Source organism: Cicer arietinum, chromosome 2 (genome assembly GCF_000331145.2).
Source record: "Cicer arietinum cultivar CDC Frontier isolate Library 1 chromosome 2, Cicar.CDCFrontier_v2.0, whole genome shotgun sequence".
Classification (NCBI taxonomy): Eukaryota; Viridiplantae; Streptophyta; class Magnoliopsida; order Fabales; family Fabaceae; genus Cicer; species Cicer arietinum.
The window spans coordinates 16,753,863-16,805,013 of NC_021161.2; the positions used below are offsets into that span (position 1 = coordinate 16,753,863).

Sequence of the window (51,151 nt, forward strand, 5' to 3'; positions counted from 1 at the left end):
TTGCAGTAAGACCTTCATGTGATACTGTGAATGGGTATATTAATGCTAAGAAATGGTTTCCTATAATTACACTTTCTCTAATGTCTTTTACTAATAAAAATGAAGTATGATAACAAATTTCATTTTTACATACCTTTGCATCAGGTAATTTATAAGTAACACCTAATCTAGAACCATTGGCTCCACTTAATCTTTCAAGGATTTTTTCGTAATATTTAGTGGGTATTAATCCTTCTTGGATACAATTAGAGTTTGCACCAGAATCAAATAATGCAATAAACTCAAATTTTTTATTTTTAATAATTATAGTTATTGGGCAGTACCATTTGCATACAATTAATTTATTTAACAAAAATAAATAAGATTCTTTTTCTTTTATATCATTATTATTACTACTACTTTCTAACTTATGTTGTTGTTCTAATATACTTTTTCCTTTTAATTCTAAATACTTAACATCTAATTATAAATCTTTTTGTTTTAATAATTGAATTTCTTGTTTTATAGAAGTAATTTCATTCTGCAAGTCTTTAATAGTAATTGGTGGGGTAATAGTGGGTTTAAATCTATTCATTATTTCTTTAAATTCTACTTTATGAACTATTTCATGTTCTATTTGTTCTTTTTCTATAATTCCTTGTATCTGAATCATAAATTCTTCCTTTTGATCTGAATCAGGTATTTTTCTTAATATTTCTATAAGAGTACTAGTTTGATATGTAGTAATCATATTAATTCCCTTAATACAATCATTACAATTACATAATTCTGGGCCTAAACAATAATTTTCTTCTGATTCTGATTTTTCTGATATATTATTAACATATTCTTCTTCATAAGATGATTCTTCCGAAGAACTAGAGGATTCATCAATCAACATAGTTCCTTCTAAGATATTAATAATACTTTCTTTTAAATCTTTTTGTATTTCTAATTTACTAATTTCATTAATTTTTTGTTTTACTCTACAATTTTGTTTGCATAATGTCCTAGTCTTCCACATGTAAAACATTTAATTTCTTGTTTATTAAAGACTTTTTTATTAGTTCTTTTAATTTTTTGTGTTTTCTTTATTGGTTCTTTTGGGGCGTAATTATTATTATAATTCTTTTTTTCTTATAATGTCTAAATGTTTGTTTTGGATATCTTTTTTTTATGTTTTTTCTAGGAGCTTTAATTGTCTCTATTCCGAATTATTCACAAAATGATCCTAATTCCTACTTTGCACTACTTCTTATCTAATTTTATTATGTATTTTAAAATCTGTGCATATTCCTATTCCGGTTTCCACTACGAAATTCGATATTTGTCATAAGGTTAATGTTCCATAAGGAATTATTCCATTAACTTTTGATTTAATATTCATTTTAACTTTTTCACTAAATAATTTAGGTAATCCTACTAGATTATTAATATTATTATTAATATTATTATTATTATTATTATTATTATTATCATGATTATTATTATTATTATTATTATTATTATTATTATTCATGATTATTATTATTATTATTATTATTATTAACCCTCCAGCCTTTGTAGTTTGGCAGCCCTATTAACCTCCAATTTTTGAGGTCTGCTGCCTTTTTTTGGCTGTAGGGGTGGTTTATTTATTTGGACCTACAAAAATGAGGTAAAATGTTAGTTTATTGAATCTGAAAAAATAAAAAACCTTAGGCAATAAATGTGACAAACCTTTTCGGGAGATGTAACTGATTTGTCCTTGGGAATCTTTTTTTCGAGGGCAACAAGGTGTGTGGGCCATGCCACGTAACTGCCAATAGCGTCGCTTAAGAACTTCATATCTCCATCGTTGTCCGGTATGGGCAACGGTGCAGTTGGTTCGAAAGCAACCGTAGGCGATACTTTGACATGGCCCGCGGGGATCGGAATATTGTGCAATACTTCTCCCGAAGTATTGTGCAATATTCCTTTTCCCACCTTCCGTTGAGTCGGCGAGGACAAGTATAGGACACATGTAGTGACACCCTACATCAATAGTTAAAACATAAGTACAGTTAATATATAAGTTTGTTTAATACATAAGTAATTACATAAGCAAGTAAGTAGTAAGTAATTAATTACCTCGGGAATACTCTTCAAACCGACGTTGCAACTCCCGGTTTCACTCTCCATTTGTATTTCAGGTTGGAGCTGAACCGGAAGTTGCTTGTCTTTATTCGTATTCACCAAGAGTGCCACTTGCTCCGATAAGATTCTGAGCTTCTCTAATACTTCCTCGTTGGAAGGTTTTTGGCGCTTCTCTTGAGGAAAAAAGCTTTTGGGAGTTACGCCAAATCCTTTCCCCCTCACTCGACCGGAATACTCAGGGACATTAAACACTTTCCCAAGAATGTCCCTGCACGTATCCTTGTTGCCCTCTTGAGTTTCAGAACTTTGTTCAATAGTTTCCTAAAATACATGTAACATTAAAAAGATAAGTTCAATAGCATTTTTAAAATACAATATTAAAAAATATTAAAGTGATAATATACTTACACAAAGTTCTACAACTTTCTTGACATTTTCATTATCAACCACTCCTTCTTTGTTAACACGCGCTTCCTTCCATAAGATATGACGACCCAAGGGTTGATCGGCTTGGGTGTCTTTTCTCTATTCGTTAAAATCATAAACAAAATAATACAAATTAGTTACACACTATAGTTTATAATACAAATTACAAGTGATGTTTAATTACTTACAATTTTTTGTTCAAGGCGTGCATATCCCATACGTGATTTCTTGTATGGGTGTTTTGGGTTGCTTGCCCGTTCGCGATTTGCCTTACTAATATTCTATATAAAAAAAAAATAGCAATTGTGTAAAAATTTAAAATACGCTACGAATATGAATAATAAAACACAAATGCTAATAAATTAATCACTTACGACAAACGCCGGGTCAGAACGTTTGGAAACAAATGCACTCCATTCATCCTTTGATATATAATGTTGATATATCTTTGGAGGTTCAGCATTTGTGTTTCCTTCTCTATCTTTTAGATAGAAATTTGAGAGATGGGATCTAAATCCACGATGGATTTTCCCAGCAACTCTCAAAACATATGACTTTCGTTCCTCATCAAGAACAAAAGTGGTCTGCAATGAAAACAATTATAAGTAATGTATTTTACAGAAAAAAAATTATAAATGACAAAAGAGTAGATCAAAATATTTACTTGAATGTCATTCCAGATGATATCTTTGGCATCCTTCAACGCCTTATCTCTCCAGTTGTCTATTGTTATTGGGACATTTTGACGAACAACAGCCCCAATGTAGCTTACAAACATGGAGCTGTTGGGGTCAACTGGCTGACCACTCTCGTTCCAGCCAACCTAATAAACTCATATAGTAAGTACATGCCCTAAACCCTAAAAAAAGATAAAAAAACACACAGCAAACAGAGTATATATAGTATACCTCAAATTTAATGCCACTGCTCCGTGCTTTAATCACCCTTTGCATGATAGTTGCACCACGTTTGACTTCTTTTTCGTAAGTCTTAGAGGTGCCAACTTCTTCATTTTGAACTTCTAAATCTTTGTTTGTATCCATTTAACTACAACAAGTTCAACATGCACTTTAGTATAACATCAACAAGCTCAACATGGATCATGCATTATTATAAACAAACTCAACATGTATCAGTATATCTTAAAAAAGCTCAACATGCATTCTAATGATTACAAAAATTTAATAACATCAATACCTGAATAATGATGGTTCGAAGAAAGACGAAATGCAAAGAAAAGAGGGTTTGCAGAAAGTTCACAGAAATATGGTTCACAGAAATACGGTTTGAAGAAATACGTAATGAGGGTTACGTATTTCAATGAAAATATATTGTGTGAAATGGGAGAGATGATCTTGGATGGAAATAAGGTTCGAAATGAAGGAGATGATCGTGGAAATAAGGTTCGTAAAGGACGGGATGATAGGGTTTGCAAAAGAAGAGAAGAAATGAAGGTTGAGATGAAGGTTACGTAATGAAGAGGAAACTGAAGAGGTAACTGTTATATATACGTAACACTTTTACAGCGCTTTTTATAAGCCTTTTACAGCGCTTATTTTGTAAAGCGCTCTAAAAGGCTTCTTTAGTTAAATTTTTAAAAGGCTCTTTTACAGCGCTTTTTTCAAATAAGCGCTGTAAAAGACCTCCGTGTGTTATTATGTTATTTGAATGCCTTTTACAGCGCTTTTTTCAAATAAGCGCTGTAAAAGACCTCCGTGTGTTATTATGTTATTTGAATGCCTTTTACAGCGCTTTTTTCAAATAAGCGCTGTAAAAGACCTCCGTGTGTTATTATGTTATATGAATGCCTTTTACAGCGCTTTCACACATAAGCGCTCTAAAAGGCTTCTTTAGTTAAATTTTTAAAAGGCTCTTTTACAGCGCTTTTTTCAAATAAGCGCTGTAAAAGACCTCCGTGTGTTATTATGTTATATGAATGCCTTTTACAGCGCTTTCACACATAAGCGCTCTAAAAGGCTTCTTTAGTTAAATTTTTAAAAGGCTCTTTTACAGCGCTTTTTTCAAATAAGCGCTGTAAAAGACCTCCGTGTGTTATTATGTTATTTGAATGCCTTTTACAGCGCTTTTACACATAAGCGCTCTAAAATGTCTCTTTATGTTAATTTTAAGAGGCTCTTTTACAGCGCTTTTCCCAAATAAGCGCTGTAAAAGACCTCCGTGTGTTATTATGTTATATGAATGTTTTTTAAAGCCTTTTACAGCGCTTTTCCACATAAGCGCTCTAAAATGTCTCTTTATGTTAATTTTAAAAGGCTCTTTTACAGCGCTTTTTCCAAATAAGCGCTGTAAAAGGCCTTATTGTTTTTGTGTTTTGTTATGTTATGTTATTTTTTAAACAAGCTCAACATGCATGCAAAACCCACATAGTAGTAACTGGTCACCACAAAAATCCCTTCCTCTTCACCAAACTCTTCTCCTTTTATGCATCTTCTTCACAAACATCAAAGCTTACTCTTTCACAATTCAATCTCCACCTCAACACCCTTTTTATCTCTTTACATTCTCTTTCCTTCTTAAATCGAAACTTAATTGGTATTCAGGATCATTGCCATGTTGCGAAAAATGGGTTTGTGTCTGGTGTTTTTGGGGATTCCCATGATGCGTACAAGGTGTTTGAAGAAATGGGTTTGTGTCTGATGTTTTTTGGATTCCCATGATGCGTACAAGGTGTTTGAAGAAATGGGTTTGTGTCTGATGTTTTTTGGATTCCCATGATGCGTACAAGGTGTTTGAAGAAATTAGGTGTCTGATGAATATTATTTTTAAAGCTTTTTTACAGCGCTTTGTCAAATAAGCGCTGTAAAATGTCTTTTTTACTCACTTTCAAAAGAGTCGTTTACAGCGCTTTGTGTGAAAAGCGCTGTAAAAGGTATAAAACACTCATTATTTTATTTTTAAAAGGATCTTTTACAGCGCTTTTTAAGATAAGCGCTGTAAAATGTCTCTTTATTTTATTTTTGTGTTTGGTTTATTTGGGTTGGGATGACATTAAAAACATTTTTATCATTGTTTATTGGATTAAAAATATTGTTATCATTGTCTTTATCACAATACTTTAGGAGATGATGAATTATTAGAAATGAGTATTCTGAAGAATCTATATATATATATGCACTGAGCAAAAGAGAATCTCTCTATTCAGTTCAGTTCAGTTCATGTAAATTACTAATTTATATTCAGTTCAGTTCATGTAAATCAAGCTAAATATAAAACACTCATTGTTACATGAACTTGGTATAAAACACTCAAATCAAGCTAAATATAAGCAGAAAATAAATTAATCAGAAAATAAATTAATCAGAACTTAGTATAAAACACTCAATTCAGATTACATGCATATTTACAATAACACAGTTCAGATTACATGCATAGCTTATATAAAACAATTAAACATATATATACATTAAGATGCCCTTCTTCTTTTCCTGGTGACATTCACATTTGTTTGTCCATTTACAATACGAAACGATGGATTAATCCAAATTCCCTCATCATGATCATCTCTAAGATATAAACCATCATCAGTTGAATCAATTTCATGTGGTTGTTGTGATGTTGCAAATAAAAGATCATTACCAACATCTTCATCATTATTGTTATCATCACTTATTTTATTGGTCGATAGGACAACAGACCATTTATCATTAGAAGGATCAGTGACATAAAACACTTGTTGAGCTTGCGACGCTAAAATAAAAGGCTCGTCTTTGTATCCCACCCTATTAAAATCGACAAGCAAGAATCCTGACTCATCAATCCGAACGCCATTATTATTATCGACCCACTTGCAACCAAATATGGGAACACGAAACATTGTGTAGTCTAACTCCCATATGCGCTCGATAACCCCAAAATATGATAGATTTGCATATATTGGGTTTTTGTCTTTTGCACTTGAGACATGCATCGCTTCAGCTACGAGAGTGACTCCACTATTTTGCATAGTGGTCTGATCATCTTGTTCTTTGGTATAAAATGTGTAGCCGTTAATAACATAACCAGTGTAAGAAAAGACATGTAAGCTCGGACCATTTGCTAGCCACCTCAATCTATTTGAAATTGATCCGGGGTCTATATCAAATTTTGACATTATGTGATTTTTTAACCATGTTACAAAACTTCGATTGTGCTCTCGAGTTATCCAATTTTGATTCCTATTCATGTTCAAACGAGATAACTGATCAATGTGTATTGTAACATACGGTTGAACCTCATCATCATTGTGCAGAACATACAATTGTGCCTGCTCCCATTCTGTCCTTGATATAGTCAGTAGTCTCCTTCCAGTTATCCCTTCTCCTGATAGTCTTCCCGAATGACGAGACATGGGAAGCCCTATGGATTCAACATTGGACAGATATTCAGTACAAAATTCAGCAGCCTCTTCAACAATGTATCGTTCAGCAATACAACCTTCTGGTCGACTTCTACTTTTTACGTACCCTTTTAATATTTTCATATATCGTTCTATCGGATACATCCATCTCATATAAGCTGGCCCACAAAGTTGTGTCTCCTTAACCAGATGAACAGTAAGGTGAACCATTATATCAAAAAACGATGGTGGGAAATACATTTCAAGCTCACACAAAGTAACAACAATTTCCCTCTGCAATGTCGGTAATTTCTGAGGGTCGATCACTTTACTACAAATTTCCCTGAAGAAGAAACATAATCTAGTTAAGGCTAGTCGAACTTTTTCAGGTAAAATGGAACGTATACCTATTGGTAGCAAATGCTCCATTATAATATGACAATCATGGGTCTTCAAACCTTTTAACTTGAGGTCTTTCATACAAACCAAATTTTTAATGTTCGAAGAGTATCCTTCTGGAACTTTAACTTCGTGTAGAAATTTACATAAAACAATTTTTTCCTTTCTAGATAGAGTATGAGCGGCTGGAGGTAGATATGTGCGATTTCCTTTCTTTACTGGAGCCAGTTCATTTCTTATTCCCATATCGACCAAGTCCAATCTTGCATTGACGCCATCTTTAGACTTTCCTGGAACATTGAGTAACGTACCAATAACACTTTCAAATACATTTTTCTCAATATGCATCACATCGAGGAAATGTCTTACATACAATGACTTCCAATATGGCAATTCAAAGAAAATTGACTTTTTCTTCCACCCAGTTTTCACCAGCTCTCCCGCAAAAGGTTTGCCAAATTTATTGGTCAAACCTTGTACTTTTTCAAGTATTTGATATCCAGTCGGTGCTAAAGGAGCTTTACCTTCCTCTGATTTTCCATTGAATGCATTTCTCCACCCACGATACTGATGACTATAAGGTAAAAATCTACGATGTCCAAGAAACACATTCTTCTTACAATGTTTCAACCGCATCCAATTTGTACTCTCTTCACATATAGGACATGCACACTGACCTTTAATGCTATATCCTGATAAATTACCATATGCTGGAAAATCATTAATTGTGCCGAACAACATAGCCCTCAAATTGAAACATTCTTTCTTATACCCATCATAAACTTCCACACCTGTCTCCCACATACTTTTTAAATTTTCGATTAGAGGAGTCAAGTATACGTCGATATCATTCCCCGGTTGTTTGGGTCCAGAAATTAACAGAGACAACATCATAAACTTACGCTTCATACATAACCATGGAGGTAGGTTATATATTACCAAAATCACAGGCCACGTGCTATGTGAGATGCTTTGAAGACCATGTGGATTCATTCCATCAGTAGAAAGTGCAAGTCTTAGATTTCTTGACTCTATCCCGAATTCAGGATACTCGTGATCAATTTTTGCCCATTGTGGGGAATCTGCAGGGTGTCGAAACATTCCATCTCTAATTCTTTCATCTGCATGCCATGTCAAGTGTTTTGAATCTTCTTCACTGCGATACATGCGCCTAAATCTTGGTATTATAGGAAAATACCACACGACTTTTGCTGGAGTAGATTCTTTCTTCTTATATCGAGAGACATTGCATTTCGGACACGCCTTAAGTAGTTCATATTCGTTTCGAAATAAAATGCAATCGTTAGGACACGCATGAATCCTTTCGTAACTCATTCCAATAGAACACAAAATCCGTTTAGCCTCGTAGGTTCGACTGGGAAGTTCATTATCATCTGGCAACATATCTTTTATGAGTGTTAATAATTCTGTAAAGCTTTTATCAGACCATCCATTACTCGCTTTTAAGTTGTACAACTTTAATATCGCTGACAGTCTTGTGAATTTAGTACAACCATTATATAATTCTTTCTCTGCATCACTCAACAAACTTTCAAACATTTTAGGACAATCTCGAAGATCTTCTTCAACTGCTTTTGCAATCTCATCAACTCGGTCCGGCTCATATGTATCTGTATCGAAATCAGTTGAAGCATATGTAGAACTATTCTCAAAATTAATGTTTCCTTTTTTTTTCTCACCATGTCTTATCCAACATGTGTAGCTTTGATCAATTCCATTACATACTAGATGTCCTTCTAATTCATCTTCTCTAACACGTTTTCCAAAACAACATTTTAAACAAGGACAAACTACTCTATTTGGATCTTTTGCATTCTTCACTGCAAACTCAACAAACTCCTTCACTCCAATTTCATACTCTTTTGACAATCGATTGGCTGAAATCCATTTCCTATCCATATTATACCACCTATATAAATGCAGTAACAAAAATAATAAGCTTTCAAAACATATCAACAAGTTTCAAAAAGAAACCAATATCAACTAAAAATTTCAAAACAGAACAGATCATGTGGTATGAGTTTTTGACAATTTTTGACAATTTCAAAACAGAACAGATCATGTGGTATGAGTTTTTGACAATTTTTGACAATTTCAAAACAGAACAGATCATGTGTAAAAAATACCTTAGACAACGTAGATGGCCGCACAGTACGTAGAGGATATTAGGGTTCGCAACGTATATAATTATTTGAAAGATGTATTTTACAGCGCTTGTGAAAAACGCGCTGTAATAGGTAGTTAAATTCAATGAAAGCGCATGTGTTTTACAGCGCTTGTGAAAAACGCGCTGTAATAGGTAGTTAAATTCAATGAAAGCGCATGTGTTTTACAGCGCTTGTGAAAAAAGCGCTGTAACTGATTCGCGAAAGCGCTTCCGTTTACAGCGCTTTTTTGACAAGCGCTGTAAAATCCTTATAACGTGATGCGCAAACGTTATATGACCTACTACAGCGCTTGTTTTACAGCGCTTTACATAAAAAGCGCTGTAATAGGTTCCGTTATTTTTAAAATATAATTACAACAGCGCTTGTGTTTAGAAAGCGCTGTAAAATGGGCGCTGTTAAATGTCATTTCTGGCGTAGTGATTATTAATATTATTATTATTATTATTACTATTATTATTATTATTATTATTATTATTATTATTATTATTATTATTATTATTATTATTGATGAAATTAAATTATATGTAGTTTAGTGTATGCCTAGATGATTTCTCATTTATAGTTATCACCATAGAATTACTCGTTTGAATGTCAAGTTGGTTTTCAAAATGTCAAGAATTACTCGTTTGAAAATGTCAAGACCAAATGGGTACTTAAAAATCTATTAATATCAAATGCAGGTTGGTTTTTAAAATGTCAAGAAAAAACCATGATACTTGGGCAGTGGCTGTTCAAGACATATGACATGAGATAAACAATGTTTTCTTTCCTTTGTCAAGAAATATGAATGATTTGTAACTTTTGGGAATAATGATCATACAAAAATCAAAGGTAAAGAAAACTCTACAAAAATTGCCGATGTTCAATACATTTAAGGTTTAAAACATAATTTTATATGCATTAGTCAATTTTGTGACAATGGTTTTGAGGTTATCTTTAAAACAAATATATGTGAAGTCAAGCAGACGTTTTTTGGAAAAATTATTTTCTCTTGGTTCAAGAAAGAAAAATCTATATGTTTTATATTTTGAAGAATTATCTACTAAATCATACTTTATGTCCATAAACAAAGATAAGTAGATATGACACAAACGAATTAAGCATGTTAGCATGAAAACAATTTCAAAATTATCCAAACTTGATATTGGTAGAGGTCTCTACTAAAAATAAGTTTTGATAAAGATAGGGTATGTGAAGCTTGTGCTAACGAAAAACAAGTCAAGAGTAGTTTTCATTCAAAAGATTTTGTTTCAACTCAAAAACCTATTGAATTACTTCATATTGATCTTTTTGGTCATATCAAAACTACTAGTTTAGGAGGAATGAGATATGTCTTTGTTTTTATTGATGATTTCTCACGTTATACATGTGTACTTTTCTTAAAATAAAAAGATGGCTCATTTGATGCTTTTCAAACATTTTGTAAAAAAGTTCAAAATGAAAAAGACTTTAACATAATTTCTGTAAGAAGTGATCATGGAGGAGAATTCATAAATGCATCTTTCAAATGATTTTTTATTTATTTTTATTTTTATGAAAATGGCATTTCTTATAACCTCTTTTGCGCAAGAACTCCTAAACAAAATGGAGTTGTTGGTAGAAAGAATATAACATTACAAGAAATGGCAAGAACAATCTTGGAAGAATCAAATGTAGAGAAATATTTTTGTGGTGAAGCAATCGACACTTCTTGTTACATTTTAAATTATGTATCAATAAGAATTTTTTTTTTAACAAAACATCTTTTGAATTATGGAAAAAGAGAAAGCAAAACATCTCATACTTTCATATTTTTGGTTGCTATTGTTATATCTTAAATAACAAAGACAATCAAGGAAAGTTTGATTTTAAATTAGACAAAATCATTTTCTTAGGTTATTCCACTAATTCCAAAGGTTACCACATATTTAATCTAAGAACAAAAACTGTGGAGGTAAGTATGCATGTACTATTTTATGAATGTGACGATCTTGATATACAAAAGATAGATGATGAAGAAGAAGATCAATTTGAGCTACAGTAACAGATCATTACTCATACACACAAGATTGATCATTAATCTCCATTTCAAACTCCTCAAAGAAGTTGGAAAACCATAGAAGATTATCCACAAAATCAAATCATATGAAATACATCTGATGTCATTAGAAAAAGAATGTCCTTTAAAGATGACAACAACAAGGCAATGATCGCTCAAATGGAACCAAAGTCAATCAAAGAAGCCATAGTTGATAACTCATGGGTTGTAGCAATGCAAGAAGAATTTCTCCAATTTGAAAAGGATCAAGTCTGGACTCGTGTCCCAAATCAACAAAATCAAACAATTATTGGCACAAGATGGATATTTAGATACAAACTGGATGAAGTAGGAAAAGTAATAAGGAATAAAGAAAGATTGTTGGCTCAAGGGTATAACCAACAAGAAGGTATTGATTATGATGAAACTTTTGCTCTAGTTGCTAGGTTAGAAGGTATCAGGATCCTTCTTGCATATGTATCTCATAAACTTATTAAACTTTTCTAAATTGATGTTAAAAGTGCCTTTTTAAATGGTTTTGTAAATGAACAAGTATATGTTAATCAACCTCTTATTTTTGAAGATTAAAAAACAAACCAAACCATGTCTTCAAACTTACTAAAGCTATGTATGGACTAAAACAAGCCCCTAGAGTCTGGTATAAAATAATAAGTTCATTTTAATCAAAAATGATTTTTCCAGAGGCAAAATTGATACTACACTTTTTAAAAAATTTGATAAAAATGATTTGTTAATTGTTCAAGTATATGTTGACGATATCATATTTGGATCAACATATGAAAAAATGTGTGAGGAGTTTTCAAATCTCATGCAAAGTGAATTTGAAATGAGCGTGATGGGATAATTAAGATATTTTCTTGGCTTAAAAATCAAACAATATGAAGATAGAATCTTTATATGTCAAGAAAAATATACCAAAGATCTTTTAAAGAAATACAAAATGAATGAAGCAAAAAAATGACAACTCCCATGCATCCATCCTCTCGTTTGGACAAAGAAGAACAAGGAAAATTCATTTATGAAAAGGAGTACAGAGGAATAACAGGTTCATTGTTATAATTAACTACAAGTAGGCCAAATATTATTTTTGTAGTAGAATTATGTGTGAGATTTTAATCTTTGCCTAAAGAATCTCATTTATCTACTGTAAAAATAATTTTTCGTTATCTTATTGGTACCACTAATCTTGGCCTTTGTTATAGCAAAGGAACTCATTTTGATCTTGGAGCCTACTGTGATGCTGATTTTGTTGGGGATAAAATTAAAAGAAACACAAGTGGTGCATGTCAATATCTTGGAGAAGATCTGATAAGTTGGTCATGTAGAAAGAAAAACACAATTTCCTTATCAACAACTGAGGCTGAATATGTCTCAATTGCAAATTGTTGCTCTCAAGTCTTGTGGATCAAAAATCAACTTGAAGATTTCTATGTAAGTTATACAAATGTTCCAATTTATTGTCGTAATATGAGTGCAATAAATCTATCAAAAAACTTCATTCAACATTCAAGATCAAAACACATTGAAGTAAAACACCATTTTATTAGAGATCATGTTAATAAAAAAGAAGTTAAATTAATCCTTGTTGACACCAAAAATCAACTTGCTGACATATTTACTAATCCTCTAGTTGAAGATAATTTTCCTTTGCGAAGCATGACCAGATCGTTCTGACCATTATGAAAAATGTTCTCCATTCTCTCTTCTTCACACCAGTCTTCGTGTCAATCCAAGTAAAGTTTAAAAGTTTCAAAATTTTCTAATTTGCACAAAAAAAGTAAAGGCTTTTTCCTTCATTTAAAAAACGAATACCATAGCCTTATCGTAAACTACTCTTCTCCTTCCCAATATCCCTTGTCACTTCCCAACCACCTACTCCTTTATACCCGTGTGTGTCACTCTCTCCCTCATCTCTTCCTTAAGATCTGCTTCTCCTTCTAACTATCGCTCATCATCTCCTATAACTAGTCCACCTCTTATTTCACTCGCCTATCTCACCAATGTACTCCATCCTCTATTCCAATGTATTCTTCCAAATACTAGTCAAACTCCACCATGTGTCCAAAAAAAACCTGAAAAAACCGATTTGAGTTGACCGAGTCTTTGTGTTTGATAATCTTCAATTTGAAGGAATATCAATCAAATAAAACACTAATGCATTTGGATGGTCAGAGTTCCAGGAAATCTCAGACTCTTTCAATCTAGAAGTCATTCATCCATTTTACTACAAAGCTCAAGCCTTTCTTGACAAAGCTTTGTTTGTCTCCACTTTAAAAGGGGTTGAAATATGAATCATTCCTGCAAATTTAGCTGAAATCCTGCATCTACCCACTGAAGGGCCAATGTTCTTAGGAAAAGATTGGTACTTTGTCCTTAATGTCAACAAAGATACGATTTTTAATGAACTCTTCATTCTTGGCTCAACCAACTATGTGTCTGCAGATTTGAAACCCCTTCCAATTTTTTTTTACAATATCAACCCATATTCAATCCTTCCCCACTGTGGTAGTCACGAGTATGTCTCTGACAACGATACCCTAGTCATTTATCACATTTTCCATTTCCAAAAACTCAACCTTCCATGTATCATCATCCAAAACACGATCGCCTCCACCAATCAAGATTACAAAAGGAATACATAAAAAACAAAATGAACAAACATTTGATAAAAAAAATCCAATTCCTCTTATGTCGATTATAGACAAATATTGGAATATTACGAATCTAAATTCAGAGAATTCTTCCATATGACATGGTTCTCACCAAAATTTTCAAATACTTCAACGTCCCTCTCAAAAATGAGTAATCAATCATCAAAATTTCCAAATTCTCTTCCCAAAACATCTCCCTTATGAAGAAAGATTCATCGATCCACCAACTCTGTACTTGCCTCAAGATTAATCTCCCCTAAAGCATCTCCCACATGAAGAAAGATTTATCTCCCCTCAAAAATATTTATCTTCCTTGTTTGACATGAACAAATACCTTGCTTTTCCAAATATGGATCTTTATGGTTCCTCTATTCCTCAAGCCCAATCCTTGTCCAACATTTTCCCTACTATTTGCTTAACGTTTGCCACATTGTCTTCCTTTTGCACTTATCCAATAACTACAGTTGTTCCTATCCCGGACAGACTTATCCAATTCTCAGCATGTGAATGAAAACCCTCGTTCTACAAAACACTCCAAAAATTAGAGAAAGACATTTCAAAAACATACAAGGGTATTCCCAGGAGTTTTACAACCCTTCAAGCTATCATTGATAGGTAAGTCCGTCAAGATAGAGAGAATACAATCAAAGCAAATTTGTCTTAACTAAATTGGAAATCAATGACAAGATTAGTCTGAGCAAATCAAGATCATTCAGGTGTATAACATATCATTTTGGCTCACCAGAATATCAGTCTGGGCAAACCAAGATCATTCTGGTCTATAACAGTATCATTTTGATCTATCAAGATCATTCTGAATAATTCGTTTTAAGGATAAAAATGAAATGAATCTTTTCCAAAAATCCATATCTTAAGTGAAACAAATATCAGGACAACTCAGAACAATGATCAAGCCCAAAAATTTAGCGAAAGCAACAAAGAAGCAAAACAACATCAAGAACAATAACCTAATCAATCTTCATATTGATGGGCTTTGAACAAGTACATCTAGGAGAGTGACTAAACTGGAAATTAATGACAAGATTAGTCTTGGCAAATCAAGATCATTCTGGCTTATAAGAATATTAGTCTGGACAAACTAGTATCATTCATGTCTATCAAGATCATTCTAGATAAGTTATTTTAAGGATAAAAATGAAATGAATCACTTTCCAATATCCAAATCTTAAGTGAAACAAATATCAAGGCAACTTAGGAAAATGATCAAGCCCAAAATTTTAGCTAAAGACCCAAAGAAGCAAAACAACATCAAGAACAATAACCAGATCAATCTCGAGATTAATGGGCTATGAACAAGTACAACTATGACAACAAGGATGAAAAAGACCCCGTTGTTACACCTTTTGTAGAAAGCCCAACATGCGTGCAAGACATAAAACTAACACCAAACAACTACATAAAATCTTAGTCATGATATTCATTCAAACACAAAACCTAGAACATTCTGGTTGCAAAGGAATATCGTTTTGGATAAAATATAAAACATGTCTATTTATTATAAATCTGAAAAACTATCACTCTTAAGGATCAAACGACTATAATGAGCTGTGTCTAACCTTCATCATGAATATAAAAACAAAATCAAAATAAAGACAATAGCAAGATTTTTCCGTGAAATCAATTCATCACTTAAAAAATCATACTCGAGAAATAAAAAATCTTCAATTAAGCAAAATCTCTAGTTTTCTTATAGTAGATTCAATGATCTTTTATTTAGTTATTTCTCGTAATCAATCGCAAACAAGTGTTGAGTAGATTTTGATCCTACAACCTTATTTCATAATTCTATTTGAAACTCAAGTCTATTTCTTAAAGATAGTTTGAGTGTATTGTAAAAATCCTTTTTGTGATTGAAATGTAACATGTAAAAAATTCTCTCTAGACTGAAAGGTAATTGTAAAAATCCTTTCAAGGTTTTAAGGTGAATGTTGTAACTGATCAAGAAAGATTGTGTGAAAGCAAGAACGTTCTTGTGTGAAACACATTAGTGTAAAAGATCACAAATTGTGAGGACTGTACGTAGTCCACCTTGTGTGAATCAAGATACATCATTGTGTGATTCTCTTATCGCTATAATTTATTATTTTTCACTCACTATCACTAATCACATTGAAATAATCTATTTAATTTATTTTTAACTATCGAAGAACGTTTTGGATTTTTTATAAGTAACTAAGATTGATCTTGAATTATAAATTAAAAGCAGGGATCAATATTTTCAAATGAGGATCACAATTCATACCTCTTTTCCTTGTGATTGATATTGCTACTTCACCTATTTCCCATACGAAGGAAAAAAAAAGGTTCAACCTCCTCGCCACCACCTTGGCCATGAGGACAAGGAGAATGCAGGGGAAACTCATAGTATTGGAACTCTACAAGGAGAATGGGGAAACTTACCAGTATGAAGAGTATTGAAACTGGAAAGCAAAAACAATCATGTATGTAGGAACAAGAACAAATGCAGAGGGAGACTCATAGAAGAACGAGAAAAATGCAAGAAACCCTCTAAAAAGTCAAAGTTTTGTATTTATATGAATGATTTCAAAGAAGAGAAACTAAAGAGACACATCAATCCAACAATTCTGGGGAAACTTGAAACAATACAACTATAGAGCACTGAAGGAGAAAAAATCCCGAGAACGTAAAAGGAGAAAACATTTCATCTATAATTTGAGCATCTACCTTAAATCGAGGAACACTAGTCCATTGCTACAAACTGAACTCATAAAATGAGTTCTAGAAGAACTGTATTTTTTATACTCATTATCTTAGTACAAAGATCATCTACAAGATCTTCAAAAGAAAACACATTCATTTATAGAACAAAGGGTTTCAAGAAGTTTCAACCATAAAAGAATCGTTTTGAAGCTTTAAAAACTCGTTGACAAAGGTCATCGGATACTATGCTCGATATCAAAGTCATTGCTCCATCATATAGGGGACACTGTTCCAGATTATCGCAACCCAACTCGTTAGAAATAACTTCGTGAAGCATAAACTTCTTACCCTTTAAGATCTTTACAAACCTACCTCCTCTTGATGGTCCTAATGATAACGAGTGGAAAAAAATATGAATAGGAAATCTCAGTGCATCAATCGTTGAGGATGGATATGTTATACTATCAGTGATAGGGGTAGACAACTGATAGGGGAGGAATATCATGCCCACTCCCGACCACTTGTACCATCAGATTAAGCGGGTGAATGTTTAAGTGGTTTGCTGGATTTGCAGGTCGTTTGTTACAATTTTGTTTCAAATGCAGTTTTGTTCACAAAATCTTCAATTACATACAAAAGTTCATTCAAAAATAATTACAAACCTTGGAAAAAATAAACTAAAAATCAACTTTAAGGAATACTCATTCCCCCTGTCTCAGTCTTCTTCTTCTTAAGAAAATGTCAAAACTTGAGTAGATCTGGAATACCTTCAACATATGAGATGTAAAGTTGCATTTTTTCTTCAATGCTGAAGCTCATATATGTTTTCTACTAAATAAAGTGCTTGCACGAAGAATAGAAAAGAAGCTAACATGCAATGGAACTAGACAAAAGTAGCGAAATAACTTGGTTTACGAGGGAAATTTTTCTAAACAGAGTTGGAGGGGGAGAGTTGTGATGTGTTTAAATTTGGATAAGTTTTTCTTTTTGTCAACAAAATGTGGAGAAAATGAATGAATATCTTGTGTGAAAATGGGTGACGATTGTGTGCGTCTCTAAAAATTTTACAATATTGCTACCCGCACCCCTCACATTACTATCCATACCCCTCAAATTTCTAAAAACACCAAAATACCCAAAATGCCCTTTGATATTTATAATATTTTTTTTAACTTCATTTCTCCATTCATCACCATTCTTAACATCTCATAACTCACATATCAAAAAATCACCATCCCTAACTCATAATCATTCAAAACTCACATCACTCACTCATAACCTACACCCCATCAGTTTTCTCATCACATTGTGGTTAAAGTGACCTAAAAAGGTATGTTTGTTGCTATGCTTTTGAGTTCGAACTTTATTTCTAAATCTGAGGATTGTATGTGAACTGAGTTCCCGTACGTTGTGTTGTTACATGAATTGAATTCCCGTATGTTGAAAAAAATTTAAAAATCTTAGAATGTTCGCAATCTTAATTCATGTAAATGTACGTAGTTTAAGATTGTGTCATCAATGAAGTTTGAAAATTAAAAATCTCAGCATGTAAGCAAACTTCACGTATTTTTACGTGAATTAAGACTACATAATCAATGAAGTTTGAAAATTAAACCATATACGTTAAATCAATTTCACGTAAGTTTACGTGAATTGAGTTCACGTACATTTGCTAGAATTCAGTTTACATAAACGTACGTGAACTCAATTCACGTTAACTTACATGAAATTGAGTTCACGTATATATTAAGCAAAATCCTTAGTTTTTTTTGTTCCTTTCTGGATGCAGATAAATGGACCAAGGGGAAGACAATAGTGATGAAATGTATGAAGGTTTAAAACCTGATTTTGAGGATATGGATGATGGTTTGGAGCTTGATTTCGACGAAATGTATGATGATTTTGATGCAATGAATGACATTATGAACAACGAAGGTGAACCTGTTATGGTTGATTTGACTGATGTGTTTAGCATCGACATGATGTTTGATACACGAGATGATTTATTGAAATGGGCTAGAAATGTTGGAAGGGAAAATAGAATTGTCGTTGTCATTTTTAGATCCGAAAACGCGACAACACGACCAAGAACAAAGACAATATTAATTATTGGTTGTGAAAGAAGCGGTAAATATAGACCTTGGAATAATTATAAACCTAGGAGGAGTACTTGGAGTAGAAAATGTGAATGCCCGTTTAGATTGAGAGGTACACCATCAAATGTTGGTGAGGGATGGTATCTGCATGTAATATGTGGTGTCCATAACCATGAATTGGCCAAAAAAACTGACTGATCATGCTTTCTTAGGCCGGCCGTCTCAAGAAGAGAAAGTTGTACTTGGTGATATGACGAAGAACATGATCAAACCAAGAAACATATTGATGAAACTAAAGGATCATAATGTTAAAAGTTTGACGACAATAAAATAAGTTTACAATGCATGTCAAGCATATTGTTCATCACTTAGAGGTAATAGAACATAAACACAACATCTTTTGACATTGATAGAACGCGACAAATATATCTATCGATATAGGAAGGTAGAAGGTTCAGATAAGTTGAGGGACATATTTTGAGCTCATCCATACGCTATCACTCTTGTAAATAATTTTCACATAATATTGATTATGGATAGTACATACAAGACATGAAGGTATCGAATACCATTACTTGAAATTATTACTGTTACATCTACTGAAATGACATTTTGTGTGGGATTTGCTTATCTACAGATTGAGCGTGCTGATAATTTTATGTGGGCACTACAAATGTTGCAATAACATATTACATGTGGTGAAGTTGAAGCAATCGCTATTGATAGAGACCTTGCTTTGATAAGCACAATTCAATATGTTTTTCCAAAAGCAATCAATTTATTATACTTGTTTCATGTATGCAAAAATGTCAAACAGAAATGCATGATGACTACTTTTCCAAAAAAGAAGCAAGGGCAAATAATAAGTTTGTAGTAGCTCTTCTATCTTTAATGATTATGTACATGACCAGTGGTTAATTTCTAACAAGGAAAGATTTGTTGAGGCGTGGGCAAATATAGTTATGCACTTTGAGAACACTATAACAAGACAACATTGGTGATATATGCAGTGTTTGGGAAACCATCAATAACATGATTGTATTACAACACAGTGAGATAATAACATCGTTTGAAAAGAGCATAACTCAAAAGGTTCATCGACATAGTAACAGATTGTACGCCAACTTGCATGGTGTTGTGTCCAAAAATGCAATAGATCAGATTGCGACATAGTTTGATCATGTGAAGTATGTAGTTATAGATAAGTCTGAATGTCGTTGCACAGTTAGGAGAACACATGATCTACCTTGTGCATGTGAAATAACCAGGTATAGTATGACCTCCCGTTCCATTCCGTTAGACGCTATTCATGTTTGGTGGATTAAATTAACTTTTTATGATGATGGATCGAGCAGATTATATGTCCATGTACAACTGCACCAACATCCACTACATACACAACATATTGTGTAAACAAAATATCCATTTCATCTGGTGTGGTCGTCTAACCCACTACCTAACGGTGAGCCATGAAAAGTTTGGACATGATCGTATTGACGCAATACCCTGTTTGGAAGATGAGCATACATCTTCAGACCACATCGTATCCACCCTCGAAATAAAGAAACCTCTTCAAAAGGTCGCTTCACTCGATGTTCCTCATATGGTATCCAACATACGTCATCAATGCCAACCTCGCCAAGAGCTTTCCTAAATGGAAGAACCAGACCCTTATCCCTTTTAGGCTTCCATCTAAGTGCTCTAGGGTAGTCTTCAACATAACTAGAAGAAAGTCTACAACAATCTCTACATAATGTAGGAAACTCCTCATAGACCCACACCTGCACATATATAATAACATATCATTAGTTTAGAATCATTAATAATAGAAATTATAAACACAATAAACAACCATACATTTTACATGTAAAAGTGTCAGATAGCCTAAAACAGTTCTGGTCTAATGCATGCTGCCTTCTCGAAGATTGTCATATAGGTAAGCAAAAGCAGCTGCACCCGATGCATATCCCCCGCAAGAATTGAGGTCTTAGAAGCCGCCAAGATAGGCAACACTAACTGTGTAGACACTCTTATCGTTGAACAGTGTGCAACCGATCAAAAACAAAAGAAATGCCCTCGCAGTCATCTGTCAATGCTGGTCACGACAGTGATTATGGTATACCTCAAGTAACCATCTATAGCAAACTGTGGCAGTCCGTGTGACATTAAATTCAGCATAAACAATAGTGTGACTAACTCCAAGAAGCTCTGCCAATATATCTGCACCATCATCCTTATTAAATACATTAACACTGAAGAATGCACCAATGATGGGAACATGCATCAGAGATGACACATTGTCCAAAGTAATTGTCATCTCCCTAATTAGGAGATAAAAGTTATTGGTATCACGATGCCACCTCTCTACGAATGCAGAAATGATCCTTTTGTCGATCATTTCGTAGCTGCATTTTAGCAAAGAATACATTCCCGAGCTTTTAACCAATTGCTTAACCTCTTCGTGTTCAATAACAATTTCTTTTAATTTTTTACCATTGCTAAACACCCTCAATTCCCCGCGGTCCTGAAATTAATTAAGTGAAAAAATATAAATTAACTTTATTTGATTGAGAAAGTTACCACGCTGTCTCAGAGTCGAGTTGCCACATGATCTTCGAATGTCCTAAGAAAAAAAATATCAACCGCACCACCAAGATATCCATCATCAAGTGGAGCTTCATCTATGTTATCTGGTTGGGCTTCAGGTTGGGCTTTGGGTTGGGATTCTTCTTGTTGCTGCTATAGTCGTCGTCGTTGTGCTCGTGCAGAAACAATTGGCCTAACACGACGACCCTCCATATTAGAAATACCCTAATTAAGTATAACACAACCCTCTCTATCAGTAAACATAATGTTCCCCATATTTGCTAAACAAAAGTCATAATAAAAATCAAAACAACAAGCCTACGTGAATTCAATTCACGTATGTGAACTCAATGTCAAACACTTACGTGAACTCAATTCACGTACGTGAACCCATTTTCAAACTTAAAAACGTATGTGAACTGAGTTCACGAACCATGTTCGTTAAATGAGTTTACATAGGGTATCGTTTGATGTTGCTTTTGAGGTGCCTAGGAAAAGGCGCGAAAATCCAACCATGGAAGAGTTTGCCGCTGGTTTGCATAGATTACAACAGGTTGTGCAACAACATGTTGGGGTTATCGTTGGAAAACAATATGAGGATGATCAAAGACATGAAAATCCCAATGGTCAATAAGAGGTTAGACAAGTTGAGCATCAGAAGACTACTGCAACGAGGGGTATTGAGGTTACTTTACCAGACTTCATGAAGCTTAAACCCCCTACTTTTTTTGGGTCTTGGGCGACTTAGGATCCATAACAATTCATTGATAGTCTAGAGCGGCTTTGGAGAGAATTGGGTTGTTCCGAGGTAAGAGCAGTGAAATTGACATCCTTTTAGCTAATAGGTGTGACCCGAGATTGGTTTGATATAGTGTCACATGGTAGACAAGTGGGGTCACCTCTGTTAGCATGGAGAGAGTTCTCTCTATTGTTCATGGTTAATTTTCTTCCAGAGAGTGTTAGAGATGGATTAGCTCATGAGTTTGAGCGATTGGAGCAAACAGAGGGTATGGCAGTTTTAGAGTATAGTGATCGTTTTACAAAGCTCTCTAGACACGCTCCTTACCATATCACTGAGGAAATGCGTGTCAAAAGGTTCATCAGAGGATTAAGGGATTACTTATTTATATATGTAGTTGGGTCGAATTGTTCTACTTTTGCCGAGGTTTTGAGTTTGGCACTTCAGATTGAGCAACAACAGAAGCAAAAATGAGGTAATAGACAAGATTCACAAAAGAAACAAAGGGTTGAAGGATCTTACAATAACTATCCAACTCGCGATGGTGGATCTATGTTTGGTTATCAAGGTCAACAAAGACTCATGTCTCAAAGAGGTGGTCATAGCGGGTAGTTTTCTGGGAAAGTGTAGAGTCGTAGATCAGATTCGGAAGCAGCATCACAATCCACATTTCCTTAGAGACATTCTGGTGTTTCAGCTACACGATGTTCTATTTGTGGTAGGTTTCACTTTGGAAATATTTCTAGAGATGCTAATGGTAAAGCGTGTTATTAATATGGCCAAGTAGGTCACATCAAGAGGAATTGTCCTGTAGACATGACACATCCACCCTTTAGTTATTCATCAGTACCAGCAACTTTGGCATCTTCTCAGGCTCATTCTGCATCTGTGCGACAAAATGGAAATTCTTATGTCAGAGTTTAGGAACATCTCAACAGGGAGGTAGGGGATTTGGTGGTCGAGGTTAGATACCAGCAAGAAGAGGTCAGGCTCGAGTGATTTCTTTGACTCGTTAGGATGCTCATACATCCAATGCAGTAGTTACAAGTATATTTTCTATTTGTTCGAGAGATGCTCATGTTTTATTTAATCCTGGAGCTAGTCCATCTTTTGTATCCTTGTGGCTTGCTACTTGACTTCGTAAACGTTCATCTTCTTTAGAAGAGACTTTAGTTGTAGCTACACATGTTTGAGGAAATTTGCTTGCAAGTCGGTGTATCGTTCTTGTGATATAACTATTAAGGGCAAGGTGTTGCCAGTAGATTTAGTAGTTATTGACTTGATAGATTTTGATGTGATTTTGGGTATGGATTTGTTGGCTTTTCATCAGCCACTTTGGATTGTCATAAAAAAGTGGTGAAATTTGAGATACTGAGGCAATCAATCTTCTCGTTTCAAGGAGAACATTGTTGGGTCCCACATAACCATATCTCAGCCTTGAGAGCTAACAAGTTAATGAGAAAAGGTTGTCAAGCGTACTTAGCCTTGGTGAGAGATACACAAGTGGCTGAGGAGAAATTGGAAAAAATTCCAATAGCATGTGAATTTCCAAATGATTTTCGGAAGAACTTCCTGGGTTGCCACCTGATTGGGATATTGAGTTCTCTATAGACTTCGTTCATAACACTCATACTATATCCATACCTCCTTATCGTATATCCCCAATAGAGCTTAAGGAGTTAAAGGAGCAACTTCAAAATCTTCTTGATAAAGGTTTTATTCGCCCAAGTTCTTCTCTTTGGGGAGCACTAATATTATTTGTAAAGAAGAAAGATGGATCCATGTGGTTGTGTGTAGACTATAAGCAAGTAATTGTAAAGAATAAACACCATTTGCCAAGTATTAATGAGTTGTTTGATCAACTTCATGGAGCTCAATGTTTTTCTAAGATCGATTTACGATTAGGGTGAAGTAGAGAAGTCGATTTACAAGGAATGGGGGTTTGAATGGTAAATCTCCCTATTTAAAAATTTCCTGAAAATACTTAAAAATTCAACTCAAGAATGATCTTGGTTCAGAAAACAAAAAACAGAGAATGTTATTGGTTTTTACCAGAAAACAAAGAACGTTATTGGTTAGCTTAAAATTAGAAATTTAGTTTTACGTTTTTAACTTAAATGATTAATCCGACTTGATAAATAAGGAGATAAGAGAAAGAGTACTACACACGGATGTATCCTGGTTCATCCAACTCGAGCTACGTCCAGTCCTCACAATTGTGAGATTTTCCAATAAGTGCTTAAAACAAAGAATCTTATTGGTTTTACAGCACCTAGCTGAGATCAATCTTGATCTATTACAAACTTCAATCTTTTCCACCCAGAAAGAGATTTAATCAATTCAGATTGATAGGATTTCTTACCATCTACCAAAACTATATTAAACTCTTATAGTTCGAGTTTTACAATTATGATGAGATAGTTTTGATAGAATCTGAGATGTCTCAACTCTATTTTGAGATTCGATTCTTTACAAAGAATTCATTACAATAATAACAGAGTAATGAAAAGTGATCAAACTGATTCTTCTTTGAGTAATGAGATAGTTTCAAGTATGTGAATGTGAATGATTTTTAGACTTGTTAGCACTTGAATTTGTGCATTTTCCCTGAGCATGTGCCTTCCTTTTATAGGCGTTTAAGAGCATTTAATAATGGTCAAAAAAGTTGTTGGTAGTGCTCTGTCAGTTTTGACAAAAACTAATTTATATGAATAAAAATATTCCAGCCTTTGAACACTTTTTGAACTCTATTGATTGGGTTGAGTTCTTTGATTTTTTATCAGATTTCCATTGAGTTTGATGATCCTTTGTACTTCAGATATGCTTTTTAATGTCTTTGATTTGATCTAAATTTTGGGTTCTGTCAAAATAGCTTGGTTAATGAAAATTATGGAGATTAATGATCAATTTGGAGGCTTAGTCTTGAACATCCTAAAGGTTGATAATCAATCTGGAGGTTCAGTCTTGATTATTCTGGATGTCTTCCTAATTAATCTAGACGTCTTGTACATTTCAAGATCATTTATCTTTCTTGTCAGTTTAAGCTGGAGAAGGTTCAGATCTATTTGGTCTTGCTAATTTGTGATATTCTCTCTTAATAATTCGAGTAGTTTCTTTGAATCTGATCATCTCAATTTGTTCCTTGCCAAGTGCTGATAATATAGATGTAAAATCCAAAGGCTAAAATCTCTTTTAACTAGTGGAGATTGATTGATCTTTGGGCTGTGATGATCAGTCTTGGTTCTGGAGATCATTCTTCGTTTTTACAGATTTTGTCCAAAATGTTCTCCTTTCTTATCTGTTTAGTTTTTTTTTTTTTTTTTATTGTTGATTTCTTTGCTTTGCTTGAGTCCTATCTTTGAACTAATCCATTCAAAAGCACAAGTTAAATTAACATAAGATTTAGAATCATAATTAACATTCTTAATTAACTTTTGTTTATTTTCATCAAAACTTAAATTGAGAGTTTGTCTTAATACGAGGTATCACCATTTGAAGATTAAGAGGGATGATATAACGAAGACAGCTTTCCGCATACGTTATGGACATTATAAATTTCTGGTTATGTCCTTTGGGCTTACTAATGCCCCGACAGCTTTCTTGGATCAATTCATGATTGTGTTCATTGATGATATCCTTGTTTGTTCCAAGAGTAAATAAGAACACAAGCGATAATTGAGATTGGTTTTGCAAATCCTAAGAGATAAGCAATTATATGCCAAACTCTCTAAATGTCAACTTGGGTTGTATAGTGTGGCGTTTTTAGGTCATGTTGTGTCTAAGAAGAGAATAAGTGTTGATCTAAGTACAGTGGAAGCAATGCAGAATTGGCCCAGACCTACCACAATAAAGGAGATTCAAAGTTTTCTTGGTTTAGCTAACTATTACCGACGTTTTGTGAAGGATTTCTCTAAAATCTCATCTTCGTTGACTAGGTTGACCTAGAAGAAAGGTGAGTTCCAATGGACTGATGCATGTGAGGAATGTTTTCAAAAATTAAAGGAGTACTTGATGTCAGCACCTATTTTGGCATTACCCCTAGGTGGTGAAAGTTATGCAGTTTATTATGATGCTTCTAGAGTTGGTCTCAGTTGTGTACTTATGCAACAAGGTAAGATTATTGCCTATGCATCTAGACAAATCAAGAGGTATAAGGTAAACTATCTCACACATGATTTGGAAATGGTTGCAATGATTTTTGCCCTTAAGATTTGGAGACACTATCTATATTGTGAAACTTGCGAGATTTATACTGATCATAAAAGTCTTAAGTATATCTTTCAACAACGAGATTTAAATTTAAGACAAAGAAGGTGGATGAAACTCTTGAAAGATTATGTTTGCACAATCTTATACCACCCAGGGAAGGAAAATTTTGTTGCAAATGCTTTGAGTAGGAAATCCATGGGCAGTCTCACTCATATAGCATAAGTAAATAGGCCAACAATGTAAGAATTTCAAGAAGTTGTTGAATGTGGAATTCAATTTGAACTTGGTCATTCGAGGTTATTTTTAGCCCACATACAAATTCGTCCAACCATAGTTGATGATATCAAGGAAGCTCAAAGTCAAGACTCATACTTGTTGAATATGGTAAATAATGTTCAGAATTGTAAAATTTCAGACTTTTCAATTGATTATGATGGTGTGCTGAGGTTGAAGTCTCGATTGTGTGTTCCAAATGTTGGTGGCTTGAGAAGGAAAATTTTAGAGGATGCTCACCATTCTTCTTATACTATTCACCTATGTTCTAATAAGATGTATCAAGACTTGAGAGAGTTGTATTGGTGGGAAGGGATGAAGAGAGACGTAGCAGATTTTGTCTCTAAGTGCTTAATGTGTCAACTAGTAAACGCTGAGCACCAAAAGCCTGTGAGGTTACTTCAACCTGTTGAAATACCTGAGTGGAAGTGGGAAAGCATTGTTATGGATTTTGTTAGAGGATTACCACGAATCCAAAAGGGTTATGACTTAGTATGGGTGATTATAGATCGAATGACAAAATCTGCACGCTCTTTGCCTGTGAAGACTACTTATACTGCATGCCAGTATGCTAAACTTTATTTTGACGAAATTGTCTCTTTACATGGTGTACCGGTGTTTATTATTTCTAAATGTGGGACTCAAATTACTGTTCAAACTGAAAGGACTATTCAAATATTAGAAGATATGTTTCGTGCTTGTGTTCTGGATATTTGAGGTAGTTGGGATCAACGTTTTCCCTTGATGGAATTTGCATACAATAATAGTTATCAATCTAGTATTTTGATGGCTCCATTTGAGGCCTTGGACGGAAGATGGTGTAGGTCTTCAATAGGATGGTTTGAAGTTGGAGAAGCTAAACTAGTCGGTCCAGAGTTGATTCAATATGCCATTGAAAAAGTTAAACTGATTCGAGATCGCTTAGTGACAACTCAAAATAGACAAAAATCTTATTCAGATAAGAGGCGTTGTCTCTTAGAGTTTTCAGTGGGAGGACATGTATTCCTACGAGTTTCACCAATGAAAGGGGTTTTGCGGTTTGGTAAAAAGGGGAAACTAAGTCCAAGATTCATTGGACCATTTGAAATTTTAGAAAGGATCGGATCGGTAGTGTATTGCTTGACACTTCCACTAGATCTCTCAGAAGTTCATCCTGTCTTTCATATTTCGATGCTTCAGAAGTATCTTCATGACCATTCTCATGTGATTAATCATGAAAATGTGCAGTTAGATGAGAGTCTATCCTACGTTGAGCATCTGGTAGCTATATTAGATCACCAAGTGAGACTTTTGCGCTCAAAAGATATCATTTCAGTAAAAGTTCTTTGGTGTGGTCCATTCGATGAAGAAACTACTTGGGAACCCGAAGAAGCCATTCATGCAAATTACCTACACTTATGTTGAAACTCAAGGTCAGTATTAGAAGAATAAAAAGTCAAATAAAATCGATGACGAATTTTTATAAGGAGGAGATTGAAATGCCCCGTTTCTAAAATAATATTAATAAAATAATTAATTAATAATAATAGTTATAATAAATAATAAATAAAACAAACCAACCACATACTCTCACTCTCTTTCTATCTCACTCCCCCATTCTTCTCTCTCTCGGCAAAACCCCCTCTCCCCCATTTTATTATATATTTTTTTCTTTTCTTCTCATTGCTTCTTCTCACTCCACAATACTTAAACCCTCATCCCTTAAAAGGAATTTAACATCCCCAAGAGCATAATTTCTAATACTCCTACAAATAATATTGGTTATGATTTTTAGGGGTTAGGATTAGTGAGTAAAGGAAGGATAAGGGTACCCATTTCTTGAAAGTTGTTTATTAAGAATCTTTTAGGTAAATACACAACTCTAAAGCTAGTAAGAATCTCTAGAAAAATGTAGTTTTGTTTATAAATCTTATTTTGTGCTTAAAGTAGATTTAAATGATTTTTATGATTTCCTAGAGTTAGCTAAACTTAGAATAACTTTTCTAAAGCCTTGAAAATATTTTTGATACTCAGATTTGTCAGCTGAGGTCCTGTCGACTACTCTGGGAGTTGTTGGAGAACAAACGTAGTCGATTCTCTATAGTTGTGAGTTGACGATGGTCATCGTCATATATTTTTATAATGCTATAATTATTATTTTACTTGTTTTCTATACTAAAGTATTTATTGAAAAATTGGGGAACACAACCTTTGATTTTTTTTCTCGATTTCATCCTTAATTATTTTCATGGTCTTTGTTATGTGATATGTTTGTAGTTTGATTTATTTATGGATTTTAAATATATGTTGTGAAAATCATTGTTATAATTGTGAAATCGTTAACAGCATTAGGGGAACCTAGTTACCTCCTTTTGATTATGGAGAGTTTCCCGTTAGATGGAGCTGCCCGTATGAGGAATGTCTTCCGTAGGAGGAAAGGACTATGAAAGAGATGTAAGATCCCTAATTGATGTGTGATGATGTGTTGCGGGATTGAGAGGAGAGGGCTATTCGTTAGATGGAGCCACCCTTAAGGGAAATGCCACCCTTAGGAGGAAAAGGATATCAGTGAGATGAAGCTGCCTCTTGGTTCTCAAGAATTTGTATTTTTACTTGTTTGATTGTCTATGATGATTTTAAGGTTATTCATTTGGATTTCACTTCGCTATTAATTGAATTTTTAATATTTCTATCTGAATGGTTAAATTATAAGTTTATTGATTTTATATGTGTATACTTTACTTGAGAATTATCTATATTTGAGATAACATTGTTTAAGATAATTCCCACAAGATTACAAAACAATTATTCGTGCCTTTTTTTGTGTTTCCCTTCTAGTTGATGGTGATTGTTGTTTTCTCACTAAGTCTTTGTGACCTACCCCTTCATGTTGTTTTTTTTTCTTCAGATTCACATGCAGCTGAGTAGCAAGCTGTTAGTAGATTCAAGTTTTGATCATATTTGTTTTGGTACGCCTCTTTGATCGAGGACCTTTTTTTTTTTTGTAAAGTTTATTGAGTCATGATGTAATTTACAGCTATTTTGAGTCTAGAAAGTCTTTTGGGAGATGTACTGAATATTTAGATTATACTCTTTAGATTATGACTAAATTGAGAGTTTAAATAGAAATTTTACAAATTTGGAAACGTTGAAGTTACAGAGGATACTTTGTCGAAATTTTGAGAAATTATATATCTATATATATACATATATATATAATGGTTATTGAGAACGATTTAGTTGCTTAATTGTTAAGTTAGTTGATAGGCTTGTTAGGTTAGGAGTATACCTTATGTGTTGGTCACATCGTTTAGTTTTTGGGTTGTGACATTAGTCGATTCTTCCTTAGTTCCTAAAGAGTTTGACTGGGGTTGTATGAATAGTTAAAGTCACGTGGAACAAATACTTCGACCTTTAAAGTTCATTTCTTTGTTTAAAGATCAAGATGACAAACACGACTATGAAGTAGGAAAAAAACGTGTCATTTTATTGCTAGAAAATGGCGCAAAATGAGGGAAAATGGATGCTAAACATATGGGGTACCACATACACATGACAACAATCATGTTTTGACACACTACCTGAGAGTTTTGTCGAACAACGATAGTCAAAGCTGAGTATTTGAAGGTCATGCTCATGGCCAATAGGATTACATGTTATGTCATTTTGCCTATAAATAGTGCTTGTATAATTCATTTCACACACACACACACAATCAATCAAACACATTATTTACTCGCATATTCATCTTTATCTTTCGAACTTTCATTGCTTATGTTTTTCTTAGTTATGTATTCCTCTAAAGAACACAATACTGTACTTAATACTTTTTGGAGGAGTCAAATAACCTACAACAAAGGTACTTGTTTCTTTTTTTTTTTTTTTTGACGTAATCGCATGAAGAAAAAAAATCATCGTTAAGAGTCAGTAGACAATCAATCGAAAAAACACAAATACATACATATACATATTACTAATGAGCATCTTTTCCAAATGGTTCCTATGCATGGTATACCACAAACAAATAGGAGGGTGAGTGGAAGAAAATATAAGATACAAGGAATTTGGATGAGATCCACCAACAAAATGACCATTCAATCTTAGCTAATCATCAATGAAAAGCTCATAGATTAAAGTGGCTTTTGGACATAAGTATGAACTCTTGATATAATTAACTATAATTTTGATGCAAGCTATTCCAAGAAAGAACCCATATATGCTGCATTTGCCGAGTAAATTGAAGCAAGCTGAATTGGACTTCAAGTCCTCACACACACTATTCTAAATTACTAAAAACACTACTCATGCCAACATAGGAGCATGACCACACATCTTCTAATTATGTATAGCCTTGCTCTTTGCTCTCTAAGGACTCCTCCAAGTCCTATGTTTGATGATAGCCTAGTAGTTCTCTTTGATTTTGATCCTCCCATGAAGATTAATTGTTTTCTTAAATTTCGTTTCTCCCCTCGTTCTTGATCCTAAGCTTAAAGCTTTCAACTTGGTTCTGACTTGGTTTGTTTAGAAAAATTGTTGAAAGGTGGGTACTTAAAGCGCTAGCAATGTGGTATGAAAGGGTGTGAATTGCTTCCAACCCAACCAGCCTAGACAAACACCAATTAGACCCCACCTCACCATTTGGGGGAATTAATGCAATACCACGATTAGGGGGAACCAATAAAAAAATCATGAAATGGAATCAAGCTTTTCGTTGGAATATTTTCTCATTTTATTATATTTCAATATATAGACAAATATCTTAATACTAGTTTATTAACTATTTATCAATTAAAAGGTTTTAATTGGTGATCAAATTATTTAATAAGGCTAATTAATTAAATTTTTAATAGGATAATTAGTTACATAATTGATTTATGCTCAAATATGAGTTAACGTCATTGATTGATGGGATGATTTTAGAATAATGAGAATCCTAATATTTAAATTGATACGATCTCTAATATATTAGACACATTACATATTTTATTTTTTTTCTTATCTGAAGAGTGACTAAGACATAAGGAGTTCAGATTAATAAAGAACAACAAATGAATATATTATTAGCAATATTAAATTTAATTATTTTTAATATCTTTGATAAATCAACGTATTATAATTCTTAAAATGTTACAAAATTTTATGATTGTTCTTTATGTTTATAGTATGTTTATATTTGAGTATTAATTTTTCGCTATTTAATATATAATATATAGAAAACTTTGTATGATTAATTATTAAGTTAATTCCAACACCCATTTCTCTCTAGCATTCCAACTTGCAATGTAATTACTAATGGATGGGGGTCAGTTTAGTTGAGTATATCATACATAAGAAAATATTAATTCATAAGAACCTCTAGAAAGTTTTAAGATCATAATGGAGGGCCCCAGTCATCTGCATCAAAGTTATCATTTTCTTGTATCAAAATTGTGTCCGTTCAATACTACAAAAACCAGAAAACATTGCACAATATTGGGTGGTCGATTACTCAAGAAACTAAACAAGAAGCAGATTATGATGAGCCTAACCCCATATAATAAAAGCAACTAGATTTTTTTTCATGCTTTGTGGAAAGGAGGTACATGATGTTAAAACTAGACTTCCACATTATTGGTAACTTGAATATTTCTACTCTTTTGATGGACATCAGGAACTAATTTCAGGACTTGGGTCGACAACTCAGCTGATCTACATCTATAGAAAACTTTTTGGATAATTTAAAAATATTTCTCCGTCAAATTAATTGAACAAATAATCTAACAAATTTTTGGTTGGGAATTGACAATAAATACTTGTGTTTATTTAGTTATTGCATCAATTAGGATCGTAAAATATATAAATGGTTCATTCATCGGTGTATTTATTCATAAATATCATTTATGTACATTTTACAGATATGAGAGCTACATTCTCACAATTTGAGAGCTATATTCCCACAAATTGTCTATTTTTTTAGAGAATTAATCATGCAAAAGTTATTTGATTAAAGAATCTATTGACTGTTCAATACAAATTCATATAACTTTTTAACTATTTTCGCATCATAATATAGCTGCAAGATGATCTTATTGGTGTTTTCGCATCATAATATGTGTTTCAATTACTCTAATACATAAACAAACATAATTTAAAGATTGTACTATCCCAATGAAACAATATAAATAGACACATTAAGACTTGATTGACTTTTTGCATTACCATCACAATATATATATATATATATATATATATATATATATATATATAAGATATCAAATGAAAAGAGTTTTACAATAAGAGGGTGAGAGAGTTAGATCTTGATCATACAACCATACATGGATGGTCAAGAATTATTCAAGTGACACATGATCACTTAAAAAAGTCACATGACTTTTTTTTTAAAAAATCTTGACCATCCATGTATGATTATGTACTCATTAGAAAACTCCTCTCATTTGATATGCTTCATAAATATATAGGTTTGGAATAGTTAACTCTAAGAATAATTTTGTTATGAGTTACTCCGCTTAATAACTAAATATAAATGATAAATTTCACTAATTCATCGGTTGATTATTGATATAATATATTAATGATCAAGCAAACAAAATTTTATATAAATATGAAATTCATAGCTATGCAATCTAACCATCAATATATACTTATATTTTTTAAAAACATATTATACCTTCACTTGAAATTATTTAATGAATAATCAAATAGTTTTAAAATTTTATAAAAAATTATGGAGTTCATCTACTCAATAAAAACTTTTGATTTGTCGGTTATATTCATCGTTTATATTGAGTTATTAAACAAAGTAGTTTATCACAGAGTTACTCTTAGAGTCAACGAATCATCACCCATATATATACCAAATTTTATTCAACAAATAAAACTTTATGTTAAACCTTCATGTAATTTGTACCACCAAATATTCATTGTAGAGTACCTTAGTACTAAGAAAATGGATAAGCCTAAGCCAAGTGTCCTAGTTCAGTCATTCTGGGACAACCATTTTTGTGTGCTAACTGATTAGATTTTAACGTGGCCTCATTGCAGTTTTGATCCCTTTATTATTACTATTTTATAAAATTGGTCCCCCTATTTTCAATATCGATAATTTTGGTCCATTTCTCATAGTTTTGAACTAAAAAACAACGGTTTGACATATTTTTAATGACGTGACATACAATTCTATAATATAGAATCATCTAGATACATTAATTATTCATATGTCATTAATTAAATTAAAAATATGGAGAGAGAAAATTCGAAGTTGAAATCTAAGTTTTTACGACGTTTTATTCCAATTTCATAGGTATTAATCATTCTACATCATCCAATCATATATTACATTATTTAAAACATCTCACGTCATCATTTTTTAGCTAAAAAATCAGAGAGAGGGACAAAAACTGTCGACTTTTAAAATAGAAGGACCAATTTTGTGAATCAGTAAAAATCGAGAGACTAAAATTGCAATTAAACCTTTTAATATCTAATCAATTATGATCAATTTCTATCAAATGCATCGGTTAGTTCATCAGTATAATTGATTATCATTAAACTGAACAAACACGTTTATTTAAAAAGGATCCAAATCTATCTCAATTTTTGTGTAACAATACACAATATTTTCCACTATTATTTAGCTTAATTACTTCGACTAAACCTAATATCTTGGATCTTAACGCTATCATATATAATTGACCTATCCATTGACCTTTAAACTCAGTAAAGGCACAATTAGAACACTCAGTCATTTCCAAAAGTATCTTGAACCTCAATTTTGAATTACTCTTTTCTCTGATCAATAATTCTTTCTTTTTTCTTATTGATCATATATAAACCTTTTTCTTGGAGCATTGGAATAAAAGTACACCAACAAAAAAAAGACTTTAACAACTTTTTTTTAACGCATTTAACGATGCTTTTTTAAAACATTAAAAGCATTGTCATAAGTGGTCTTTAATTGCGCTTTTAGTGAAATAGAGTTGTTAAATGTGTTGGTGTAAGTCCTAGAGGCCAATGTTTTACTTTTGAATTCAAAACTTGCATCGTTTTATTTATTTATAATATAAGGCATTTTAATTATTATGTTTGTAAAAATTCCTTGAGTGAAATTCGTTTTGATAAGACATCGAGTGGATGACTCAATTGTGAGATGTTATAGAACTTCACTCTCAAACATTTATAGTCGAGTATTATTATAGAGAGCAATAATAATACAATTGAGATTACCATGTGTGTCAACTGATAATCCTATCTAACATGTTATGGATATGAGATATCAAGTTACAACATAAGTATACATTAGGATGAACGTATATTGGATTAACTTGCCATGAGAATAATACTACATATTGTGTTATTAAGTGGCATAAATTATTCTCATAGTGATATAGGTGTATGCCACTCTTAGACTTGAAACGACTATAATATCTAGATAAGGAGTTGATTGTTTTATTGTCGTCAAACATTGTTTATAACAGAACAATATAAAGTCAATTAACTGGACATTCAACAAGTCATGTCGAGAGACATGAGTGACCTAGATGAGATTTTCTCCTCCCACATAATGGGAGTAATATCTATGAGCCCCTTGATACATTATGACTATTAAATGCATAACCATGTTGAGATAATTCAATATAAGATATTGATTGTTGTAAAGTTTACTCGGGTATCAAGGAATTTGACATCGAACTATACAAGGATGACACATTCTATGAGGGAAAAAGGTAGATTATATACAATATCATTATCAAGAAAAGGTTACGTCAAACCACATGACATTTTTGTCACTTGGGTAGTCATGATGTGTTTCTAAATATCGTTTGTAGTTTATAATATTTGATAAATGATTTAATATTATTACCAACGTTACAAGAAACTACAAGGTCACACACACAAGAATAAATTAAGAGGAGTTAAAAGTGTAAATAAGTAGCTAGCTTCGATGTGCTAGGTCAATATAAGGGTCTATAAATAGAACCTTATACATAATACTTTTTTAAAACAATCAAAAAAGAAAACCTAGTCATTGCCTTTAGCTTGCACCGAAATTGAGGTTGTCCTCATTCGAGTTATGTTCGTGTGGACTATGTAGAGACATTGTCGATAGAGAAACGTTTGTGATCATCATTCATCATCAAAATTTTATCATGCTACAAGAGGTAATCTAATAAACCTTGATTCATGACCATTCGTAAGGATCCGTGGAGGAAAATTTTATGATATCCGTTGTGTTTATTTATTTTTCTAGCGATTTTCCTTCAGTGGTATCAAAGCTACTTATGAAACCTTGATTTAATTTATTGTGATTTAATGTTTATGATTGTGAATCGTAGAAATAAACATGTGTTTTCTGTGTTAAATGGTGATTTATGAAATATGTTTTGTTATGCATATGAATATATATATATTTTGTTGGAATTCAATTATGAGTGGTTAGTCCCACATTGACCAGGAATGGAGGCTATAAAGGATATATAAGGAGAATGACCCATAAACCTAATGCCTTAAGGTTTTGGGTTGAGATGTGGTGTCTAAAGTCTCTTATGAATCCTTGTTTAGCTCATTCCGAATGTTGGGTTCCCCCGGACTCCCCAACAAGTGGTATCAGAGCCTGGTTTGGCTTGATCGGGGAGCAAAAAATGACTTGGATCAAGTCGGACTTGGATCAAGTAGATCAAGTCTAGTGGTGGACCAAAAAGAACTCGGATCAAGTGGATCAAGTCTAGTGGTCAATAAAGGACTTGGATCAATTGGATCAAGTCTAGTGGTGGGACTCATAATTGAGGGGGATTGTTAGAATTTAATTATGAGTGGTTAGTCCCACATTGACCAGGAATGGAGGCTATATTGGATATATAAGGAGAATGACCCATAAACCTAATGCCTTAAGGTTTTGGGTTGAGATGTGGTGTCTAAGTCTCTTATGAATCCTTGTTTAGCCCATTCTGAATGTTGGGCTCTCCAGAACTCCCCAACAAGTGGTAAATCAAGTCTAGTGGTGGACCAAAAAAGGACTCGGGTCAAGTGGATCAAGTCTAGTGGTCAAGTGGTCAATTAAGGACTTGGATCAAGTGGATCAAGTCTAGTGGTGGGACTCATAATTGAGGGGGAGATTGTTGGAATTCAATTATGAGTGGTTAGTCCCACATTGACCAGGAATGGAGGCTATATTGGATATATAAGGAGAATGACCCATAAACCTAATGGCTTAAGGTTTTGGATTGAGATGTGGTGTCTACGTCTCTTATGAATCCTTGTTTAGCCCATTCTGAATTTCGGGCTCCCCCGGACTCCCCAACAAGTGGTATCAGAGCCTGGTTTGGCTTGATGGGGGAGCAAAAAGGACTTGGATCAACTGGGTCAAGTCTAGTGGTGGACCAAAAAAGGACTCGGATCAAGTGGATCAAGTCTAGTGGTCAAGTGGTCAATAAAGGACTTGCCTCTTATAAAAATATTTTATTTGATTAATTATATGCCATTAATTTGTGATTGCATGGTTAATGGTTATGGTCTAGTTTGCTTTTATTTTAAATTATTACATAAGGCCTACCTGTCATGCCTCTCTCTTAAATTGTATTTGTACCTTCTCTTCTTATTTCAATCCCTCGTATGTCAAAGGGGTATTCTTTTACGTAATGTAATGATGAAGATAAGGAGACAAATTCAAAGGAGGACAACTTTGGAGGTCATGCTTGGAGAAGCAAGATCGATCCTAAGTTTAGCTTAGATTCTCACATTGTATTGTGAGAATAAATGTGTTAGATCTCATAACCACTGTCATTTTATTTACAATATAAATTTATGTATAATTTTCATGTATGAATATAGTAGATTATATAGTTTAGCAATATGGTGAGATAAGTTTAATTAAAATCCTTCAAGCAATATATTAAGTGGAATGCTTTTCATAAGTAGCATTCATCAAGACTAGTAAAATAATGTAGATTTGCTAAAGTTAAGTACATTTCTTATACAATAAGATGTGATGGGAGAAGTGTAATATCTAAATTTCGGGTCTATCTTAACTAAACTGAGTATAATATGATTGAAAGGTTTAGAAGTAAGTGAGTTGAAAATTATCCATGTGATAGATTGGAATAAGAGTAATTCACCCAACTTTTTTAGAGTTGTATAAGATAAAATTGAAAGGGTGTTCCTACCTAAATAACTAAATTTTAGGTGATCGGCTAAGGTTGAAAATGAAGTGGAATATGAATCTTGACCTGCTAGAAAACCTTCCAATAAGATTTTCCTAATCAAATGTTGAAGGTCATTTGGTTTGAGTAAAATAATGGGAGTCGTATTTAATTAAAGACCTAATTATATATTTTATTTCACGATACATATTTTTTTCTTCATATTTTCTAAATCTAGATTACGATAGGAAACAACACATCTAACAACATTTTGAGATCAATCCATGAGAAGGATAAGTTGTTCGGCACAAACTTTCGAATGATCCATTGTCCCAGAGCCACCGGTTGTTTCTACTTCTAAGGCTAAAAAGGATGCTTATAAGAAGCATCAAGATGATGCCTTGGATTTTAGCTGCATCATGCTAGCTACCATGAACTCTAAGCTTCAAAAGCAACATGAGAATATGGAATTATGCCTTTGACTATCATTATTCAAGAAACACAACATCTCACTCCAACAAGAAATTCAATGCCACTGATCATAAGTCAACGACTGAAATTGAAAGAGTTAAGTATGAAAAGAAAACTTAGTCGAATCAAAATCTTTTGAAGATCCAAGAACAACCTGAATTCATTCCAGCTCAAATCAAGCAAGAGTGCGAAAGAAGATTCGTGTTTTTGAAGACAATCTAAAATAAGTTTTAATTCATATTTATAATTGAAGAAAATCTTTGACCAAGTTGAAAATAAGATATGATCAAGATTTGAAGAAGACGTGATCAAGATCTTATCAAAAAGAAAATATGGGTTACTTACAAGAAGATTTAATCAAGATTTATAGCAAGAAGATATGAATTATTTACAAGAAGATTTGGTCAAGATTTATCACAAGAATATATGAATTATTTACAAAAAAATATGATCAAGATTTATCTATAAAAAGATATGAATTATTTACAAGAAGATATAATCAATAATTGTTTACAAGAAGAAACACTCACAAGAAAATACATTTATTATTTGCAAAGATATGATTCAGATTTTGCAAAGACAAAGGAGAAACCCTAACCTATTTTATAAATAAAACTGAAATCTAAAGAAGAAAACAAGAGAACTCACAAACACAAAATTTCCTAAGTTATTAGAGTTCATAAGGTTATGGTCTTGAGAAATACTTTCTCAAAAGAAATATTTTATAAAAGTGTGTTATAGTGTGAAAGTCATTGTTACAATCGACTTGTTAGAAGCAAATCAATTTGTTCCAAACTCTTGTAACCCAGCTCGATAATGGCAGTCGTGTTCCTCAAACAATTTGTAGGTTTTCTGGTTGTGTTGAAAACATTTGGATTGTAAAGTCAAGATGTTTATGTTCCTCAAAAAGTCTATAGGTGTCAAGTTGTTTTGAGAAGTCTGGTTTGTAGGGTCAGATACTGTGTAATTCAAGTTTTGAATTAGTGGATTAAATTCTACTGAGTGAGAGGACTTTATCTCTAATCACTTAACTTGATTAAATCCTTCTGAACCAGGATAAATTCTTGTGTCACTTTAATTCTGCAATTCTTGTTTTACTTCTGCCTCTAATTACTTAACTTGATTGCTACTACTTTTATTCTAAATAAGTCCCCAAACTTGTACCATTTTTAAATAAATTAGCAAAAATAATTCAACTATTCAAACACAATTCAACCTCCATTCTCGTGTTTCCACCTTCACCAACTATTGTCGTGTACTCTACTTCAATTGTAGGACCTTCATAAACGGTAAAGACACGTTATATTGTAGACCTTCTATCATCCATATCACTTGTATAATCAGAATCAACATATCCTACAATTGAAGGATCGCCTGTCTACTACTAAACATGATACAATGACATGTTATATACCCTTCAAGTACCTAAAAATCTATCAACATACAAAAATAAGAAAATAAAAAATTCGTTATCAAGGCTTCAACATAAACACAACAATCATATTGGCATTCTATAATCAATCTAAAGCATGTAGGAATTGAATCGCTTGTACCACTTCCTTGGAGGCTACTTTAGACCATACATAGACCTCTTCAATTTACAAACCAGTCTAGTATCATTTAAACCCTCTAGTTGTTTGATGTAAATTTGCTCATCTATATTGCTACAAAGGAATGTTGTCTTCAACTCCATTTGTTGTAAATGAATGTCACTACTAGCTACCAAGGCTGACGCTGCCTTGATAGAAGCATGTTTGACAATCGGAGAGAAAACTCATCATTGTCAATCCTCTTTTGTTGTAAATACCCCTTTACTACAAGACGAACCTTGAACTTTTCCCTTTCTTTTTCTATTACTATTTGTTTCCTCTTGTACACCCAATTGCAACCAATAACCCTTTTCCCCTTAGGAAGCTGAATAATCTCCTATGTCTGATTTTTCTTTAAGGACTCAATCTCCTCCACCATAGGTCTTCTTCACTTATCTTTCTCCTGCCTAGCTATAATCCCCCGAAACATGGATGGATCTCTAAAACTAGTAAGAAATGCATAAGTTGCCAAGTCTTCATACCCATATATTTCAAGTGGCTTGATCTGACGGCGCTCTTAGTAACATACAAGAGAGTAATCTTTTACTCCACCTGAATTTTCAAATTTAAAAGTATGTTCAATTTCAGAATGCACATAGTCTGGTTCCTTTTGTTTTTTTGTTTCTTGGATTTAAAACGAACATACACTATTTTCAAGTATACATTACTTGCACAAATCCATCTTACAACTACTAACACCCTTCAGCAAATGTCTATTATGAAGTTTTGTCATTTCACGCTCACTAAGATGACCCAAACATATGTGACATAGTTTCGTTACATCATCATCAAATTGAGTTGACACAACATCACCTACAATAGAACAACCAATAGTCTGTAGATATTACCTACAGTCATATTTTTTCGCATCACTGTTAATGCGCCCTTGTTGACCTTTAGAATGTCCTTATCTCTATCAGACCTATGTGAGAAACCATTTTCTTGTAGAGTACCCAGAGAGATCAAATTCATTCTCAACTATGGAATATACATGACATCATTCAAAGTTTGCACGCCACCATCGTCCATAGAAATTTTAATTTGTCATATTCCATTGATAGCACATGCTTTATCACCACCCAAATAAACAAAACCAAAATTTTCTGACTTAAATGTGTTAAACTACTTCATATGTGGCATCATGAAATAAGAACAACTAGAGTCAAGAATCCACACTTCTGGGCATTTGCTAGATGAAACACAAAGGATATCTCCTTCACTGACAGAGTCATCAGTTTGAACCACATTCTCAAAATTAGATTAACCCTGCTGCTTGTTTGGACAATCCTTAGCACTATTTTATTTTTTTATTCTTGCATTTGGACCTGTTCTTCCCATAACCTACTTTACCTTTGTTCCTCCCACATTCTTGACCTCCTTTTACATACAGAGCTTCGCGTGAAGATCCTTCCTCTACATCCTGTCTCCTTTGAGAATGAGACTGAAGTTCAACAGTAATATCATCTAGCTTGATAGTGTTTTTCTCGTATGTTAGAGTTGTCAATAGGTGATCGAATGAACTTGGTAACAAACACAACAAAATAACAGTCTTATCTCCGTCATGGACCTTCAATCCAAGCTTCACCAAACCGGTGATTATTTCGTTGAAAGTATTGACATGTTGTTCCAAATTGAATCTTTCTTGGATCTTAAACCTATAACGTCGTTGCTTCGCAAACAGTTTGTTCCTAAGGGTTTTACATAGAAATTAACTTTTCAATTTCTCCCAAACCTCATTTGGAGATGTTAGGTCTAGGATGTGATACATCACTTCATCTTATACACATAGACAAATCATGCATGCAGCCTTATCCTTCATCTCTGTCCAATCGAGTTCTATCATGTTTCTCGGTTTCTCCCCACATGGCGCCTTTTCAAGACCTTGTTGTGCCAACACATCCTTAACCCTCATTTGCCATAACGTGAAGTTTCTCTTTTCGTCAAACCTTATCACTTTGAATTTTGCACCAGAGTTACTTGTCATTTGATACCAGTTGTTAGAACAGCAATGCGATGTTAAAAGAATAGAGAGAACGAAATTACAAATAACATCGTAAGACGTTTGGTAACGAAGTTCAACGAATGTAATTCTCTTTTATTAGATGAATGAATTAAGATTTACATAGTACAAGTTGTGTTTAAATACTAGTAATAAAGTTTAGATTACAACAATACCCATGAACCATACCGCAGAAAACTATTGCCTCTTGCAACCCCTAGTTGTCCCCCTACAATAAACAATTGGGCTAAAGTGCAATTGATACTACCTATGAGCTATACTTAGCAAACTTCATATTATCTTAGTTTTTGCTATAAATACCATGTTTCGCAGCTATCTTTTTCACTACCAAAATAATTTTCTTCTTCTTCCTTTCACCATGTTTATCTCTGGATTTCTCTTTTGAGGTACAAGAGAAAAATAAATAGCCCCAAATGAAAATTCACAAGAGAAAAATAAATGGTTACAGCTCTCAGCTTGGTTAAGACATATGACACACCCTAAATCAAAGTTAGAAGAAAGCACCCACGCTCCCATTTCCGTAAGTCCTCTTTGGTAGCTAACCTTCCTTGAACTAGCATCCAAGTCAGCACATCACATACCCATATTCTTTTAAGTACTTTCAACAAGCAAGGGCTATAATGGTCTGTAGACTGAACAGACATGAGATGATGGTAACAAGAACTAACAGAAAAACCAGCTGACCCATTTAATCTCAAGACTCATTCATCACTTCCATTCTCAGTCGAACTAACATTGGCGGTTTTACAAAATGGTACTACCTCCGGTCCTTTTTATGAATCAAATACATCAACTTCTGTAGCCTCATTTGTATCAAAATTATCTCATAAAAAGGACCAGAGGGAGTATGTTCCATACCCATCTTCTCTTTGATTTCATCCCCTCAAAGGAAGTCGGTACTCAAATGGAATAGATTTTACTTTGCTAAAACTGTTAGCTGATATAACAAACTGATCTTGTTGTAAAATTTATTCTCTAAGATTAATGTGGTTGCATACTTGCACGTGCTGTCAAAAGATTCCAGGTATATATGCATTCAATCATGTTCTAGCTAGTTTATGGCAAAGTATATAAGATTCAAGTCAGTTTCATTTCCTTTTTTTTTTTAATTTAATATAAAACATTGCTCTATCTAAACAAGATATTTGATTTCCATATACAAACTATAGACAAAAATTTGAAAAGAAAAATGGGTATTTAAGTATTTACAGCTTTCATTCCTCTCTTGGAATCCATCTCCTCCACCAAATGCTTTTCCTGCTTCTGCTGAGCTCATCCATACTCTCGTTTAATGTTTTTATTATTTTCCTCTGTACTTTAAGAGCTGAAGCTAGAGCATTTCTCTGTGCATTAGCCTTTTTCTTGGGTTTAATTTCCTACAACAAGAACAATGATCAATAAAAGATGACAACTAAAAAACGGGGTTTAGGGTTCAGCCAAATAAGCAAATTTTGATTTAGCATTAAAAAATGTTGACTATAACAAAATAAAAGGATTAAGATTTAAATATGGTTTTAGTCCCTGCAATAGTGTTTTTTTGTTTGCATTCAATTTCCGCAAATTCAAAAATTGTTACCGTTAGTCTCTGACATGCCACGTGGCCCAATAAAATCACACCATGTGGCCCAGTAAAATCACGTAGAGACTAGAAACAACAATTTCTGAATTTGCGGGGACTAAATCCAAACAAAAACTTACGGGAAGTAAAACAAAAAAACAATATACTGCAGGGACTAAAACCATATTCAAACAAAGTTTGACCATGCAAAATACAAAATCGTTGTTTTTTTGTCTCTACCGTCATATGATATGTTTTAACAGCTTATGTCTCTTACGAAAGATCAGGATTGCGTGGCAGTCTAAGGTGGCACCCAAAAAAAGTGATTGCAAATTTGAGATACATACTCTAAGTTCTTGGAGCTGAGCTTCAGTGAATCCACCATCCTTTTGTGTTCCTGATTTTGCCATTAGCTGAATAATCCAGTTGGCAGCTTCTCCATAATCTTGCTGTGTCGCTCGAAAGAACTTAAGCCTCAGATTTTGCATAAAAGATAATGCCAACAAGCCTTCTTTGTCAAAGTAAGGATGAGCTAATGCTGCTTTTGCACTCAGCCTTTGCCTTGCTTTGTATCGAACCATCGATGTCAGAAGTTCCCATCCTATTCCACCATCTAAATCCAACAGCTCAAAGCCCCTCCTAAGATCAGCACCACATCGAGGCTCTACGGTCTTTCTCCATGCAACTAAGTCATAGTCACACCTCTTTAATTGACGGTTGAATTGTATGAGACTATTATCATTGCGTAAACCAGGAAATACCTATATGAGAATGGTCAAAATAGTGAGCATATAAGTTTAATTGACTGATGAATTCACATAACAGCAACTGAAGATAATTATACGTTTCCTCATAATTTGATACTCACCATTTGGAGAAATATTAGACCAGTACTGTAGATATCGAATCTATCAGGAAGATTCAACTGTTTGAAACACAAGAAATGCATCATGAGCAACATAGGTCAGCATGAATAGATGATAAAGATAGTTTTATATGTGATATTATTAATCAGGGATCGTTCTTAGGAAAAGTCTAACCTGCCATAACACTGGAGAGAGTGCAGTTGCAACCGGAGCCGAGGGTGCAGATGGAGTTTGTGTGCTCATAATGTACTGCTCTGGTGCAGCATATCTGAAATGAAAAGATTGTACACATCACAATTTCTCTATAGTTGGTTGCAAACCAAGAGCAACCACATAAGTGAGTTGGACACCACATCTTTACTCAAAACCTTAAGACAATGGGTTTATGAGTCCTCCCACTTTTATAGTGCTCAATATCTATTTTTCATCCAATGTATGACTTATTTAGTCACTTGATATACCAACAGGTTGTTAGGCATCTCATAAAGATATGGATTCAAGGACCTCGTTAATCTAAGTAGTTCTAATTATTTCTCATCTAAATTATAAGGATGTTAAATGGAATAGTTTGGGCCCGTTTACTTTGAGAAAACATTTCACGTTTTCATTTTCTAAAATGTGTGTTCATTTTACTGTGATAAGAGACTCTTGAAGTAACCAACTGTCATAGAGATAAGATAAGATGCAAGTTAATGAAAGATGCATTTGTGGAAATAATGAAAACAATTTCTTGACATTTTCATTGTTTCTAGAAATGTAGACAATTGTTCACTTCAAAAGTTTCTTTAACTTCTTATTAACGAGTAAAATAAACATGCATTTTATGAAATGAAAACAAGAAACATTTTCACAAAGTAAACGGCCCCTTAGAATACTCGTTCTTCAATCTCTCAATAATCATCCCTGGAAGCTGCAAGAGTTTGTCGTTCAAACCAATGTTTAAAAAATTGAACTGGACATCGAACCAGCGAGACCTACAGGTCATAGTTCAATTGCTTTAAACCGCTTGAATTAAACCGGGATGAAACCACAGTCGAACTGCTCTAAATAACCAAACTATAGACATCTTCAGTTCATGATTCAGCAAGTTGAACTATTCAGTTCGGCTTTTAAAATATTGGTTTAAACTTGAAGTTACATTTTGCAGTGATAGCAGTCATCCAATGAAAGAGGTAAGTTGAAGAAGTTAAATAACATTTGGTTAGTCATAACTTATAACGAAAGAAACATCCTTTTGTAATCAAACACAAAAATAAACAATCATGTTCTGTTGTAATTATCTGAAGAAGTTGTTCTTTAACTTGTTGAAATGGTAGAAATGATACCTTGGATCCAAAAGAAACTCCTTTGGAATATAGTTGATGCCAACTCGCAAGTCTGTAGCAGCTCCTAGATCAATTATTTTGAATGTACGAGAACCTGATATTGTAGGTTGAAAGAAATTAAAGCTTAATATGTAGTAATTTGAAGTTATGCGATATTTAGACTTTTTACCTTCAGAGAAAATAATGTTCTGTGGCTTAATATCCCTATGCACAATACCAGTTGAGTGAAGACCGTCCAATGCAAACAAGAGTTGCCTTATGATTGTTTGAATTATTCTATTTTCTCTTTCCAATCCCTTTGGCAAATCTTGTACCTCACCAAGAATCAATGTTTCAACCTGAAATTTTTGGCACCGTCATCGGGGCTGATAATTGAGACCTTTAGCGATCATGATTTACCAAGGAAAAATAAAATTTAAATAGAACTTTTTTTGACTGAAAAATTTAAACAAAATTTAAGCGAGTTTTAGAAACACAGTGAAGGAGCAGTTCAATGGTAAAAGTTTGTCTTTGTAGACAGAGTTCAAATTGCCTCAAGGACAGTTGTAAAATAGCCATCTGTTAGAAATCCTAGAATTTGATTCCAAAGATTTAGAAGAACACTAGTATTTAGAAAAAAGATACGACATAATAGGAGAGTTCAAATTGCCTCAAGGACAGTTGTAAAATAGCCATCTATTAGAAATCCTAGAATTTGATTCCAAAGATTTAGAAGAACACTAGTATTTAGAAAAAAGATACGACATAATAGGAGAGGATCTCTCTTCCAAGAGCGATAAGATAAACAGGAGTAAGGGCAAATGCACTCTTCAACCAGAATATCAATTAAAAAAATTCTAATTTGCCAAAAGATCCTTTCTAAGGGAGATGAAGTCTTTATTTTTACGCTTTCCATACAAGGGATAAGGGTTAAAGGATTCAAAAGCAACTATGTAACAAACTCTAACTACCAAAACAGAAAACATAACTAAACTAAATAACTTTGTAATTCCTCTAACAACTCAACTTCTTTAACTACTCTAATTTTCCTTTATTCTATGTCCCAACACCATCGGTGTCACTTTAATTAGTAACAATTTCTCTCTTTCCCATTTTTCTAAAACAAAACATAGTGAAGGGTAATTAAAGTATATGAAACATATCCTCACAGAACCTTTAAACATCCATACCAGAAAAGATTAGTTAGAAAATCTAGGGCAAAAATAGGGACATTATCAATTTATCGAGTACAATCATGTTAATGAAAGAGACTACCAACATTGTATGGAAACTCTCTACTCTTCATTAGATCGGCTAAGGTGGCATCCCCTTCAAACCGCCATATAAGCCAATACTCGGGAGCCTTCGCCGTAGACCTCTACAAATAGTAAGTGAAAACATTAGTATATGTCATAACCAAAACTAAAATGCTAAATTGATGTGACTGAGAATGCCTTCAATTTCCCCATACAAGTACCCGGAATTTGTTACATAGCACTAGCTTTTAATTGAGCATCACCTCAAGAAAACCATAAACAAAATCTGCACAGCTATTTGCACAAGCTCTTCGTACTCGCTCATTCATCCAAATTTCGACAGCCCCATATTCAGTTGCCTTCTTCAAGACTAAGTCACCTTGCTTCCAGTGAGAACAAAAAAGAACCATGAGTCATAATTGCATAAACTTTTGTAACTTCCATTATTTTAATCAGAAAAAGCTAATAGATCACAAACACGTCAAATTACATCAGTATATAAATTACATGTTGTAGCCTGACTTCACCATATCGACATTAGCATACAAATTAAATCTCAGAATAATCCCAAAGTATCCAAATACATGGTCATACCTTTGAAGAGGACTTGTTAGCTAGTGTCACTTTATAAACAACTCCAAATGATCCCTCCCCTAGCTTCTTCCCTAGAACAAAATCATCCTGCCATAATAAACCACTCTCAATAATAACAAATAAAGCAAACTCCCGAAATACTATTTCATAAACAGCAATAAAATAAAATAAAATAGAGTAAACCTCAAATTTATTTCCTAAATTACCACTCGCTCCTAAACTAGTTTTGGTCTTGTTAGAAATAAGAGAATCAAAGTTGAAGATGAATCTCGTATTGAAAATAAGCATGAGAGCTTGACAGAGGAAAAAAATCCTTAGAATTCATATTGATAAAAGATAAAGAGTTCTCTATACATAGAAAAACTAACTAACATACAACAATTAACTAACTCAATGCTAACTATTCAATTTTAACAAACAAATTGAATCACTACTCTTAAGAGATTTATCAAGTTTGTCAATTAAATATCTCTCTCCTAAGTAACTAGACAACTAATTTGATGGATTGACTATACTTTAACAACTATTTATTATATTGAATAGGAGCAAATAGAAGATAGGATTATAATTTAAAGACTAAATTGAAGATTTACTCTAAAATAAAAATAATAGTTGAAAATTAGACAAACCTTTCTAAAAGTAGGTCTAAACAACCTTTCAACAAAAGCAAGAACAAACATATCAAAGAAACCAGGAGCAACACCAGGTGTAACCCAAAGATAAGAAAGAGCACCAAAAGCCAAAACAACACCAGGTACAGTAATATTCAAACCACTAGACTTAGGAAGAGTGCTTCTATATATCATGTCACCACACTCCATAACAGTGCATGGAAGTCCAACACCAACACCAACAAATAGGTTGTGAACTGAGTCAACCAATTCACCACCAAGTAGTGCTTTTGGGTTTGATACACTACTGAATCTTGTTGAATTGCATGATATTGATTCATTGTTTGAGGGTTTGATTCTAAATTTTTGACCAAGAAAGAGTGACTTTTGCTTGGGATTGTAGGGATGATGATGGATGTTTGTGACTCCAATTCCTCTTGTTGCAATTGTTGCCATGTCAGGTTAGTTTCTGTTTGGTTCACCACTTCAACTCATATCGATCTACTTCAATTCTATGCCACAATTTTATTTGTTTTTCTCTTTCCAAATCTATATACGTCAATTTAATATTATAATTAATTAACAGATATGGAAGTTATTTTTGTGGATGTAGAAAGAGTTTCGAAATTGGAATGAGGGGTCTAATACATGCTACAGAGAACACGTAGATACAGTGCTGTGTTGGGTTGGGCCTACTTAGATTGCTTATCTTCACGTTGCTAGCAAGTTAGAGAGTTGCTGTTAGCAATCCCTACATTTTCTGTTGCACACCCTTACCTACAATAAACTAAATTTTCTTTCTTTTAGATATCCTATTATTTACCTACATTTTAGATATTGTAACGGTTATTCGTATTGAATTAAAATAAATTGTTAAATTATAAAATATCATATCATTTTAATTCAATTAAAAAATATTTCAAATTCTTTAATATTAATTCATAAAAATAACAAACTAAAGTATTTAAATTATTTAAAACTATATTAAATTATGAAAATATTTTACAAATAGAACAAAACTAAAATAAAATTAATTACAAGACTAAACACAAATTTATTTGAATAAAAATAAAATAAAATCTAGAAAATAATTAGCATCTTTTATGAAATTAATTGTTAACTTTATATATGTCTTAGTAAATGGAAAAATAATTTGATTAATTTTATTGTGAATTTATATGTATATGTTTATATTAGATTGATATACTAAATATTATTTGTCATGAAAAAATTAATCTATATCTTTATTGATATCTTTGTATTGTACTTATTTTATGTTAATATATATGTATATACAAGTATTTTTATATAATAATATAAATAAAAATAACATATATGTTATGCATGTACAAGGCGGATACCTACACTAATGTCTGCTTATTTTTACGAGTAGTTATGATTGTCAACACTTATATCTATCACGGGAGTTTTTATCCCATGTTTTGTAGGTATTTTTTTAAGTGGATGCAATTGGATCTGTAAGGGTTATATATGTCAATATAACTTTTCTTCCTTCCCTCTTTTAAAATTAAACATAAGAATTTACCAAGTAAAACTCTACAAATATTCTAAAGCAACACCCAACATAGATAAATTTGTCTTTGAAGAATGAAAAGGATCCACCAGAAACTTTGCATCCAACTCAAAGATAACATTTTTCACATTTAAACTCCAACATCTTCAACATTGCCTAATATAGTCTCAATATGTCCCCATCATGAACACTTCACAGGATGAGGAACATAACATTTTAGCAACTATAAAACCTCCATCCTCGTTCCTTAGACATAACAAAAACGATCCATTTATATTACATTTTAAATATCAATGTGGTGGCTTAGTACAACTAGCGTTTCTAGAGGTCAAAGTATTAGAAGTACCTTTGTCTCACCACGTAAAACATGTGACCATTCTTCCAAAGTGGTGAGACCACAAACTATAATTGCAAAGCATTTTTCTTGAGTATTATCTCAAATTTTCTAATTCCTCTAAGACCAAATTGAACATATCAACATAGCAAATTTATTCCTCTTGATACGAGACAATTGTTGCAAATCAAAAAGATAAAAGTTGAAAAACATTTAGTTGTCATGTGCAACTCTTGAATCAAGGTCTACATTCCTTCCAATAGCCAAACATTAATCAATAATATTAGAACAATCTACAAATATGTACCAAATTATGTGTCTTGTGTGCAGCAAGTACAATGGACAGGTAAAATAGTCGTTTTACACTAAAAATTCAAGCGAGTACGTGAGCACATCACAACAAATTTTTCAATTTAAACGTTTAACTTCAGTAGAAACTTCTTATTTTCACACTTACTTCAAAGTGCCACTTCAAGGTGAGTAGCATCAATAAGATTTTCCATGCAAAATTTGTGAGCTAATCTAATGTTGGGTGGGTTCACTCTCCAAGTGGAACCCACTAGTTTTATTAGTATTAGTATTATTATTAGTATTATTATTATTATTGAAATAAAAGAAAGAAAAAAAAAAGGTATTATTGGGCTAGGCCCACGTGAAGGAAATAAAAGGGATTTAGAAATCCTAAGACCTAGAAGAACGAAAGAGAACGGCTACCAGAGAAGAAAAATAAGGGTTTGGTTCCGGTGGTGGTAACAGGTGCGTAGCAAACTTGCTCCGTTTGATCTACAAATTTAGTATGTTATTTCTACCACTGAGTTTGTTATTTTAATATACAGTTTGAGTAGTTTTATCTTCTCTGAGAGTTGCTTTGGCATACCCACTTTAGTGGAAGGTTGTTATTGTTGATTGATGTTCCCTATTATTATTAGGAAGACTCTGGTGTACCTATTAATTATTATAGTGGAAATTTTATTGGACTAGGTCCCGTGGTTTTTATTCTCTCAATTTGAGGGAAGTTTTCCACGTTAAAAATTGCGTTTGTCTCATATTTAATTTTCTGTCAATTATTTTTGCTCTGTGGAATTGTATTTTCTGTGTTGGTCATTTATCTGCACAGGTGGGGAAAAATATTCCGCATTATTGAGATAGTTATCGCTAATTATCTCTGGTTTTTCCCAACAA

General features: G+C 33.1%; 3 protein-coding genes across 3 annotated transcripts; 1 reads left to right on the forward strand and 2 right to left on the reverse strand.

The window, feature by feature from the left end:
- The first annotated feature begins 18,608 nt into the window (after positions 1–18,608).
- LOC101492816 (uncharacterized) lies at positions 18,609–19,109 on the forward strand. The gene has a single exon (XM_004490224.1). The coding sequence runs from the start codon at positions 18,609–18,611 to the stop codon at positions 19,107–19,109; it is 501 nt and encodes a 166-aa protein (XP_004490281.1).
- Positions 19,110–30,411: 11,302 nt separating this feature from the next.
- On the reverse strand, positions 30,412–31,303 carry LOC101490991 (small polypeptide DEVIL 6-like). The gene has a single exon (XM_004490219.4). It carries the CDS (start codon positions 31,128–31,130, stop codon positions 30,996–30,998), a length of 135 nt encoding a protein of 44 aa, XP_004490276.1. The 5' UTR covers positions 31,131–31,303; the 3' UTR covers positions 30,412–30,995.
- An 11,680-nt stretch (positions 31,304–42,983) lies between these two features.
- Positions 42,984–48,650, reverse strand: LOC101491303 (serine/threonine-protein kinase STN7, chloroplastic). Its single transcript, XM_004490221.4, has 10 exons — positions 48,120–48,650; positions 47,491–47,577; positions 47,160–47,279; positions 46,920–47,018; positions 45,831–45,999; positions 45,662–45,755; positions 44,511–44,604; positions 44,339–44,395; positions 43,818–44,231; positions 42,984–43,288 (listed from the first exon to the last, which is right to left on the reverse strand). Exons 1-10 carry the CDS (start codon positions 48,555–48,557, stop codon positions 43,127–43,129), a joined length of 1,734 nt encoding a protein of 577 aa, XP_004490278.1. The 5' UTR covers positions 48,558–48,650; the 3' UTR covers positions 42,984–43,126.
- Between the last annotated feature and the right edge of the window lie 2,501 nt (positions 48,651–51,151).

Coding starts and splice junctions, on each gene's coding strand:
- LOC101492816 (XM_004490224.1), top strand. CDS start 18,609: ATGGACCAAGGGGAAGACAATAGTGATGAAATGTATGAAGGTTTAAAA.
- LOC101490991 (XM_004490219.4), bottom strand. CDS start 31,130: ATGGGAGGATCAAAATCAAAGAGAACTACTAGGCTATCATCAAACATA.
- LOC101491303 (XM_004490221.4), bottom strand. CDS start 48,557: ATGGCAACAATTGCAACAAGAGGAATTGGAGTCACAAACATCCATCAT. Junction 44,232..44,338: donor GTCTAATATTTCTCCAAATG/GTGAGTATCAAA, acceptor ATTCTCATATAG/GTATTTCCTGGTTTACGCAA. Junction 43,289..43,817: donor CTCAGCTCCAAGAACTTAGA/GTATGTATCTCA, acceptor TTCTTGTTGTAG/GAAATTAAACCCAAGAAAAA.